Source organism: Anastrepha ludens, chromosome 4, assembly GCF_028408465.1.
Source record: "Anastrepha ludens isolate Willacy chromosome 4, idAnaLude1.1, whole genome shotgun sequence".
NCBI classification, from domain to species: Eukaryota; Metazoa; Arthropoda; class Insecta; order Diptera; family Tephritidae; genus Anastrepha; species Anastrepha ludens.
Window position 1 is genome coordinate 26626826 of NC_071500.1, and position 72089 is coordinate 26698914.

Below are 72089 nucleotides of genomic sequence, written 5' to 3' on the forward strand. Positions count from 1 at the left end.
TAAAAATTAGCTTCAATCATCAACGTACTAGAAGTTTCCATCAAGAACAACGCAATCCGTCCAGCGCCGCTCTAACACTTCAATACCACTTTTGTAGAACGATTCATCTTTTGCCTCAAAATAGGCGTCAGTTTTAGCGATAACATCTTCCTTTGAGCGAAATTTCTTACCGGCAAACATTAAAGGTCTGCGAACACCCAGTAGTGGCAGGAAGCCAAGTCTGGCGAATAAAGTGGATGTGGGAGCGATTCCATGTTTAATTCATTCGGTTTTGCAACTGTTTTGATTGACTTGTAACACGATGCGTTGTCATCATAAAACAAAATGAGGAACAAACACGTCACCCACTTTGAACAGAGCTGTCTCGTAGTTAAATGCTCATGCAACATAAAAACAACAGGTTCTCTATCTCCACGACGTCAGCTAACTCACGCAACTTCACTTTTCAATCTTCTCTTCTTCATAATTAGCGCGACAAGCGCTTAAGCGATTTTGGCCGAGTTTAACAAAGCGCGCCAGTCAATTCTTTCGCGTGCTAACCGGCACCAGTTGAACACACCAATTGAAGCCAAGCCCTTCTCCAACTGATCTTTCCAACGCAGAGGAGGCCTTCCTCTTCCTCTGCTACCATCAGCTGGTGCCGCATCGAATACTTTCAGAGCCGAAGCGTTTGTATCCATTCGGACGACATGACCCAGCCAAAGTAGCGGCTGGCCGCTGGATCTTTATTCGCTGTGCTATGTCTATGTCGTGGTAAAGCTCATACAGGTCATCGTTCCATCGCTTGCGATATTCGCCGTTGCCAACGTGCAAAGCAAAAATCTTACACAGAATCTTTCTCTCTAACGCTCCAAGCGTCGCTTTATCGCATGTTGTCATCGTCCACGCTTCTGCGCCATACGTTGGGACGGGCATGATGAGAGCCTTGTAGAGTGTTAGTTTTGTTCGTCGAGAGAGGACTTTACTACTCAGTTGCCTACTTAGTCCAAAGTAACACTTGTTGGCAAGCGAGATTCTACGTTGGATTTCAAGGCTGGCATTAATATCGGTGTTAATGCTGGTTCCTAAGTATACGAAGCCCTTTACAACCTCCAAATCATAACTGTCAACAGTGACGTGAGTGCCGATACGCGAGCGCGCCGACTGTTTGTTTGATGACAGGAGGTACTTCGTTTTGTCCTCGTTCACCACCAAACCCATTCGCCTCACCTCTTTATTCAGTTTGGAGAAGGCGTAACTAACAGCGCGGTTGTTAAGGCCGATTATGTCAATATCCATTTCCACCGGCTATGTAAATGACCATGTTACGCAAAGCCATTGCTTTGATTGAACGGTCTTTTTCCCCATCAAGAAGCAGTGAAAAATAAAAACACGAAATCCGTTTTGCCCCATTATTTTGAAAATAACAAAAGTAGCGTCACTCTTTGCACAATAACTCACAAACTATTGAATAGAATATCATGAAATTTTAACAGCTGTATTTTTAAGGTTATTGAAAAAAAATATAGGTCTATCTACCACATGTGTTAGGCGCGGGACTTTTCAGCCCATGTGTTAGGGACGTATTACTGTGATACAAAATATAGTTGATGTAAGAGTATCTCTTCAATATGCTGTACCCAATTTTCTTTTGATTCTTACTAACTAACATTGCACATCCTTCATTCGACACTTCCCAAAATAATCACTTTTGTTACATCTAACTTTGGTTGAGCTCAAAGCCAAAAAGTTGTCAATTCCTAAGTTTTTTAAGAGCCCATTTTATACAAATTTTAAAGCCAAACTATACTTTATTTTTTAAATAAAACATTTTTTTAATAAATGGAAATTCTTGTTTATTGCCATTCCAGATGCACCACTAATCGAATTGGATGAATAGAAACTGAACAACAACAATGCAATGTATCTGCTATCAGCAGTCAACTGCGTGGAATTGAAAATTTCATTTAAAGTGGTACATGCCTGTGTATCCGTTTCCGCCGGCTATGTAAATTGCCATGTTACGATTCAATAAAAATAAAAAATCATAGAAATTACAAAAAACAAAAAATTGGATTTTACAAGTTCCACCGGGATCTAAATGTGACGCGAAGCACATACAAAGAAATGAATGAAGCTTGGAGCTTTTGACACTCCAAATATTCGGATGACAATACCAACACCAATACCAACGAGATTTTTTTATAATCCGAAATGGGCTATTTTGAACATTTGAAACTAGACCACCAACTGCAATTCTTTCGAATTTAAAATATATTTTTAAAATTCCTATAACAAAAATCGAAATAAACAAAACACACGCAGTCACATACACACACATATACATATATATTTATATATACTACGTATTGTGCTCTAGATTAGAATAACACACGAATTCGAATTCGCCATATCGATTATTGCTAACAAATTTGCGAGCTTTTTACATATATATTTGCCGGTTGATGGGTGCGTTTGATGTTATAGATGTTGGCAAAATGGAGCGATGTCGAAATTGGTTTTGTGCGCGTAGTAATAATAATGACTATGCCGAGCTGGCCATAAATGATCCACTAAAAAATCTAATCAATTCCATTTCGGATACAAAACGTGATCACGTGCGCGACACGAGTAGTAATAATGGTGGTGGCGCCATGACCACAATAACGGCCGCAACAACAGCAGCGGCATCGACGACCCCCTCGCATGTGGTAACCTTTCTGGATGATGTTGGTGCTAGTGGTACTAATGGTGCGGTTACGACGAGTAGTCGTGTCGTGAGCCACACAGAGTTGCATACACCATTGGCTGATGGCAATTTGGATGTAATCGAAGCAGCGGAGGATTTCGCCAATGGTACTAGCATCGGTTTGTCACTATGTGATGATAGTGTACCATCTTCGAAGAACTGCTATCGACTCATTATGCTGGGGTAAGTGAAAGCGAATTTTGCGCGTCAATGTAAAATATTTATATGCGTAAAGACTGAGACATGGGATATTATTAATCAAAACAAAAGTACAAATCTATAAATTTCAAAACGGCATACCTCATGGCTCTCGCCTTTCAATAAGACTTTTTGAATGTCCTGCAATAAACTTTGTGGTATTCTCTTCATACATGAAGAGCTAGATTTTCCAGCTTACGCAGATTACTTTACATATATCAAGGTCATCAAAATTGACTCTGTGAGTGTGTTGACGAGCAGCGAGTACTGCAAGTGCACAGTGGTGAAAAGAGTAGAATGTACGAACAATGAAAAATGAATACTGTTGCATTCCACTATGATAAACTATATATACGCCTAAGAGTATATTTTTAATATTTTGTATGCATAATAAAATAAGAAGCATTGATTCTGTAATCAGGTAGGTAGGTAGGTGAAATGGCTGAAAAGCTCCTGGCGCTCCTCAAGTAGCACTAAAGCGCCGTTTTAATATCATTATGAGACCTCCAACAGGCAGATATCTACAGCCGACCGTAGCTGTTGATATAATGGAGAATATTGAATGGATTTCGATTGGCGCACTGCCACAGGCTGTCGCAGAAAGGAGCTCCCTTGTGACCTTAGTCTTCTAGCTGCCAAACCTGGACATTTACAGAGAAAATTCACAACAGTCTCCTTCTCTGAAAGTTCCCCACAGCTTCTGCAATGGGGGTTAAATGGTAACTCTAGCTTTTCCGCGTGTGTGCCGATCGTCCAGTGACCGGTAAACACAGCTACGCGTTTGGAAATTGAATGGCGAGGAGTCCAAAGGACTTTCTGAGTCCTTCGTATATAGTATTGAGGCCAAAGGGTTTCGGGAATAGCACATGAAGAAATGGAGCTCCATCTTTTCTGCGCTTTCCTGAGAAATAATTTGCGCAGGTCCCCTTTAACAGCTGTCAGGGGGATGCCGATGACCGAGTAGGAGGTCTCTGAGGCCAATTCAGTCCCCTTCCTGGCAAGCTCATCGGCAATTTCATTTCCCTCTATGTACCTATGTCCTGGAACGCAGATCAGAGAAATGTTACCAGCACAGCTAAGAGATTTGATCTCCTCCTTACAGGAGTTTACGCATTTCGTTCCGCACTATGGCGTCGTCAGAGTCTTAATAGCGGCTTGACTATCGTAGAAAATGTTAATATCTCCCTCGCTCCCGCGTTCCCTAAGCATTTTGCATACCTGCAGGATGGCAAAGACTTCTGCTCGAAAATCACTAGCAGTATTCGGCAGTCTAATGGAGATTAGATAAATTGGCTGATTTTAAGAAAACCCCTGCTCCAACTCCCGATTCCATCTTGGAACCATCAGTGAAGACAGAGGTGCAAACTTCGGTGCAGATTTTCTCCTCGATCCAATCCTGCCTATTTGGAAAGATTGCTCTAGCACGAGCCTCGAACTCTTGTTTGCGGTTAGAGAAATCTGTTCGAAGTTCAGAGAAATACGGTGTTAACTGCCAGTAACCAACTTCAATGAAAAATTAAGCAATTCAATTTCAAATAACCCCATAGAAAGAAGTCCAATGGTGTCAAATCACATGATCTTGGCGGCCAATTGACATTGCCGCGACGTGAGATTATTCGGCCATCAAATTTTTTGCGCAAAAGAGATATTGTTTCGTTAGCTGTGTGACAAGTGGCACCGTCCTGTTAAAACCTAATATTGTCCACATCCATATCTTCTAAGTCGGGCCATAAAAAGTTCGTTATCATCTCACGATAGCGAACACTATTCACAGTAACTGCCTGACCGGCCTCATTTTGGAAAAAATTCGGCCCAATGATGCCGCCGGCCCATAAACCGCACCAAACAGTCACTCTTTGTGGGTGCAATGATTTTTCGGATTTTCTTGGATTATCATTTTCTTGGATTATCATTCGCCCAAATGTGGCAATTCTGCTTATTGACGAATCCACTGAGGTGAAAATGTGCCTAATCACTGAAGATGAAGATGAAGACGAGGTGCGCGATATGTATTTTGATTTGAACGCCCGTTTTCATAATAAGCCTGAATAACTTTATCGCGTTGCTCGACTGTGTATTTTTCCATGGTCGAATTGAGTTAGTCTGAAATTGAAAAATGTCAAATGAAATGCAGAAAAAAAACTTGACGTTTAGGTGTGGTTCACATTCAACATCGGGCCTTGAAATTGAACGACCCTTCATATACTTTAAAATCTGTAGCTTCACGTACATATACAATTTTTTTCCGGATAACTTTTCCTGTTGCACGGTGTTATACATAGTACATATATCCCCTCAAATGAAGTGTTAGTGGTAATATAAAATAAGAAAAAATATCTGTAATTGACGCATACATTCTTTGGTGAGTATTTGGCCAAGCTTCTCATTTAGTTGATGGTGTGCCTCTTGAATATTTTCTCACACATGGAGGCACTTGCAGCGGATTTTTATTTGTGAGAATTTTCGCACTCGGAGATTTGCCATTGCCAGCCGAGAAGCAACGATTATGAGAATTAGAAGAAACCATTTCCCTCATTAGGTGCTTCATCATGATAACAATGGGTTTTGATTCCTGGCACAAGCCCATTCGGCTATGGCAGCCTCCTTTTATACCTGCACATAATTGCTTACATATAAACGGATTCAATAACTCAAAACTAATTATTCGTAATCACTTATTCCTGCAGCTGATTGCCTGATAAGAAAAACAATTGAATATCACCATTCCTGCTGTATGTAATTATATGTATGCGTGTATGTATATTTGTACATTTATTATTTATATGTAAATCGCACACAAATGTAAATGATTTAATGATGCGACGTTACCACGCAAAAATGGAAATGCGAGGTGTATATTAAATTGTGGAGAAATGCTGGTGTAAGCAGTAAACAAAAACACTCACGCTTCCTTCGCCCCACTCTTCTTTGCTGCGGAATGCCTTTATTAAATTTTGAAAGTATTGAATTTACTCGCAGTCTGTCGTGGAACCTCCATGTATAAGCATGCATTAAGGCGGGCCAATTTGTTCTTCAAAAACCTCACTTTGATCAAAAGGGTTCCCGGAAAGACGACCAGGTGACGCTCTAAGTCAACTGATTTCATTGATTTTTTTTCTTGTCACTTTGCCACATCTGTGATTAACATTCCTAACAAAATTGTATCACCATTGCTTGATACTTGCAAAAGCTACGCCGTCTTGAGTACATTTACCTCGGCACGTGTTTTCGATTTTTTACAGTTATAAAAATGAATTTGAATTTGTTAGTTGTCGCATTAAATTGTTATTGTATTCAACTTTGTGTTAAAAAATCGATTCTATGGTGCAAAAACCGTGGAAATGTTGGAAAACCGTTTCGGCAATGATACGCTAATAAAAAAAAAGCCGACAGCCGTTTACGAGTGGCATGAACGCTTCAAAAGAGATCGCGAGCCCATCGAAGATGACGAGGTAATGGCAGCCCGTCGACATCGAAAACTGATGAAAACATGAATAAAGTGAAAGGAAAGTGAACACCATCTGGATGGTATTCCTATACGTCGCCTCACGAACGTCACGCCAGCTGTTCCAAATGCCTGCAAGAATGGAAAGAACCGATTTGTGTTATTTCCAAGAAAATGGGCGAGGGTAAGAAGCCTTGGTTGTTCAAGAAAATCTAACTAAATGTAAACTAAACCTGCCTGAAAGTTTGATTCATCAGACCACAGCAAATTCGGCCAATCTTCCTCCGTGAAATGTTCGTATCGGATTAGCCATTATAAACGCGCTTCCGGTTTTTTTCTGCAAATCAACTCTCCGACATCCTTTTAAACCCTCTTCCAGAAGCCTTCTTCTAGCTATTCGAGCACTAATGGATTTTCCAGTTTCTTCCATCAGGGTAGCTGCAAGGGCAGAAGAGGATTTCTTACGATGTTTGAGAGACCCGCGCATAAGTTTTCGGTCTTCCCTCTCATTAGTGAGGTATTTTCTTCCACTTTTTATTTTATTAAGAGGACAGGTACCTGTAAAATTTCGAAAAAAAAAACTTTTTTGTTCATAAAATGTTAATATAATCCTTTAAGAATATGTCCAAAAAATTTTAGAACGTAAATTTAAGTATTTCTTATATTATAGATCGTCAACCGTGACGACTCTATTGTTTGCGTTCGTGCGCTGGGAGAGGTATAGTTACGTTCCCGACTTTAGATGCGTTTTTCTCAAAACTAATTATATTTTTCAAATTGGCATACACGATAACTGGAAAAGTTATTGAACGATCTCCCTGAAATTTTGCACACTTCTTTTTTATGATCTTATTTTCCATGTAAATTTACAATTCGAAAATTTTTGAAAAAATAATTTCTTCGAAGCAAAAATAGTAGAAAAATTCGCCCCAAAATGCATTATTTTCTTTTTGAAGCATTTTATTCCGGAATTTTGTTTTTATACATTTTTGTCTAAATCATATAGAAATTATGAATTTAATAAAAAAAAAAAATTTAGTTTTTTTGTATTCAGGTCACTGACACCGATGCTACAGTGCCCGCCGATTGAGAAGCCCCGCTGCGACCTTAATGGAAGAATTGAGTGTACATCCGCCATTTTAAATGATAAAATAAAAAGAAAAATTGTTTATATTATTTTAATGTATAAATAAACTGCATGTCAATTTTGAAAAAAATATATTGACTTCTTCATCTTACATAATTTTAATGAAAATCAGGGCAAATATAGCCGTCTGTCTTCTTAAGGTGGGATTTTGTCTACGCAAATCGCTCAATGCCACATTCGGCTGCGCACCATGAACATCCAAATTGGCAATTTCAACCTGAGGATTTCCTTCGTCACTTAAAACTTTAATTCTCATTCTTTTGTCGGTACAAAGTTCACTTTTTTATGCATTTCAATTAAAAATAAATTATTTACATCTGCTTGATAATTTTACATTAAATTTAATATTACAAAATATTTGAAATATTCCTTTAAAAATGTAACTTTTTAGACTTTAAATACGATACTGAAGTCTGTTTTCAAAAAATTTGTTACAAAAAATGTATTAATAACTTTATAAATGGTGGTTTTTAAGGATTTGTCAAAATTTTTTTCACGAATTGTGGCATTGTTTCAACATCAAAAGTTAATTAAAATAATTAAAATCTGTTATTCGGGGGTTTGCGAGGTCGCTGAATATGAATATGAAGTGAGATTATTTAAAATCAAAATGGCGGATCCAATATGTCGGACATGTTTTTTTAAATTTAATGGATCCTCTTAAGATTCAATACACGGGGGTTTTTATCGTTCCTGATTACGAATCCGATATCAGATATTGATACTGTGATTTATGCTGAAGAAAATAAGCCAAACCGGATTGAAAAATATTAATATTTAAAAAAGTTACAAGGGTTTTTAGAAGTTTAAACTTTAACTGTTGTTTTCTCGAAAACTTGTTTTCGCACGTAAGGTACCTTTTCGTAGACCAGGTCACATATAAATATTCTTCCAAAAAAAGTAAATAATTGGCACATGCACTTCCGTTAGGTATTTGGCCGAACTCTCCCTTTCATTTGTGGTGTGCGTCTTGATGTTGTTCCAAAAAATGAAGGGGCTCGCGGTTTTAAGCCGCATTAAAAACTAAAAACAATTCGAAATAAGGAAGCTCGAAATACATTTTAGAACAATGATTCTATTATTTTTTGTTCCGAACCGCCAGTGGAATACTTTGGTTGCGGAAACGAAGTAGAAAAAAACTGTAAACAGCCCTAATGTAAATTGTGGGTAAATTAAATGTGCTTAATTACCTTATTATACGTCACGACTTTTAACAGCTCGGAAACGGTGAATAATTAGCGATTGTATTCATTTGGAAGTTGAAGGCAATATACACTCACTACTGCTTTGGTTGAAACATAAATGGATTGCGGAGAAGTTGTACACTTCACATTGATAAAGTTGATGAAAGTAATGGGAATGATAAATTTAGTAATCAGAGTGCACTTCTGCCGATAAATAGAATTTAAAGTTTTTCTCCAAGATTTTTTTTCTTCTTTTTAATTGGCACGGTAACCCTTTACGCGATTTTGGCTGAGTTTATTAAAGCGGGCCTGTCATTTCTTTCTCGTGTTAACCGGCGACACACCAAGCAAAGTCAAGTCCCTCTCACCCTGATCTTTCCAACGTAGAGGAGGCCTTCCTCTTCCTCTGCTACCACCAGCTGGTACCGCATCGAATACTTTCAGAGCGTAAGCGTTTGTATACATTCGGAAAGCATGAACCAGCCAACTAAGCCGCTGGATCTTTATTCGTTGCGCTATGTCTATGTCGTCGTAAAACTCATATAGCTCATCGTTCCATCGCCTGCGATACTGGCCATCGCTAATGTAAAAAGGTCCAAAAACCTTGCGCAGAATCTTCCTCTCAAACACTTGAAGCGTCGCTTCATCGAATGTTGTCATCGTCCACGCTTATGCGCCATACGTTAGGACGGGCATGATGAGAGTCTTGTAGAGTGTTACTTTTGTTCGTCGAGAGAAGACTTTCCTACTCCATTGCCTACTTAGATAGCACTTGTTGGCAAGAGAGATTCCATGTTGGATTTGGAATTAAAAAAAAATGTATAATTCCCATAATTGTATGTATCTCTAGGATATACCTCCTTAATAAATATTAATAACTATTTATTTGTAAAAAGCAAAAGGAAAACATCGAATAGTTTTGGTGTACGGTTTCTAGCCTCAAATTCGATAGCAATTAGGAAATGTTTCCAAACATTAAACCCTTAATCCATTTTGTGCTGTTTGATGTGACTGCTGAAAGCTTATTTTCAGCCATACATAAATCAAAAGTGAACAGCTTTATACTCCACTTGAGGTATATTTTTTCTATGCAGGGTGTTCATACTAATCTCAAAATAATTGTTTTTTTTTTCAATTTTTTTATAAATATCTTTTGAAAAACAAGAAATCTCGTAGCAAGATTACGGGTATACCAGATGTAATCCGAAAGTGCAAGTCTGCAACTATAAAAACTTGGCCAAGTTCGGCATGAATTGTCTCGAATATGCGCTTAGTCATCCCATAACTGTTTTGTATATTTTTCAAATATTTATTCTAAGATATTGGCGCTGCATGAGTGCTTAAATTTTCAATGTTGTATGCATTGTTATTTTAGTCAAACTTCCAAATATTTAGTTCGCTTTTAACTCATTTGTGCATCCTTAACGAATTCTAGCTAATTGTTATCAAGTTTTGCAAAACAAAACTTCTCTGAAGCAACAACTAGGAAATATATAGTATTTAGATACCTAATAGAAGCACACTTACATATTTTAAGCTCCCTCTTGAACTTCTTCAACATTTTTATATTAATAACAAGTGACTTTCAAAAACAAGCCCAAGAGCTGTCAAAAGTTAGCTAAAAATACAATATATAAAAATAAACTCTTGGTAATAAAAGGGAGACACCTTTTATTTACTGCCGCTCTCGGTGCACGTGTCTTTTTCACACACACAAACTAATCAGCAATTACACTTTTGTAAAGCTGCCAGAATATATGCATGTATGTACATACCTATACATATGAGCATATCAGTATACACTCCCATAGCACAATACACGTATACACGCGTGCAACCAAGGCAGGTTTTGGGGTTCAAAAAAAATCCTGGTTGGGCGCTTGCTTCTATTCATACATGAAATGCCGAAAAGGAAAATAGGAACAAAAGCCGATACAAAAGGAACAATGAGCACATACATGTGCATACACCTATATATGTACTTGTATATATGGATAAGTGTATGTAGTATCCCTGCAGGGAAATCTACTAGTATCAAACTTATGCACTTCTACCAGCTCACGTTCCCCACCCCTTTGCCATTTCGTAAGAAATTGTCGCCCACGTTACCTAACTCGTTTTACTCCTGTAACGATTGATAATACTGGCGTATACAGTGGGTTATAAAACTCATTTTCCCCTTTAGCACATTGCTTCGGTGGCTGGCATTACATACCAAACACTTTTAGCTCTAATTGCAAAAAGTGCAACGATGAATGTAGCAGTGATGCTCGAGGACTCAGGCTATACTGATGTAAGTCTCGGATATTCCAGCCATACACAGATAAATATTTGAAATGCTCTGTATGTGAGAGTGTACTAAGGTAGAGAGCGGATGGCATACGGCGGAGGACAAACAGAGGTTACGCCTCTTTTGTGAAGGAAGAAATTTATAACTATCAGATTGCGGAAATTAACTTTGTGCACAAGTTGAACGTCTACTATCTAGAAATCTCTTGGCTTCTAAGGGATGAGGAAATTACGATGTCTGCAGATGTCTAAACAATAAACAGTGGCATATGATCTGTCATATTTCTCTAAGAGAAATCTTCATATCATACTTACCGACTATCACATCGTCTCTCAATTATATGTACGAGCCGTTTTCCATAAAAATTATAAAAATGTATTTTATTTTAGATGGATATGTTTAAACGACTTGCAACACTTTCAACATCAGCAAAAAAATTATAATAACTACGGGATCTCAGTTGGATAAACCGAATTTTAGGAAGTTTTTTAAATACTGTTTTTGAAGTTGTTTTGCAAAATTAACTACCGGATCTCAGTTGGAACAACCCAATTTTTTATAAAGTCTTTTAAGTACTTTTTTTTAAGCTTTTTTTACAGTACTGACTACGGGATCTCAATTGGATCAAACCAATTTTTTTATGAAGGTTTTTAAATACTCTGTTTTGAAGTTTTTTTACAAAATTTAGTACGGGATCTCAGTTGGATCAAACCAATTTTTTATGAAGTCTTTTACATTTTTTTTTTATTTTTTTTACAATATTAACTAAGGGATCTCAATTGGAACAAACCAATTTTTTTATGAAGTTTTTTAAACAATTTTTTTTAAGTTTTGTTTTTACAATATTAACTACGGGATCTCAGTTGGAACAAACACATTTTTTATGAAGTCTTTTAAATTTTTTTTTTTAATTTTTTGTACAATATTAACTAAGGGATCTCAATTGGAACAAACCAATTTTTTATGAAGTTTTTTAAACACTGTTTTTGAAGTTTTCTTACAAAATTTACTACGGGATCTCAGGTAGAACATAGCAATTTTTTTTTATGAAGTCTTTTAAATTTTTTTTTAAGCTTTTTTACAAAATTAACTACGGAATCACAAATATTTCCTATTACTATTCTACTAAAATTTTGTACGATCTTGTTATGCTATTAGTATGTTTTACCTTTTTTTAAGTTTTCGATGATCAAGTTTTCGAAAATAGTAGTGGTGCATTGGAGAGATATGTGGTAATACATCAGTCATATCTGAATGTGATCCAGACCTACCATGATGATATCAAAGCGCTAGTACTTTGTTTCCAAAGTTCTGTGGCATTCCCCGTAAGAGCAATAAATTGAGTGGTTTAAAACCTTATTCTCAATAAATGAAGCTTCATAGAGCATTACATATGTCTTACTTTTTAAAACCCTTATCCAACATATCTTCAACCAATTTCTCCAACTTCTTCAGCATTGATACTTTTTCACCTTCTTAGAAACGCATCTTGTAAGGGTTTGATAGAAACTTGTTTCAAAATAAAAATGTTTATATTTTCGGCATTGTTTTATGATAGTAAAATAGACTGCCGGAACATATAATAAATAATTGTTTCTTATAGAGCTCTCGGTAGTTCGAAGCAGAACAAAAAACAGTGCTTTGAATACAAAAATTTATGGTAGATAATTTTTACGCCGTTCTTGGGGACTGAACAAATTAAGCCAAATTTAAGGCAATTTCATATTTTTATTTTGTAGTGTAGTGTAGTACACATATCGCTGAAGGCTATTACATGTTGTTGCACGTTTACATTTTCTAAATGCTTCAAACAACAAGAAGCAATTTCTTGGACACCCCTGGCTGACTTAATATTCTATAATAAACGGCGAAAAACCGAAATTCCGGAAAATATAAAGAGGTTTATGTGATTTGTACTGTTGTCACACTTATAAAAATACACTGAAAAATTACGTAGCACAATTTTTAATTAAATAGTAGTAAGTCTCAAAAAAATAATTAAAAGGGGTGGTTAAATTTCAAGGGCCGATGTTGAATGTGAACCACACCTAAACGTCAACAACACCGTTGGACTTCTTTCTTTGGGGTTATTTGAAAGAAAAGGTGTACGTCGATAAGCCAGCAACAATTCAAGAGCTAAAGGATGAGCTAATTCAGCACATTATTGGCATAGAACCTCAATTATGCCTCAGCGTCATCGAAAATTTGGACCATCAGATGGAGGTGTGCCGCCGAGGCCGCGGCAGACATTTGGCCGATATTTTGTTCTATACGTAATTAAGCCATACCAATATTATCATAATAAAGAGAAATGACAATGATTTCCTAAAATTGTAAAAAATTGTATTCTATTCAAAATCAACACCGGCCCTTGAAACTTACTCACCCTCTATTTGTAACTTCATTAACTACGAAAGTTTGTGATGATAGAAACATTGAAAATGTTAACAGTTTTTTGTTAAAAAATTATAAATAAAAAGTTCATAGTATTCATTTTTACCATGAACAAATTCTTTGTAAAATATTACATCCCAAAAAAGACGGTCCATATATGCATTTAGCTTGACGAGTGTTCAAAGAAAGTGTCTGACTATTTCACAAGATGTCGTTAAACTTAGAGTAGCCACTAGCAGCAGTTGTCCAATTCTTGGGTTCACTGAGCCTCTCTTAACCTAACAAATGGTTCCTCACAAGAATACCAATGGGGCACCGGGGCACATATCGACTTCTCTGGGCCGTGTAAAGAGCAGAAAGCGATATAATACATTCTGAACTTACTATGCGAAACTTCCCGACTTCTAAACAAGTGCTTTGAATTTCTTCGTAACCACATTTTCGCGCATTTGGACGGAATTCGAAAAAACTAGGGCGGTTTTGGATTAATAGACATGGCCATTTATTGAATTCTTTTTAAGAACATCCTGCCTATGTAAAATAAAATGTTATACAACATAATTTTATAACTAATTAAATTTTTCGTAAAATTGAAATGGAACCATTAATTTGGTCTAGAAATTTGAAAAAATCGATTTTTTTGCATATTTTCACGGCTTAGATCTTCAAAAATATGCCCTTCACCGGGTTTTTCAAAATTCGAACTATTTTCGGAGATACAGCGAATTTTGTGACGTGGCATCTAAGCCGGCCGAGTGGAGCGAATCGCACAATGAACGGCAGATGTTACCGGACGTCTTGAGGACACGTTCTTTCCAGAAAATCCTTTGTATCCCACATAACTTTTATTTATTCTACACATATATTATATATACTTTGTACTTCTATAATATATACCTGGAAATATATCGCCGATAAATCCAGAGTGAGTAGTAAATATTGGGATCTAAGTTATTCTACTGGAATTGTTGCTCAAACTTCAAACGCGATTTTCTCAAAACTACTTTTTTTGAGATGGTCGTCATGATATCGCAAGTTCTACTTGACCGATCGCTTTGAAGTTTGATCAGAATTTTTTATTATACATCTGTCTATCGCGCCTGACTCGGATTTAGAAAAATTCTAGTTTGAAATATTTTTAAAAAATTTGAAAAGGTAAAAAAAGAGGGTAAACATTTTTTTTTTCAAGTTTACGCCATTTTGTGAATTTTTGATTTTTTTTGATTTGGCGTAATCCGATAGCGACATCCTAACTAGTGAAGAATTTTTTAATTTGTTTGTTTTAGATCACTACAAGGGTTGGAATCATGTCAACCATGGAGCACTGTTTTTTTTGTGGCCCCCACTCCGCCAGCCTGTAATTCCACGATTTTTTATTTTTTTTTTTTAATAATTTTTTTTTATAATATACTTTTCCAATATTAATAAAAACCATACAAAAATGGAGAATAAAAATGTTTTTCATTTTTTTTAATCTTTTTTTTAAAAATACCTAAAATTAAGGCGTCTAGACCAGAATACTCCCTTAATTTACCATTTTTCAATTGGATTGAACCGCAAATTTTTCCTGTCCACCTCATATAAGCAGGTTATTGCCTTAAAGGGCAAAGTCATCACACAATGCCACGGCCATTATGGGATATAGCGGCAATTGTTTGTGTTTACGTGCCGGCTTTAATACTCGCAACAAACAAACAAACGTTGCCATGCACGAAGTTTGTTTCACTAGTTCCGATTTCCTTTGCAGGTATTCAGCAGACAGTGCAAGCATTTTCATACAGTGAAACCTCAATATGGATATTCGCATTTTGAATTACCTAAAGAATTAAACTTCTAATAAAATAATTTTACTATATTTATTATTGAAAAATAAATTATTTATTCAGTTAAATCCATAATAAATATATTAAATATTATATTTCTAATAAATAGATTAAATAAAATAATTTAATGTTTCCTCCTTAAACGTAAAAACGCTCCTAATAAAATTTACTCCTTTTCATAAAAAAAGGCACAAAGTATAACAAAGAAATTCCGAGCATGAAAACTTTGGGAATATATTCAGGGTTAAAGTTCCGTTAACCAAAGCGTCCATGTACTAAAGTATCGACTCAAAAGCCTCTACATAGCGAACTATGTATGTGTATGTATATGTTGACGGTTAGAGATCCGTTGGCTTAAGACTCCACAGAACGAAGTGTAGTGCGTTGAGTGTACATTGTCAGACATACAGTTTTACTTGCTGTCTAAAATGCATTAAAACTAAAATGTAAAAGCTCCACAAATTATTCGAAGCGAGGCGGTTGAATTTGTATAAACAAACTAAAATCACAGAATATTTTTACACCAATTATAATTTGATCTTCTTCAATTTGTTTGATCTCTAAACTATAAAATTGTATTTAAATCACTCTAAACAGTTAAATTTGGTTTATAGATTTTTATATTTTAGGGAATAAATGCAAAAACGGTTTTGCTCCACTAACACCTGTTCAGTGTGCTTTGCAGCAATTTAAAACTTGTATTTAATCATTAATGGCAAATCAAATTTTTTTTTTTTCAAATTTGGAAATTTCTTATCAGGCCTGTTTATGCGCACTTCCCCTTAATTTCCACTTCCGCCCATCCCTGGTCATTTCCTATTCCTATCATCTCCACTTCCAGTCACCTCCACTTTTTGCCAATCTCCATTTCTAACCACATCTGCGTTCAACTAACTCTCCCTCTGCTCACTGCGGTCTCATTTTCATTTCCGTTCACAGTGACTTCGCCTTCTAATCCATCTAACCCTCTAATCAGCTTAGCCTCTGGTCACTTCCGCTTAATTCCCACTTTCGTTTCTGGTAATATTCGTTTTTGAGCGTACAATTGTAGGCGTATACTAATAATATCATCGACATCATTGGTCTCAACAGCGCTGTTAGTCCTGCCTTTTCCAAAATGGATAAAGAAGCAAAGTGAATGGGACTGATGGTGAACGAGATCGAAACGAAGCACCGCCTGTCATCAAGCAAAAAGTCGGCACACTCGCGTATCGGCACCCACGTCAGTGTTCCCAGTTATGATTTCGAGGTTTTAAGAGACTTCGGTTATCTAGAAACCAGCATTAACACCGATAACAATGACAGCCTTGAAATACAAAAGAGAATATCTCTTGCCAACAAGTGTTACTTTGGACTAAGTAGGCGATTGTGTAGTAAAGTACTCTCTCAACGAACAGAACTAACTCTTATAAGACTCTCATCATTCCCGTTCTATCGTATGGCGCAAAAGCTTGCAGGATGAAGCGTTCTTTGGAATGTTTGAGAGAAAGATTCAGCGAAAGAATTTTGCACTTAAGCGACGGCGACGGAAAGTATCGCAGGCGATGAAACGATGAGCTGTATGATCTTCACGATGACTTAGACATATAGTAGCGAATAAAGATCCAGCGGTTTCGTTGGCTGGGTCATGTCGTCCGAATGGATACAAACGCTCAGGCTCTGAAAGTATTAAATGCAGTACCAGCTGGTGATAGCAGAGGAAGAAGAAACCTCTTCTGCGTTGGAAAGAGATGGAGATGAACTTGGCTTCACTTGGTGTGTCCAACCTGTCCTGGACACTTGGTGTGTCCAGCGCTGGTTGGGCTGAGAAGGAAATGGCTGGCACGCTTTGTTAAGCTCGACCAAAATCGCGTAACCAGTTATCGCGCCAATCAAGAAGAAGAATGTCCGTTCATAGTCGAACCACGCCTTTAATCTGTCCTATTTCTTATCACTTTCACTCCTCTTTCAACAAAGTCTTTGCTCTGTTCCATCAGAAGTAATTTCTGGTTCTCATCATCTTTGTTTCTATTCACTCTCGCGTTTTATTAATCTCCGTTTTGACACACTTCCGGTTCTTGCTATCACGTCTCCGGTGATTTCCGTTTCTAGGGCTTCTCGGCCTCTAATATGGCCTCTTTTTTTTGTTACAACTTCCAATTCTTGGCCTTTTATTATTATTTTTTCTTTGTTCACTCCACTCGGGAGCATAGGGCTTCGACAAGACTCAGTTTTGCGTTGGTTTCGTTAATCTATTTGATTTCTGATAGGGTAGGCGATTAAGTTGGCGCTATCAGTCCTAAATAGTGGGAATGCCCACCTGTCGTTGCTTAGGAACAACGCCTTCTTTACTATTTGGAGCACCAACTGTGTTTCACATTTTTCTGCCAGAAGGATCGAACAGATTTGGTGTGTCTGCGCTATTACCACAATTGTCCGCTTCCTGTTGCTGGTGCCACTGTTGCAAGGTGCAACTGTGTCTGTTTCGTTTTGTTTTTTGCTTGTTTTAGCAGCCACAATGCAAGTAATGCGCTGACTTTTTTGTGCGGGAGTAAGGATTGGAAGGATACGGTTGTTGGGGTTGACGAATGAATTATTATTTTTTTGTGTGAGAAACTAGGAAAGTAGGTAAGTTTGGAAAAGTGCGAGGAACGTGCATTACGTAGGATTCGAACCCACAACCTCTGGAAGGTTAGCGCACTTACGCTAGACTAGCTTATATGCCTCTAATCAACGTTGTCTCACCTTTCGTTTCCTTTTATGTTATATTACTTCTGCTCTTATTTCATCTCCGCCTCTAACCAGTCCAGCCTCCGAGCACTTCCGGTCCTTGTGCTAATATGCAATAAATATAACAAAGCATTCGTCCAATCCCTCTATATTTATTATATCGAAGTTTCACTGTACTCCTATGCTCATTGTTCCACAAGCACAAGCATTTTTCTTATCTTCCTTATTAATTAATTAAAAAAAAGGTGGTTGAAAATGAACTATGCCGATACCTACCAACCGCTGCCAGATTTATTACAATATTTTTTATATTATATAATTAGATAATTAAGCCAGAAAGAGAAATAAATTTAAAAATAATTTAAAAGCTTTTGTCATTATTCTCTCCGAGATAATTAGAAAGTTTATTGTCTAAAATTACAAAGGCTGTGTATGTGAACCGATTGGGTGGGCTATCATAAGGCGCACAAACATCCCTATGTTTTACATGAGATGCTGGTAGCATGCAATGGATTTAATCCTCTAATATTGTAGTGAGAATCTGGACAACATTGTGGATATCTTTATCCGTAAATTAGTCGCACAACAGCAGTGGTTATTTGGATGCTTATTTCGCTTTTTTGTCTGCAATTTCGTTGCTGTAAATGCCAACGTATCCAGGTAGTCACATTATTTTTATATGGTTCTTACTTTGTATGGGCAGGCTGGTAATTTCTAATATTAAAGGAGTGCCCTTTATGTGGCTCTCACTACATTTGATGAATTCAGTCCCCATTCGGAATGCACATTTTAGTATACAATAACGGTAAAATGGCAAAATATGCAAGAAAAATGGTAAACCTGTTTTTTTTTTTTTTCGTCAAAGCAAATGTGGTGCTGTTGTCAGATTTAGTTGCGTCCGTCTAAATAAAGTCGCAATCATCACCTTCAATGTTGTTTTGTGCATTGTTTCTAAATACTCGTTTGCGTTGGTGGAGTTCTTCGGTGCTTAAGAAGGTGGTTAATAAACGATGGAGTTCTAAATAAATTTGGTGCTTACGTTGGAATTAGAGTCAGCGTTGAGGTAATTATTAAATTTTGCTGTTTAGTTAGAATTAAACATGAAAATAAGCGTTTATAAAAACACCCGACAGCCATGGCAGCCAGCACTTCACATCTTTAAGTGAAGTGATTAGCTATAATTAATGCTCCTTTAATAATAAGCTCTAACAAATCCACTCAAAAGAAGTTACTGTTGATTTTATTATTTGTTTTCGCTGCTTTTGTACACTTTTATGCCAACTTTGCAAACTTATTTTCGGATGCCTTCACCTTTTCAGGTCTTCACGTGTGGGAAAATCATCAATTGTGGCACGATTTCTGGGCAATCGCTACGACGAGGCATACACCCCAACCATTGAAGATTTCCATCGAAAGCTTTATCGTATACGTAATGAAATCTATCAGCTGGATATATTGGATACATCGGGCCATCATCCATTTCCAGCGATGCGACGTTTATCCTTTATGACTGGTGAGTAACTAAATATGTGCATTTGTCCTATACTCGTATTATAGGATACTTTTACAAAGCTTCTTAGCGCTTAACGCAAATGTCTATTCATGTAATATGCAGTGTGAGACAAAAAAAATTTCCAAGAAAAAAACCAAGTACTGGACAACAACAATCATCTATATTAATGTCAAAAAGCAACATTAAATTAAGAAATAAACCGAATAATGGGCAGCGCCCCAACTAAGAGCCTGCTGGATACTCTGCCTCATGACAAACCGCTCTGAAATGGTATTAAAAGCATTTCGTTATGGCAGCTTGATTTAGAATGTGTCTGGCTATGAGACATGAATAGCTTTGTGAATCTCAGCACAGCGCTCAACTAGAACAAAGGGGGCAATAAACGATAGCGTGAGCCAACAACGAAAAGCAATAAAACCCATATCCCGCGCGGTTTGGCAGCAAGTAAGCTTACACAAATTTTGAAGCATCGAAATTTTGAAGGAGGAGATAAAAAAGGAAAGTGCCGTAAAAAGGTCAGCATTTCTGTTGTAGTCAACTTGCACAAGCACATACATATATCTGGGCTTGTCGAGTGCTGGCGAATGACAATTTTTTCTGCATTCGTAGGCGTGATCCAAGGACAACATATTGACTGAGTTTAGATTTAAGTAATCCTGCATAATGTTTTTGAACTAAAAAGAACTTAAGCATTTGACAATTCTGTAGCCAGCAGTCGGACGTTTCATTTTATTCAAACCGAGCAAAACCAAAATTTCCAAGTTTTTCTTTTTTGCACGAATTTTGCTTTTGCAATTTGTTGGGTTGAGTGTAGAAATTTCAATCGAAATGTAAACAAACAAATGGAACAACAACAAAAACGCAGGCCACTTTAGCATTGAAACGATCTAATTGCAAAAACAAAAAAGCAAATCCGCTATCCTACTGCTATCATCCGGTAAGAATGCGCATAGGTTTCACGTACTCGGAAGTATCCAGCAATTTGACGTTTAGCTGGAATCTCCCAAGTACATTCCAGCGGTCCATTCACAATAGTCTCCTTTTTTGCTGTACAATCACCATTAATCAGATCGCAAATAAATAAGCGGAAGATCTTCTGAATTCGTTGAAGATCTCAAATCACTTTTGAAGGAGAACGGTCGTCAAACCAGTCGTGATTTGGTGGAAAAAATGAGCTGCGACCATAAAACTATTCTAAATCACCTTCATTCAATGGGATTTACTGAAAAATTGGGAGCTTGGGTGTCTCACGAGCTCAACGAAAAAAACAAAGAAAGTCGGCTTCAAATTGTTTCTCAGCATCTCGTCCGCCATCGAGCAACACTCGGTCATAAACAGCGCTTTTTGTACTGAATTGCCACGGGAGATATGAAATGAGGCCTGTGCATCAATATGAAGGAAAGAAAGGGGTGGGTGTCTCCAGGAGATACGCCAAAGCCGAGAGTCAAACCGGGTCTTCATCCAAAGAAGATCATGATAAGTGTTTGGTGGGACTGGGAGGAAATGGTTCACTGGAAAATGCTCGAAAAGAATGTCACGGTCAACAAGGAGCTCTACATTGCCCATCTAAGCCGCGTGAATGAGACTAATCGACCGAAAAGACCTGATCGACATGACCAAACCATAAAAAGCCAAACTCTTTCTCGACAACGTCAGGTCCATGTTGCACAAGTCGTCAAAGCTGCACTCCACGAGCTCCTTGAAAACTGTCTCAACAAATTCTTTGACACCAGACCAGGCGATTTTTGGCGGAACGGCATCAACAAATTGGTCGAGATGTGGAAAGAGGTTGTAAACAGCAACAGCGAGTATACAGGGTGGGCCAAATAATACCTACTAATGTTAAACACAAATAACTTTTGCAATAATCATTTATTTTGGTTAATTGTTTTTATACATTGAATATATTTCATGGAAATTATGTATGAAATATTACATCAGACAAATGTCCACCATTTTGCTCGATACGAAAATTGGCTCTTTTTAACGCGTTTTCCATTACACCACATAATGTTTCTGGTTGAAGGCTCAGTATTTCGTCCCGAATATTTTGCTTCAGCTGTCTAATAGTCTCTGGTTTATTAAGATACACTTTGCCTTTTAAATATCCCCATAAAAAGAAGTCGGGCGCAGTCAAATCTGGCGAACGAGGGGGCCAAGGGAAATCTGAATTTTTGTAAATCAGACGTTCGCCAAAAATTTCACGCAGCAGGTCCATAGTTTACCCAGCAGTATGTGCAGTTGCTCCATCTTGTTGAAACCACAAATTAGGATACTGCTCCGCCATTGGCCGCAAAAAGTTTTCAATCTATGTTCAGTAAGAAGCTCCTGAAATCGATTCCGGCGTTTCATCCTCATTTTCGAAGAAATATGGGCCGATAACTCTAGTGGCCATAACACCGCACCAAACAGTACATTTAGATGAGTGCAACTGATGTTGGTGTGTTGCCCTTGGATTTTCAGAGCCCCACAATCTACAGTTTTGTTTGTTGACATAACCATTTAAATGGAAATGCACTTCATCCTACATCAAATTAAAATGTTGCCGATATTTACGCTGCGTTAAAACAATTGATCGTTGACAAGAATAGAAAAACTCGATAATTTTAACGCGTTGTGTTGTACTGTAGGGTTTCATAATAAATTTCCAACAATTCAATTATAACCTACAAATAGAGAAAAATAAATATGTCAAAAAATAAAAAAGTTATTTGTGCTTAACATTAGTAGGTCTTATTTGGCCCAACCTGTATAACTGATTAGCTTATTGATCTTATTGATATAATTGTTGTTTTTAAATAAAAGTCTGCGGTAAAAACGCTACGAACTTAGTCCCCAATCTAATATAAAAAACTTACAAAAATAACTTTCTAGGCAGACTGAGCCCTAACAAGGCTTTATTGGATACAGGTTATGTTACATAAATTATGTCTTAAAAATCAGCAAATGTGTAAAGCTAAAATACTCAAGGTCACATCAATATGCTTACGTATATATATGAACGTATATATGCTTACATCTCCGTTACAAAATGTAGCATTTTTATTTTATAAGCCATAGGTGAGTGCCACTTTGTAGGCGTTTGGTCTATGACCTGGCGGCAGATATTACTCTCTAAGGCGATTTGATTTCGCTGCCTGCATTAGTTTCTACGGTAGTTTATGAGCTACTAAGCCGTCCATGGTCGTACAAAAATACAAAGTGTAAGTGGAAGTCAAAAAGAACCATAAAATATTGAAAAGGTGTCTCAATAGGGACGTAACGGAGTTCGATGGGAGTAGCAGCTCAGCACTTCAAATTATCAGAAGACTTTCTGCTTCCTAGTGTAATTTGAGGTAGTAAAGGTGTAGACCAAAATATTTATGGAAAATTCGTGTGCAAGAATAGTGTGGAATCAGAAATTGTCAATTTACGTTAATTGTACGGAATGGTGTGAATTGGCTCATTTTGAACTGAAGCACGTCCCGCAGTGATGTTCTCGGTACTTCGACCCGTACTTCGCCTCACTGGCACAAATTTATTCTCCATAGACTGCGTAGACTGCCTGGTGCGAATACTACGGCCGACCTAAACACCTTCAAAGTATAAGCATTGACTCAGATTTTCAATTGTAATTTTTAATCATTTCTTGACGTTTCGAATTTCACCATCATAACCCTTGAACGACGTATCGGTATTGCCGATGAATAAGAAAAATTTAAGAGGTCATTTATTTTTCTTCTTTCATAGCGTTACAACCCGGGGTGCGTCAAAGCTTCAAAATGCTCCTCCAAAGCGGTATATCTTGTGCTGTTGCTTCGTAGTTACGTATTCCCAGCTTCTTAAGATCGTGTTTCACTGCATCTATCCAACTGTTCCTCGGTCTGCCTTTGGCCTTCACGCCTATTAGCTTTCCTGTCAAGGCTTTCTTCACGGTACACTCAACAGACATACGGATCACATGACGTAGACATCTTATGCGCTGCGCTTTAACAAAATGCACAGCTGTCTCGTTCTGAGTTAGATCGTTCAGTTCAGAGTTCAATCGGATTCTATAGGTACCATCATCCATTCTTATTGGGCCAAAGATCTTTCTTAAAATTTTTCTTTCCATGCGAACAAGGCATCTGTGCAGGCTGCCTCGATTTCAACAGATATTTGGTTTTGCCCTCGTTTACAAAAATGCCAATATCGTTCGCAATTTTGTTAATTTTTAAGAAAATTTCTTTTTAGTCATTCCTATTTCTTGAGAGAATAGCGGTGTCATTTGCATAGGCACATATTTGGGTTGTTTTAGTTATCTAGGTACCACCTTTGTTGACTTCCCTTACGGCAAAGTGCAGCATCAAATTGAATATGACTGTTGATAGGGCATCACCTTGTTTTACACCTGTTTCAATAGGGAACGACTGTGTGAGCTTTCCTTGAATGATCACTTTTGCTTGTGTGTTTGTGAGCGTTGCGCTAACGAGCCTTATTAGTTTGGCAGATATTCCAAGAATAAGCAATATGTGCTGGATCCTATCTCGTTTAACACTGTCGAAGGCTTGTTTAAAGTCAATGAACAAACAGTGAAAATCTAGCCCGTATTCATAGTGATTTTCAAACATTTGGCTAAGAATAAAACATTGGTCGATTGTAGACTTGCCTCTACGAAATCCGCATTGGTAGTTTTCAATTATTCTTTCAGCATATTCGTTGATTCGTTCATAGAGAACATTTGTAAAGAGCTTGTAGGCCGTGTTAAGCAGTGAGATACCACGATAATTATCGCATACTCTTTTATCACCTTTTTTGTGTACTGGGAAGATTATGCATCCTAGCCAATCAGATGGTATGGATTCTTTTCCCATGCGTCTATTATTAAATGGTGGAGACACTTACTATATGTAACTCCTCACCACCTTCTTTCAGGAGTTCAGCCGCTATAGAGTCTTCGCCGCTTGCCTTTCCATTTCGAAGCTTTTTAAGGGCCACGATAATTTCGTCAAATTCTGGAGGAGGGATGATGTTTTCAGCTGTAGCTATAGGCCCCCAAGGTGAATGCTCTTCTTGATTCTTATTATTTATAAGATTGTCAAAATGTTGTCGCCATCTTTCTAAGATTTCTTGGTCAGTTTGTAATAGGTATATCACCATTTTCAGATAAGCAAATATTTATTCTAGGCTGAAATACTGTCGTTTGGTTTCTAATTTTCCGATAAAACTGAGCCGCGGTACACTCTGCATTTAATTTTATTTTTGATGGATCCTTTATTCTTTTTATTTGTAACTTTTCTAGCTGCCGATCTCTTTGAAACATATTCCGCTCGCGCTCTGCGGGTGCCGCTCGTTATAAAGTTGCGCCAGCTTTCATTTTTGGTGCTAATAAGCTCTTTACATTCATCATCAAACCATTATTTTTTTGGATTGTTTCGGTAAGTAGCCAAGCACCTCCTTGGCCGAACTAGATATTCTCTTTGCTACCGCTTTCCATTCCTCTACAGCATGATTTGGACTAAGTTCATCCAATTGCGCACCCAACGTAGATTGGAAGCTGATTTAAATTTCTTTATCTGAATAAAGTTTTTCTAAACTTTTGTGAAGGTGTCATGACTTATTGTTTTTTACGTGAAATGGGGCTGTCAGCCCTAAGTCCTTGCCTTTCAGCAAGTTTGCGGCAGGAATTTTTACCGAGAGCATTTGCTCAGCGCCAGGGTGTTAGGGTTATCCCGCCCTTACTCGGTCGACATTGCCTGCCTCGTTGACGATAACAGGCCATTTGTATTAAAATATAAAATTTTTTGTGTCTCTATTAAAAGCCCCTTTGTCCTTGACAGTAAATCGCCAGCTGCCATTTGACATGTCTAGCGATCCCCAACGTACAACATTTGAGTACTTTACGCACCACGCGACATACAGTGGCTATGACTATAGGTTGTTAAGTATATTTGTATATATGCATGTGTGTGCGTACCAGCAACATTGAGCTTTGCAGGAAATGCCATACAATCGAACTAAGGCGATTTGTGTTTGGATTCACGTAGTGACGCTGTGAGCTATCAAATAAAAATGCACATTTATGAAATCTGTCGATTTGTACTTTTATCTGTATTTGAGCTACGGGTAGACACAATCTAACCAAACGTAGCACATAAACGTAGAGCAACAATAAACATTTGTACATATGTATAAGTAAGAATATACGAGTATGCCTGAATAGATATGTTTTTCATAGTATTGTGTTCTATACGAATTATATAGGAAATCTTTCATTATTCCTTATTCAGCTTAAGTGCTGTTTATTTATTGTAGTTTTCTCTTTGAAGTTCTCTCAATTGCGAGGTGCGTAAAATACTGTGATTTGTATGCATTTATTAGGTGAAAAAAAACATCTGAATGTTTTCCGCTAGTTGCATTTATTAAGCCATATCTCATGATCTGTGTATTATGGCTAGCGAAGCGAATTTAGCAATCTCGAATTGTAAGCAGCGAATTCGCTACAAAATGGTGAACGAGTGTCGAAAATGAGTTTTCTGTATTGCCATTGGAGAAAAAACCACATTCGCTTCGTCATTACTGTCAAAATTTGGCTACTGCTTAGGTTGCAAACACAGTGCACGCTGAGACGAAGACGAAGATGAAGACGAAGCTGAAGACGAAAAACAGTGCAGAACAAATCGTATGAATTCGCTCGTTCGTACGCATAGTGCGCGCTGTGACGAAGACGAAGACGAAGATGAAGACGAAACGCAAGCAATCAGCTTCAAACGCTGCTGTACTGAATTTGAAGACGAATCGCTTGCTAGTTACCGTGGTTTTTGGTTCGTGGTTTGTTCTGTTTATGCTTTGGCATGTTAATTAAGTTAAGACAGTCGATAAACAAGTAATTAAATGAGAAGTAATAATCAATAAAAGGCATAAAACTAAATATATTTAAAATTATTTTTTACCTTAACGTCACAATTAGCCTTTCAGCACATATATGTTAATTGGCGTTTTATTAAAATTAGTCCAATTTTTAATAATAAGTGGCTCAATTTAAATAGAATATAATCAAATGTGCTAATTGTCATTCTGGTATATTCCACAAATTTCTTTTCATTGTGGCGCAGCTCATCATACAAATGATGAAATTCACCAAATGCTTCTCTACCCAAATTTATAGGGTGTACTTTTTTATTTACTTTTATACGTTTTAATTTAAAATATAAGCTTTGCTCAATCAGTAGGTCATCATCTGATGAGGAATCCATTGCGACTAACATAACAAAAGCGCAACCTATTCGTCTTGCACTGTGCAACCTATTCGCTTACTCGCAACGCAAGCAATTTCTCTTCAGCTTCGTCTTCGTCTTCGTCTCAGCGTGCACTGTGTTTGCCACCTTATTCTGTTCGCATTAAACAAATTGAAAGGACGTAAGTACAGGGTTCGCCATCTTTCATGTCAGTAAGAAAACATTGAATAACTTTGAAGAAAAAAACAACTGATTTGTCTACAACAATTGTCTTATTTGTTTTGGTTATTTACAATTTATTAAAACTTGTTTTTTGAATACAATTACAATCAAGTGGCTGGCCACCTTTATTAGCAACCACAAACTGCGATCTTTTTTCTGCGTTTGTCATCACTTTGTCAAGCATTTCGGGTTTTATAGCGTCGATTTCGGCACGACATCAAACGACGAATAGTATTGTCAGACGGTGCCTGTTTGCCGCGATACTTTTTGCAATCTGCGCGTTGGGTTAGAACAATAGAACGACTATTTTCGATGTATAGCGTCACTATTTCAGCGCGTTGTTTCGGTGTAAAGCGATCCATGGTTGAAATTGTACTGAATTGACGTATCGAAAACATGTACATATGTTGAAGTCGATCGGTTGGTAAATAACAAAGTTATTCAACGTTTACATACCGACATAAAAGATGGCGCACCCTGTACACTCTAAACTTATGTATATAGTAATATAATTAATAATATCTCAATCTAAATTAAAAAAAGGGCTAGTTATATTATACTAAAAAAATGTACGAGCTAAACAGCCTGAACTAAAATTTTTGGAAATAAAAGGAAAAAGGAGGAGTTGGAAATGAAGCAAAAGAAGCTGGATCTCAAATACAAAACATGGATTTAGAATTAAGAACCACAGCTAATGAAAATGAAATCAAAAATAGTTGAATACGTGAAGTAATGTTAAGTTTAATATTTTATGAAGTGAATGAATTTAATTTCTGATTTTTATTTATTTTTTGTGAACCTGCAATCGAAGTGCAACCAGTTAAAAAGGCCATAAATTTAGTTTGGAAAATTGCTTTTATTCAATTCAAAGTAAAAATGCGTGAAAATAATATAAAATTAAGAATCAGAGTACTTTTGTTCGATATGACCACCTTTTGCCTGGACTATGGCCTTGAGACGGTCCAGAAACGAAAGCTACGCGAATGTGACTTGTAGCTATTTTGGCCCAATCGCGGACGATGGCTTTTTTAGCTCCTCAAAACTGATGAATCTTTTATTTCGGACCTTGCTCTCCAAAATGGTCTAAAGGGAATAATCCATCGGGTTCGCGACTGGTGAGTTTGAGATCTATTGTGTGGACGTTATGAGCTTCGGAACGTTTTTTTAAGTCATTCTTGTTTCACTCGAGATTTGTGAGGCGATCCCAAGTCCTGTTGAAACGTCCATGGTCTGCGACCGAAATGTTGGGCTGCTCACGGCTTCAAAGTAAACTCCAGAATACTTTTCTGATAATATTTCGCATTTACCTTGACGCCAGGCTCGATGAAAACCATTGGAAATCGCCCATCTGCGGTGCCTCTTGGTGGCTAATCGATGACTCAAATTCGCGTATGGAAGGCCGGTCAAATAAACCCCTTTCGTTGTGGGAGTTAACGAATTGCTCAATTTGAAAAAATTGTCTCGTTAGAAAACACAATTTTCGGAAATTGACCGAAGCAACTCCTTTGCTCTCTCAAGTCTGACTTGTTGCTGCTTTGATGTGAAATTATGCGCCTTTTGAATCTTATAATCTTTGACTTTGAGATAATTTTTCAGTATGCGACGGATGCTACGGTCAGATAATTATTTTCAGTTGCAGTCTTTTGATGACCACCTCACACGTGTCTCGCGTTACTATACGAGTTAAGGTGTTCGAACTCATGAACAATCGCTGGTTGTGAATTTTCAGCGAAATATAATGCAATCACACACAAAGTAAATGATTTTATATTTATTAAATAATTCATCCGCCTACAAAACATCAGCTGCTTGCCTTCTAGGGGCAGTAGGAGCATAAATCGTAATATACGTTCCATCAGCGCAACCATACCTGATCTAGAGAAATATTTGTTCCTTGCCTGTTGCTTCTCTTGTTCGGTCATTTATGTGCTTATTAAGACACTGCAAATTTCACTTTCTAAAATGGCCAGCATCTCCTTTAAAGTAAACAAAACTGTGAATTGAAATTCCTTCCCGACAGTTTGTTGGTAACTGCAAGCAAATAATCTTAGCATACAACACAATTCTAGCATTGACATTTTGAATGATGGCTGGCGGCAATGAAATTTATCCTAATTTTGTCCAGCACAAATGCGTCCTTACTTGGCCGAAAGTTCGTTATAAATCTACAAATGCAAATATGTAAGTACATACATATGTAAAACACATAATTTGCTTAAAAGTATTCATGTTTCTTCGAATGGATTAACTGCACTAAATACTTACAATGCGGTGGGCAGCCCCCTCATATTGAAGTGATTTCTTATGACGAAGAGGGTTAACTTCCGGCTCCACAGAGGCGGATAAGTTCATTCGCCATTCACAATACAAATTTTAGATGTGTTCGCCAAACCGATCTTCTTCTTCTTAATTGGCGCGATAACCGCTTACGCGATTTTGGCCGAGTATAACAAAGCGCGCCAGTCGTTTCTTTCTCGTGCTAACCGGCGCCAATTGGATACACCAAGTGAAGCCAAGTCCTTCTCCACCTGATCTTTCCAACGCAGAGGAGGCCTTCCTCCTCCACCAGCTGGTACCGCATCGAATACTTTCAAAGCCGGAGCGTTATTCATTCGGACGACATGACCCAGCCAACGAAGCCGTTGGATCTTTATTCGCTGCGCTATGTCTATGCCGTCGTAAAGCTCATACAGCTCATCGTTCCATCGTCTACGATATTCGCCGTTGCCAACGTGCAAAGGTCCAAAAATCTTACGCAGAATCTTTCTCTCGAACACTCCAAGCGTCGCTTCATCGGATGTTGTCATCGTCCAAGCTTCTGCGCCATACGTTAGGACGGGCATGATGAGAGTCTTGTAGAGTGTTAGTTTTGTTCGACGAGAGAGGACTTTACTGCTCAATTGCCTACTTAGTCCAAACCGATAGTCCGCCAAATTTGTTCGCTCCGTAAGTGACACTACCAGCCCATATTTCATCGGATCAATGAAAAAATTAAATTTGATAAATTTTTCAATACCACTACAACCAAGGTGAGAAGTTGGAGTAAGCGGCCAAAAACATATGTGGAATTTATAGACTCAATGCAGTATCGAATGCAATAGCAAAGCGGTGGTGCCCATGTTTCCGTGTTGCTAATATGAGCGTCGAAGGTTAGGTACGTCGATAAAATCATGGAAATGATGAAGCCACTGTCCAAGAATTTAAAATTTCTCAGGAAGCTTTTTGCTATTATTTTCGATAGGATAATTATCAAAATAATTATAAAGTAAAATCAAAAAAAGTTAAAAGAATTTATTAACTTTTTTAGCTGCTTGACAGCAATGGTAAAAGTATTGGACAGTATTCGAATTAATTTTGACAGTGGCGGCCTAACACTTTTGTGTTTTCTAGTTTTCTCTATTGTAATATGTTTGCCGGGATTAGCCCACGTATCCTCTGGGTAGCTCCCGAACACCCGTTCGGGAGTGAGCTAACGTGAGAAGGCGAAGCATTCCAGGATAGCTGGTTGTGCGCTGGGTTTGGGACCCGCCACTTAAAAATCCCCCCCAATGAAAAGAATTACAAAGCCTCGGATGAGAACTGCCTTTACTGATGACGACCCCTGCAAACGAAATAAGGAATATGATTTGAGGGCATGCACCTGGAATGTCCGGTCCCTTAATGGGGAAGGTGCCTCTGCCCGGCTGGTTGATGTCCTCGTGAGAGTAAAGGCTGACATCACTGCCATCCAAGAGATGCGATGGACGGGGCAAGGTAAGAAAACTATAGGACCTTGCGACGTCTACTACAGCTGCCATGTAAAGGAGCGCAAATTCGGTGTCGGATTTGTTGTGGGAGAGAGACTTCGTCGCCAAGTACTGTCGTTCACTCCGGTGGACGAGCGTCTCGCAATAATCCGCATCAAAGCGCGACTTTTTAACATCTCGCTAATTTGCGCCCACGCCCCGACGGAAGAGAAGGACGATGCGACCAAAGATTCCTTCTATGAGCGCCTGGAACGCTCCTATGAGCGCTGCCCCCGCCACGACATAAAAATCGTGCTTGGCGACTTCAACGCCAGGGTGGGCAAGGCGGGAATTTTTGGTCCCACAGTCGGAAAATTCAGCCTGCACAACGAAACATCCGGTAACGGACAGAGGCTGATCGACTTCGCCGGGGCCCGAAACATGGTAGTCTGCAGCACCAGATTCCAGCATAAAAAGATACACCAAGCTACCTGGCTGTCTCCTGATCGAAAAACGCGAAACCAGATCGATCATGTTGTGATAGATGGAAGACACGCTTCTAGTGTATTAGATGTACGTACGATCCGAGGGCCCAACATCGACTCGGATCATTACCTTGTTGCAGCCAAGCTGCGCACCCGCCTCTGTGCAGCAAAAAACGTACATCTACCTACGCAAAGAATGTTCGACATCGAAAAGCTGCAATCACAACAGACAGCCAGAAGATTCGCCACTCGACTCTCACTCCTGCTCTCGGAGAGCACTGCCCAACAAACCGGCATGCGCGAGCAATGGAGCAACATTTCTCGTTCACTACGTACCGCCGCCGAAGAAGAAATCGGATTCCGGCGAGCCCGAAAAAACAATTGGTACGACGAGGAATGTCATGCTGCCGCAGAAAGAAAGGATGCCGCCTATAGAGCCACGCTGCGATCGGGCGCAACGCGAGCCATGTGGGATCGCTACAGAGAGCTGAAAAAGGAAGAGAGACGTATTATCCGACAGAAGAAACGAGAGGCCGAAATACGTGAGTGCGAGGAGCTTGAGATGCTGGCCAACAGGAACAACGCCCGAAAATTTTACCAGAAAGTTCGGCGGCTTACAGAAGGTTTCAAGACCGGGGCGTTTTCCTGTAAGAACAAAGACGGCGATCTGGTGACTGACGTACAGAGCAATCTTAAATTATGGAGGGAACACTTCTCGAACCTGTTAAACGGTGACAGCTGCGCATGTCATAGAGAATGTGAAGATCCCGATACCCCAATCGTTGACGACGGAATTGTCGTTCCGTTACCCGACCATGACGAGGTGAGAATAGCAATATCACGGCTAAAAAACAACAAAGCCGCGGGCGCCGACGGACTGCCGGCTGAGCTATTCAAACATGGCGGCGAGGAGCTGGTAAGGTGCATGCATCAGCTCCTATGCAAAATATGGTCGGATGAAAGCATGCCTGCCGATTGGAATTTAAGTGTGCTCTGCCCAATCCATAAGAAGGGCGATCCTGCAATTTGTGCCAATTACCGCGGGATTAGTCTTCTAAATATCGCCTATAAGGTTCTAGCGAGCGTATTGTGTGAAAGGCTGAAGCCCACCGTCAACCAACTGATTGGACCTTATCAGTGTGGCTTCAGACCTGGAAAGTCCACCATTGACCAAATATTCTCAATACGCCAAATCCTGGAAAAGACCCATGAAAGGAGAATCGACACACACCATCTTTTCGTCGACTTCAAAGCTGCATTCGACAGTACGGAAAGGAGTTACCTGTATGCCGCGATGTCTGAATTTGGTATCCCCGCAAAACTAATACGGCTATGTAAGATGACGTTGCTCAACACCAGCAGCGCCGTCAGAATTGGGAAGGACCTCTCCGAGCCGTTTGATACCAAACGAGGTTTCAGACAGGGTGACTCGCTGTCGTGTGACTTCTTTAACCTGATGTTGGAGAGCATCATACGAGCCGCAGAACTTAATCGCTCAGGCACAATTTTTTATAAGAGCGTACAATTGCTGGCGTATGCCGATGATATTGACATCATCGGCCTTAACAACCGCGCTGTTAGTTCTGCCTTCTCCAAACTGGATAAAGAGGCAAAGCGAATGGGTTTGGTGGTGAACGAGGACAAAACGAAGTACCTCCTGTCTTCAAACAAACAGTCGGCGCACTCGCGTATCGGCACCCACGTCACTGTTGACAGTTATAATTTTGAGGTTGTAAAAGACTTCGTGTATTTAGGAACCAGCATTAACACCGATAACAATGTCAGCCTTGAAATCCAACGTAGAATCTCTCTTGCCAACAAGTGCTACTTTGGACTAAGTAGGCAATTGAGCAGTAAAGTCCTCTCTCGACGAACAAAACTAACACTCTACAAGACTCTCATCATGCCCGTCCTAACGTATGGCGCAGAAGCTTGGACGATGACAACATCCGATGAAGCGACGCTTGGAGTGTTCGAGAGAAAGATTCTGCGTAAGATTTTTGGACCTTTGCTCGTTGGCAATGGCGAATATCGTAGACGATGGAACGATGAGCTGTATGAGCTTTACGACGACATAGACATAGCGCAGCGAATAAAGATCCGGCGGCTTCGTTGGCTGGGTCATGTCGTCCGAATGGATACAAACGCTCCGGCTTTGAAAGTATTCGATGCGGTACCAGCTGGTGGTAGCAGAGGAAGAGGAAGGCCTCCTCTGCGTTGGAAAGATCAGGTGGAGAAGGACTTGGCTTCACTTGGTGTGTCCAATTGGCGCCGGTTAGCACGAGAGAGAAACGACTGGCGCGCTTTGTTAATCTCGGCCAAAATCGCGTAAGCGGTTATCGCGCCAATTAAGAAGAAGAATATGTTTGATTCAATGGTCTATCACCTGCTTTGTATGAAGCTGAAATACTATTTGGTTGGTTTCAAAGACAGTTCAGTGAAGCTTATAGCCAGCTATCTTGAGGATAGAACACAAAAAGTCAAATCAAGTAAATCCATATTCCAGCCTAGGTCGGTATATGCTGGTGTCCCACAATGTTACGTCCTCGGCCCGTCTATATTTCGTCTTTATTAGTGCTGTTGTTTTTTTGTGTATCAGGCGTATACCGATGGCACACAGTCCGTTTGGTTCAGTTGATTATGAAATAAAATGGTTATTAAAGCACCTGTATTTGATTTAGTAACACAGTGGTTTCTTATAATTTAAGTGAAGACTGTACTTTGTTCGAGAATAAAGATGCATCAAAATATTTTTCCATCTAACGGTACTTCGAAGTAGTAAAACCTCAGTAGCTGTAATACTATGCTTGATTTATTGGTTCACTTGAGTAGAGGCACTAACCAAATAAGAAAAAATTATATTAAATATAGGAACTTTTGTTTCTTTACAACAGAGATGTTAAATAATGATTAGATAATGCTAATGATTGCTAATTAACCTTCTTTTATGAAATTCTCTAATTCATTAAACAATTAGAATGAGTTCAACTAATTCCCTTTCGATAATTGAAATTTTTATTCCAATGGTAAAACTAATTGCAATTAGTTGCCATTAGCAAAAAAAAATTGGTTTACCTTTACAATTAGAAATCTAATTGACTTCTGCTAATGCAATTAGATATTCAATTAGCTCGAATTAAAATCAATTATTTTGATATTTTGAAACAAAAACAATGAAATATTCATAATATGAATTTCACATATATATATATTACTTATGTACATAATATGTACTACGTATATTACATACATGAACATCTATTTAACGTATGTACTAATTGTTTATTAACTAGAATGACCGGGTATATTCGCTTTCAGCAATACGAGCTTTTCAAAAGAAAAGTCAGGCAAGCGACTCCGCCTTGGACTATTAATAATGCCCGCAAAGGAAAATAGTCGCTCCACAGGGCCTGAAGGCGTAAGCGGCGTGTTGCAAAACAGTGCTATGCCCTTTAATGTGGGATATTTGGACCATATATTTGAAGTTTTATCATCATCATTCAAATATTGATGCATCATATTCGAAATAAAATTTAATAATTCTTTGCAAAAAATTTAATTTTATCAAAATAATTAATTCTAATTCAAGCTTATTAAATATCTAATGGCATTAGCAGAAGTCAATTAGATTTCTAATTGTAAAGGTAAACTAATTTTTTTTGCTAATGGCAACTAATTGCAATTAGTTTTACCATTGGAATAAAAATTTCAATTATCGAATGGGAATTAGTTGAACGCATTCTAATTGTTTGATGAGTTAGAGAATATAAACCAATTGCATCAATTGCTAATTCTAATTGGAATTTAACATGTTTGCTTTACAACTAATATATTATTTAAAGTTTAATAGTTTGCGCTGCTATCTTTTTTATAAATTACTTCGTAAATACGTTGATGAGTGATTTTTTGCAAATTACCCAGATAGCCTAGTGAAATTTAAGATCAGGCCGTTTTTTGTGCTAAACACAAATCGAATATCACAATGGCCTGAAACTCCTAAATATGGTGTTTATTGCCATTTTTGAGATTATTTTGACTTGAGTGCATTCACCTTTCGTTTTGTTACTTTAAAGACAGCCTTAATCCACTTTTGCCTGAAAAATTACAAAACAGTACATTTTTTTGTATTTTACTGTATTTTGTTTAGTTTAGTCTTGGAAGCTAAAAAGGTGGAGGCTTGGATTTCCTGTTGAATAGCATCAACTCCGTTTTGTCAGAGTTGGCTCTGAGACCGCAACTGGCAGCCCAATTACTGAGTGTAGCCAGTGCACATTCTAAAATGTCAGCCATTACTAATGGAAAGCGTCCTGAGAACATTAGGACCAAGTCATCAGCATATGCTACCACCTTTACCGCACCCCTGTTTAAGCGAGTAAAAGCTACTAGCCAAAGGAGAGGCGAGAGGGCGCCGCCCTGTGGTGCACCCCAATGTGCGAAGCTAGTGATTCTAGCCCCTCCTGCCACATCATTCATTTCCCTACCACCAAGCAGGGACGAGATAAAGGTAGATAGGTCTTTCTACCCCTAGCCTATTTAGAGCAGTGGCAATTGACTCAGCCGTAACATTATTAAAGGCGCCATCTATGTCTATGCCGCCAATGTGAATTGTTTTCCCACCAGAGATTTCTCTACAGTCCCTACTACCTCATGTAAAGCTGTCTCGGTAGATCTCCTTTTCAGGTAAGCGTGTTGAGCTGTAGATAGTCTGGTTTCAAAGTGCTCTCGAATGTGATAGTCGATCACTCTTTCGAACACCTTGAGAATAGAGGAGGTAATACTTATGGGTCTGAAGTCCCCTCCTTCCTGCCTTAGGAATGTAGACCGCCTTGGTTTTCTTCCAGCTTGCAGGAACGAGGCTTAACGAGATACACGCCAAAAATATCTTTTGTAGGACGGCAAGCGCCAAGGTTTTAGTCTTCTGAATCATCACTGGCGTGATATCATCGATACCTGGAGATTTTAAAGGGGAAAAACTATCGATTCAACAGTTTATTCTGTTAACGGACAGAACAGATGCGAGAGACATCACACGTAGCCCCTCCTGCCGATTCGCGCCTTCGTTACAGACTGGAGCAATATAATTTTCCGGGAAATGGGCATCAACAAGGATTTTTAAAGATTCACCTGCAGATTCAGCCCACTCCTCATTCTTTCTTTTGACAAGAGTTTTACAAGAATGCTCCTTGGAGAGGACCCTACTGAGTCTGGCCAATTCTTTTACGGATTCAATGGATTCGCAGTACTATTTTCAAGAGTTGCGATTCGCATCTCTTTCAAAATTACTTGGTAATCCTGGAAGTTCGTTATTTGATAACATTTATTGAACACTCTCCTAACCTTCTCTTTCAAGTCGGTCAGCGTTTTACTCCATCAGGGAGGAAAATATTCCTTGCTAAACAACCAGTGTCTTACACTCTCATCGGAAGCCAAGTATCTTGCTTTAATACTTGACCCCAAGCTACACTTGAAGCTGCATATAGAATATCGAGTTAAGAAGATCCGTATAGCCTTCTACGCCTGTAAATCTATGTTCGGCAAAAAATGGGGACTCAAGCCACGTGTCGTACTTTGGATGTACAACTTAGTGGTTCTTCCAATTTTGACATATGATTGCCTAGCTCTTCAGAAGGGCTAAAACACCACTAAACTAGAGAGAGTGCAGAGAACTGCATGTGTGGGCATCACTGGTGCTTGTAGAACATGTCCCACTGCTGCCCTCAGCGTTATTCTGCACTTACTTCCTGTGGATCTGCAAGTTAAATCCATTGCTGCTCAGAGCGCTATAAGGTTGAAGGAGATAGGTACCTCTGACTTTACTGAACAACGACTGATTGGACGAGTGTGGGAATACGTGTGGAATGGGCCGTCAGAATTCTGCTGCTAAGTCCCAAACACGCATTCGAAAGCGAGCTAAAAATAATATTTTTTGTTCATTTTGTAAACTATTATGCTACTTAATAATTTTTAGACAATCAGGCGCTCAGAAAGGAGTCTGACAGTGGAACAAAAGAACATTAAGAGTTGTCTCTTAAGATACTCTAACGCTCGATAGTTAAAAAATGTGAAACGAAGAAATTGTGAATTTTATCCGAACTTTTGACTGACGTTTGTGTTTATAAAGAGTTTCACCCTAAGTTTTCCCCGATGTCAAAGCTATTGATTACTTCGGAATAAAGCCAATTGGATATAGAGCAAGGATTGACCTCGCAAAAACAAACAGGCAATGGATTCCGATTCAGCAACCTCAAAAACATATACCTCAACTTTTTTTTTTTAATATTTCCGGCGGATATTCTATGTTTGACTTTGAACTGATCTTAAATACTGACACCAAAAGGACAAACTGATAATGAATTCGGACTCAGCAACCCCAAAACCGGATGTATCAATTTTTTGAAAATTTTTCGGGGAATATTCTAGGTTTGTCCTTGAAAAAAATTTGTTTTTAAGTTTTTATGTAGATTGGGGATGGTTTCATTTCTTAAGGGGTTATATACAGTTAGAAGGTTGAAAAAACCAAATTTTCCAGAATATTTTCTGAAAAAAATTTTAAATTTATTGATCTTAAAATTTGCACCGTTTAACTATATTTTAAAACTTAGTATGTACTAATAAAAATATTTTTTTAGTTTATAAAAAAAAATTATTGGTTAGAAAAATCTTCGATTAATTACTAAAAAATATATTTAAAAAGCGCGTGTTAAGGTTTCAGACTAATCGGTTTAGCGGCTTTCGAGTAGTGTTGGTCACCGACACCATTTTGAAAAAAACGCGCTGCCACTCCGGCCTTGTGCTTTCAGCACTCTGAAAGGCCTTTTCCAATTTGCGTGTAACTTCGTAAATATTCACTGCGTATATTCTTAAATATATATAGATATATACATTAGGCCGGGTCGATTTGTGGGGAGGCAAAAAAATCGCCCATTTACTGGGGGACATCAGAATTCGTTTTAGAGGCATGGTTCCTTCGGCAAAGTTTCTTATTTTGATCCCTAGAATACGATTTTCACAGAGCAATGAGCGATTTTTAAATCGACCCGCCCTAATATACATTAAAATAAAATTAAAAAAAATCGATTGAAAATTCCAACTCTATATAACCCCTTAAGGGGTGTTGGAAATTTGCGTACTTGCGTATTTGAATAGACACAATTTCTTATTTTTAAAGTTTTGCTGAATTTCATTTCATTTTCCCTATTTAAGGGTGTGTTTTGATGTAATAAAAAAATAAAATTTGATATATGGGCTCACTTCCAAAATCATTTACGAGCATTTAAAAAAAGAAAATATTAAAATCGGTCAATAATTGGATTCTGTAGCCATTTTTGAACAAAATGTGTCAAAAGATCTCCTCTTAAGACGTGGCGGATTAAATTATCCTACCAATTTTCTTCTTCACTATAGTTAATGGCAAACTTGGTAATATATCATCGGTGAGTGGAACTGTTTCTAAAGATGATTGTGTCCTGGTATTTACAAGCTATAAAGAGAAAACCTAGATAAATTTCGCCTATCAATTAATCTGATACCTTAATTTCTACTTACTTATCAGAATACATATTGACCAGCTTAAAAGGAATTCCATTGGTTAAGGGCCAATGAATTGCTTCTTTCTTTCCATATATTTTAACTCAGCTATACAGCTGGCCTAACTTAACATATTCAACAATAAATGAAGACCTTGTCAAATCTCAAAATTCGACCCGTCCTAGTGTACGAAGAAAAATGCGCACATGCACCTGCGTTCACTATGAAAGCTCTCTTGTCTGTGTCTGTAGGTTGACATGTTTTGACAGTTCTCTTACTTTTGCGCTTGTTTGTCAATTAAAGCCTCATTCCCATTGTTCATTTTGTCCGATATTATCTACTATATATGTCCATGTAGATATATACGTACATATTTACAGTATAAATATGTAAGTGAACGCATATTTATGGTCCTCTGAATTGCCATTTGGAAGTAGCAGCAAACAGTAACAAAAATACCGCATGTGGTGTGCATAAATTTCTTAATTTGCATTTTTTACTTGCGTGCGGAGCAAAACCAACATACACCCTTCGACAAAGTGATGATCAATATATAGACCAGTTTTGGCTATTTTTCTGCTTTTTTTGTTTGATGCTCATTATTGGTTTTTTTTTTTTTTTTTTAAGAAAAATATAGCTCATTTTCTACCAAACAACTATGCAAATCCAATTCTCAGTCAGAAGAGCTTGAATCAAAATCTCTCGAACATCGAGCAATGCTGTCAAGGATACAAAACATTATTCCATTGAGGTGTGTATTACCTGTTATGGAATGTTAACCACGCGAAAAGAATGAGATTTGAATTCAGTAGTCAAAGAAAATATAACTGTACTTTGTTACACTGACGGATACAAGATGGGTTGTGGCCTCGACGCCGGTGTATATTCGAAAGACCTCGCAGCTTCCAAGTCTTTTTGTTTGGGGAACTGGAATAGTATCTTTAAAGCAGAAGTTCTCGGGATAAAGGAAGCTTGCAGGAGAATTAGAAACCATCCACAATAACTATCAGATAGTCAAGAAGTAATCTTAGCTTTAAAGTCACCTATAACCAATTCAAAAACGGTCATTTAGACATCACTCTCATCTCGGTACCTGGCCATAGGAACATAGAAGGAATTGAGAAAGTTGATGAACTGACAAGACAGGTGGCATCCTATAACGAATATAACGAATACGAAACAGTAGAAATAGACTGTCTCCAAGAAGTGCGCAAAAGGCAGATCTTCTCTCTATTCCAGAAGCAGCCGTTGACAGATGGACTAACAGAGATACCTGAAAAATAACTAAACAAACGTGGCCCAATTTCAATAAATCCAGAACTGATAAGTTGTTAAGAAAGCCACGAGCAGACATTTTCCGAATTGCGTCAACAATAACCGGCCACTGACTTTTGGGGAACATGCCAGGAAGATGGGGTGGCCGTACAATGATAGATGCAGAAGCTGCAATCAAGAAGAATCTAAGGAAATAGTCCTTCACTAACTGTGTTAGTGCCCAAGTCTGGGTGCTCTATGACATAGAATGCTGGGGGAATTCTCTATGGTTAACTTGAAAGAAATTGCAGTAAAGAAAATAGACGACATATGCAGATTCATAGAGAAATCAAGATGGCCCGACTAATAAAAAGCAGCGGTTCTACAAGTGGTGAATTAATATAACAACTTTTGTGCTAATTTGGTCTGGGATGTGTCACTCAGACCACACTGCCACCAGTTACGGTAGCATTAAGGGAACTTTGGGAAGATTAAAGACTTATTTGCACAACGAAAAAGGAAAAGAACGACTCAATGAATTAGCGCTGCTAACTATTCACCGAGATATTGTAGTCACCACCGTAAAAATACTTAATATTTTGGCTAAGAAGAAAAGGAGAATCAATATTACTTTGTGAATTCACTGGTTTTTTGATTACTTAGTACATAGAAAAATCATGCGTACGTTCTACTAGTTATAAGTGCCCATTGTACACAAGGTGAAGTCCAAAATAAACAAGACTGGCGTCATAAAAATGTTTTTGATAGCGCCATCTTTTTAATGAGTTAGTGCGTTAGAAGTTACATCTCTAGCTGACCTCCAATGAAAGCTTGGTGACATTCGATTCAGTGGTAGCGGAATTACTGCGTCTCAAGTGTCAGTAGGTTTGTGTCATCGGTACAAAAATGAGTTTCGAACAAAGAGCTAATATCAAATTGTGTTTTAAAATCAGTGAAGCGTTTACCGAAACATTTGAATTGATGAAAAAAGTTTATGGCGACGATTGTCTATCTGTTTCCAGAGTTCATGAGTTTACACGTTTCAGAGATTGTTGTGAGAACATACCTACAACTAAATAGCAATCATTTACCGCATTCGTTTATGGCTCCCTGCGACTTCTACCTACTATATTTGAAAAATTGCATTTGGCCATGAAAGGAAACCGTTTTGCGTCCGTAGAAGCCATCCAAAAGGCTTGTGCCGACATCCTGAAGGACATTCCGGTCAATCACCTGAAACACTCTTTCGAAAAGCTTTTAGATCACGCAATACAGTGTATCGAGCGAGAGGGGACTATTTTCAATAAATAAACTCCAAGTTATCAGAACAAATCTCCTGTCGTTTCTATTTTAGCTCAGTATTGTTTATTTTGGACTTCACCTTGTATTACTTTATAGATAGATTTTATATGGTGATCTCTATGATTACTATTACAAGTTTCTTGAAATTCGTAATGCTAACGTTACAGTAAGAATTTTTCAGCAATTGGCGTTATACAGGGTTTGATTGAAAAGTAATGAGCCTTATTTTTTTTTAAGCAGTTTTATTAAACCTTTTGGCTTATACAACTAATATTCTTTAAAATAGGACCCTTGAGCGTCAATACACTACTGGTAGCGGTCCTTCCACTGCAGGAAACATTTTTTAAATTCATCCGCCGGAATCGCGTTCTATTCGGCTGTCACAGTTTTTTGGATCGCCTCGATGGAGTCGAAACGCCTCCCCTTTAGCTTTCTTTTCAGGCGCAGGAACAAGAAGAAGTAAGGAGGGGACAGGTCTGGGCTGTAGGAAGGGTGGGGAAGCACCGGAACCCCCATCTTGGCCAATGCAGAGGTGCAGGGGAAGGCGGTGGGCGCCGGCGCATTGTCGTGATAAAGGGTCTAATTGTTGACGAGGTCGAGCCGAACCCGGGCGACGCGGTTTTTCAGCCGAAGGAGCACTTCTTTGTAAAATGCCGCGTTTACAGTGCTTCATGGAGGTACAAACTCCTTGTGGACAAGGCTTGTGTGGAGCTTTACGCAAAATTTGATCGAGTAACGTTGCTCCAACGATCGCTGCATTTTCGCCACTGCAAAATCCTAACACACTTTTAAAACAGATTTCACGCGCGGAGCGATGTTGACTGCACCGCTGTTGCCAGCGAACTGGGATCGGTTTCTAGTGGAAGGGCAAGGTTCTACGATCATTTTCCCCACCAGCCGATTCGGTTGATCGCTTGGCAGACGCTCCGCGCGGGAAGGCTCATGGCTTTTCAATCAAACCAAATCAATGGTATACGTAATAGGGCAATAATCTGCGAAAAAATGCATCTATTCTACATAAATTAACCAATTTATTGTTTAAGCGATTCATTAAGAATTTTCAGAGTGAACCCCCAAAAAGAATTCCTAAATCCGTTCCTGAATTTTTCTATATCTGCATTTATATGGTTTTCTTAAAAAATTAGATATACTTGAATAAAAAAAAAACATTCACAAAAAAATAGTTTTGACCTGATGAGAGATGCTGTACGTCGCAAACGGCCGGAAATGTGGGCTAACAATTCTTGGATTTCGCATGATGATAACGCGCCATCGCACCGACACGACAAATTGTGATAGATTATTTGACTAAACACCAAGTAAATAGCATCGTGCAAGCACCGTATTCACCTAATATGGCCCCGTGCGACTGCTTTCCTAAGTTGAAGTTACCACTTCGTGGAAGGAAATTTCAGTCGATAGAGCAGATCAAAGAGAATGCGATGAAGGAGCTGAAGGCCATCCTTTCGTCGGCCTACCAGGGGTGCAGGTGCATGGAGGACTGGGTTAAACGTCGACACATGTGTGTTCCTCCAGACGGGTCATATTATGTTTTTTATTATATTTATTTTTATTTAAACATTTCCGGTACTTTCTGATCATAGGGTATGAATTAAGAGCGTACAGTTTGACTTCTGGGCACACGCACATTCATTTTCGCTCACAATAAACTTCCGAACTCACTTCAGAATTAATTCATTCAACCGAAAATCGTTAGCAGCAAAATTTCATTCCAGTTGCGAGTTCATTTATTTAGTTTTTCTTTTTTTTTTCTTTTTTTTTTCTTTTTTTTTACTAGTATATACTTATTACGCTTCTTTGCTTTGGAAAGTTGATCGATTCCATTTTGTGATTTCATGCGGCGAAAGCCAAATTCTTGGTTGCAATTATTTAAAAATTTGCAAATTGAAATTTATTTTTTCCCCCATTTTAGGCGATATTTTCATTTTAGTCTTCAGCATGGATTCGCGTGAATCCTTTGAGGAAGTGGTGCGTTTACGTGAAAATATACTCGAAACTAAATGGGCGGCGCTTAATCCAGGATCTGGTTTGAAGAAGAAAAGTTTGCCAAAAATTCCAATGGTTATTGCCGGAAATAAATGTGATCGTGAACCCAAGTAAGTTAAATCAACTGCATTTATAACATTTCTATTATTATTTCAGTGACAGAGTTCGCTATTCGCACGGCACCCATCAACGTGGGTTTGGGTAAAGATGAAATGACAGCTGTTGATGCAAGAGAAATCCGAAAATGGGGACAAGAATGCAAGAAGAAGAAGAAATTACACAAATGTGACGTCAACCACACAGTAGTTCTATGAAATTCGGGGAGAACTAAGTAGCGGTACCGCGATCGGTGTCGCCTTATTATTCTGGAGAGAATTCAGAAAGTGTGACCAACTTAAGACCGTTAACCGGCTCTCAGCGAATTTTGAAGAAATCAACGGATTCGCTGAAGTAATAGCGGCTTGTTTACGACAAAACTGAGATTTTGTTGGTGATATAAGAAAAAATCAACACAGCTATTGCTCATGTTACTTCTCTGCCGTGTGAAAATAGCTGATTGGAAGACCGTACGAATACGAGTGAAATGAGAGGGCAGAATTCTACTGTCTAATCATCTATAAAATGGCATTTGAAGTTGTTCTTACAATTTTGCTGCGGATGGCTCAACTTTGTAATCTATCAGCATTGTATGCTCCTATTATTCAGTACCTAAGTAAGATGTAGTCTGTTCTGTAGAGAACGGCCATTTTCTGTAGAGTTCGTTGATAGTTCACCACCAGTATACAATTGAAAGCGACAAAGCTTAGAGCGCTAATTACCGCTAGACTGTCACTAAATATGAATACGAGGGGGGTATAATAGTATAAGTACATAAGATTTGGCGAACTGTCCAAAATTCACCTCTGTCTCGCCGATAACTTCCTGATTTGAACTAAATTATTTTCCCGTGAGCCACTGTTAGGGAACAAGAAAAAGTCGCAGGGAGCCGGCTTGGGCGGTGAGTACGGGGGCGCGGCAGAAATTCATAAGGCAATTCATACAGTTTGGCGGCGACAACTCCGGATGAACGTGCTGGTGCATAATCGTGGTGAAACAGCACCTTCTTTTTCGCCAAATGCAGCCGTGTCTCCTCCAATTTCTTCTGAAAGTGGTCCAATAACTCACTGCAGTATTGTCCAGTGATCGTTCTTCCTTTTCCTAAAAAATCCATGAGGACGACTACGTTGCATCCCAAAAACTCGTCGCCATGACCTTTCTGACCGATAGGATTGTCTTCGCCTTCTTTGGAGCAGATTCACCGCGAGAAATCCATCGTCTTCATTGTTGCTTAGTTTCTGGTGTGTAAAGATGAATCCAGGTTTCATCAACGGTGACAACTCGTTACAAAATTTCCTTCGGATCTCGCTTAAATTGATCCAATTTTTTCATCGCCAACTTATCATGTAAAATATTAATTGCCGTTCCGGTGGAAACACCTATGACCTCTGTTACTTCGCGCACTTTCGTTCGACGAGACATACCTTATCAGAGCATTTTCAGCGATAGCAGTCTCAATCTGGTTGCCTTTATATGACTATGTAATACAGCTTACTCTTACACTTTTCAACTTTGAGTAAGATGAGAAGTTGGAAAACACTGCCAATTATACTTGCGTGGAGAATAAGCGTAAGCTGCCGAAGATGGCAAATAAGTCATCTGCACTTGTAGTGACGCATAGGTTGGCATAGGTTATGATGGTAGTCGGTCTGTACGACCAAGTAAACCAAGAAATAAGCAAACCTGCCACATCTGGGAATCGGCAAAGCCGCACGTGATCTTCGAGAGCCAATGCATCGTCAAAGAGTGGTTATTTGGTTACCACCACACCAAACCCATTTCCTTTCAAAAATCCTGCTAGAAACGACAGTTCGGTCTAAGATCAAAGCGCTACATAGATAGTTAGGTATAGTGATACCACCGGGGCTGTCCCCTCTCCTCACTCTACGTTGTCCTCATTGAACCAACCTCTGGCTTTGATATAATTAACAAGACTTGTTATTTTTATATAGGCTACTTCTGCCAAGTTATTCAGGGAGCTTTTTCCTTAAATTGAACCTTCTTCTATCCAGGGCCATGCATCCGAATAGAAAGTGTTCTACGAGGGGTGCCTTTTATTTGGCACGATTTGGCAACCCTAATATTGCAATCTGGCAACTGACAGCTGTATCGCAAAGTTTGACATTTTACGAACTCAGAACGTTTTGAAATACCAGCGCTATTTGTGTTGTTTACAGTAACTTAAAAGATTCATCTCGGTCCAAAAATGGAATTAAATCGTGAACATTTTCGAGCGATTATTTTTTACAACTTTCGACGTGGATTAACTCAGCAACATTGCATGGATGAACTTAATTCATTTTTTGGCGATGAAGCTCCATCAAGGACCAGTGTTTATCGATGGCATGGTGAATTCAATCGTGGTCGTAGTTCACTCCAAGACGAATTTCGTGAAGGTCGTCCAAAATCAGTTGTTGTTCCGAAAACCATTGATGCTGTGCGCGAACTGATATTGCAAGATCGTCATGTGACCTATCGTGAGATTGAGACAATCTTAGGCATTAGTGGGACCAGCATACATTCAATATTGCATAAACATTTGACTGTCTACTGGCATGCCTACCAATCAGACAATGACCTGTTAGGACGCCGAGAAGATTTCTCATGTTTTTCCTCTTTAGTTTCAACAGTCGGTTTGTACGCCCCATATTCCATTCCGGGCACGTCATTCTACTAGTTGCACAGGTCAGGGACTGAACCCATAGCCTGTTGGCAGCACTGATAGTGTGGTTATCTATACAGGTAAGCATCAGTTGCTAAAGGTATAGGTATGTTCGCTTTGTCTGGTTGGATCGGTAATGTGGTAACCAATCTCGCCAGTTCATCTGCTTTGCAGTTGCCTTCTATGTCTCTATGATCCGGCGCTACATAAATACTCATTCATTTAAAAGATTTATCTACCTGTTTATTTTAAATCCTATTCTAAAATTTATTCAATTACTTTACTCTCTCGCAGAAATGTTCAACTGGACGAAGTGATGGGCTATATTGCCGGTCAGGACAATTGTTGCGTCTTCGTCGAATGTTCGGCGCGACAAAATTTCCGTATCGATGATCTTTTCTATGCACTCTTTATGGTTTCAAATTTACCATTGGAAATGGCACCGAATCATCATCGACGTGTCGTGTCGGCATTTGGAGCACCATCACCTTTGCCGCCGCACACCACCGTGAGTGGATCGAAAAAGAATGCACTCTCTATTAAGCGACGCTTCAGTGATGCCTGCGGAGTGGTAGCACCGAATGCGCGACGGCCCAGCATACGAACCGATCTCAATTTGATGCGCTCCAAGACGATGGCCTTGAACGAGGGCGAAGGAGCGGGTGTGACGCGTAGGAATTATTGCGGATTAATGTAAATGTAGGCAGTACTTATATATATATATGTGTATATTTACACGAATATCTACATATACATAATCTTATGTGTATTCGAGCGATGATTTCAGTATGTGATACAATCATAGAGAGTTCTAGTTAAACGCATGCACGTTAGGATATAAATAAATACAATAAACTTCTAGTGAAATATGAATAAATACATGCATGCAAATGCGTTAGCGAAAATGTATTTCAATACAGGTAAATATACACACATACACGTAGATAACAGATATACATACACATAATGCTGATTGTGGATATTTCGTTGGTGGTGAATCATCAGTGTTGGAAATTAGGAAATGGTTAGCGAAACAATTTATGCCAGAATTCTATGCGTTCGTAGATTAATTGATTACATTTTTTTGACTTTTCTAATGATAACGGTAATAACAGAATATCAATCAATAATAAGAGTTTAAATCATTGTACCTAAATGCCCAACTAATAATTTTATAAATATATTGTAATACTTATACATATCTGCTTTAATTTAGTATCTCGTCCAAATAAAATTATAAATAAGTAAATGCTAATGCCAACTGTAACTTAACCATATTTCCTTAAGTAAATCTAAGACATTTCAAAGGTTGGTTCAAAATGTACAGTGACGTGGTTTCGCATCGGTAACTTTCATATGAAATAGTATAGCTTATGCTTTATGGTATTTAATACCTAATATTAACCAGATTTATTGTACATAACTTGGAGAATGAGAAACTCTCTAATAAAATATTAAAATAATTTTTTAAATAAATCGTCATGCATTTATAAGATCGTAAACAATTTTTTTTAAATTATAGGTATTTAATGGTATGGCAAAACGATTGAAACTCGACATGTATGAACCTCTGAATGCCCCAGCACAATAGGCCCAAGCGTCAGTACAAACTGTAAGAAGTGCTATAAGTGCTAGGACTCGGAAATTTGAGACTTACATTTTTATTTAATATTCATTTAATTGTGTGTAAGGATAATGAAAATAGTTCTTGTAGCCTAGACAGGCGGTGGCGTTAATAGGGATTAACGACTTAATTCGGAATCATCTCAGAAATAAAACGCAACCAATGCGAATTGACAAATAGACTTCATTCTCATAACTTAAGCGGGTTAGACGAATTTTCGATGGCTACATTGACGAAATATGTAACCTTTTCTGAAATCTTTACCGCAAACTAAAATTGTCGAGGTCTCTGTTTATTTAGAATAATAGTTGGTCCAATGGGGTAGCTTCGGTTTTTATACTGATTCAAATGAAAAAAATTGAGTGTATAAGAGTTTATTTGGCATTAATTTTTTTTTATAAATTTTTAGTTTTATTTGTATGGAGATTTCCAGAGAGTTTGACCAGCAATAATGGGCCCACATAATTTTGCGTTTTCCTTGCTCTTGCCATTGTGAATTCAACTCTTTACAAAGCATTGAACAAGTAGCTACTTTGGTCCATAGTTTCCTAAGTAGTTCTTATTCAAAGATTTAAGAAGCACTGTAATAGAGGTAACCTTCCAGCGGGTAATAAATTGTAAATATGTCATCCACTTTAGGTTGGTATACGAGGGGGCCTCAATAAGTGCCCGTGTTAGAAATGAAGACACCTTTTTTCAAAAATTTTTATTTTTTTATTTTTCAACATAGTCGCCTTTTAAAAAGATACACTTCTCCCGACGCTCCGTCCATTTTTTTAACCCCTCCAAAGAAGAGGATTTGTACAGGTCTAAAAAATACGCCTCTCTCTGGCGATGACTTCCTCGTTTAAACTAATTTTTTCCCCGCGAGCCATATCTTCATATTAGGGAACATGAAAAAGTCGGAGTGAGTCAGGGCTGGGGTGCGCCAGCAATTCATAACGCAATTCATGCAGTTTGGCGGCGAGAACTCCGGATGAATTTGCTGGTGCATTATCGTGGTGAAAAATCACCTTCTTTTTCGCCAAAATGCGGCCGTGTCTCTTTCAATTTTTTGTGAAAGTGCTCCAATAACTCTCTGCAGTATTGTCCAGAGATCGTTCTTCCTTTTCCTAAAACATCCATGAGGATGACGTCGTTTGCATACAGAAAAAAAATCGTCGCCACGAAATTTCTGGCCAATGGGGCTGTCTTCACCTTCTTTGGAGCATATTCACCGGAAGAAATCCATTGTTTTGATTGTTGCTTAGTTTCTGGTGTGTAATGATGATTCCAAGTTTCATCAACGGTGATAACTCGACACAAAAATTCCTTCGGATCTCGCTTAAATTGCACCAAACACTGATTCGACGTTAACAGCCGCACGCGCTTATTGTTGCTTGTGAGCAATCGCGGCACTAATTGAGCCGACAATTTTTTCATCGCCAACTTATCATGCAAAATATTAATTGCTGTTCCGGTCGAAACACTTATGGCTTCTGTTACTTCGCACACTTTCGTCGATCAGCGAGAATCATCTCGTGTACTTTCTGAATGATTTGCTCGGTTACCACGTCTGCCGGGTGTCCTGGTGGCACCTCAACAAAAACGGATGTTTGCCCACGTTTAAATTCTAAACTGTGGTTATAGATGGCGAAGCGTCCTCATAGACAGCATCCAACTTTGATTTTATCTTCTCGCATTTTTCCCCATCCGAAAACAAAAAGTGAATTACGGAACGATACTGTTCTTTTTCCATCTTAGCGAAAATCACAAAACACGAATAGCTGCCAAATCCAAACTAGCTTATCAATCAGACTGAAATTTGTTTCGCCGTCGTTTGATAGATGGCAGCACACGATTTTAACAGCAACTTCCCTCAAGAACGCCTTCTGTCATCAGACACGGGTGCTTATTGAACCGCCCTCGTAAAGAGAAGAGCAGCAAAAACAGAATGCAATGTTAGTTGTTCGAAATTACATTAATTGTTTTGTTATTAATTACTTTGTACTTCTATTTGAAATTTTCATTAATTAATATTTACATACGCATATGCATGTATGTGTGTGCATATCTATGTATATGTGAAAAGCTCATTTTTACTACATCAATTAAAAACTCGAGAATTCTAAGGAAATGTTAGCTTTGCTGTGAAAAGAAATCAAAATTCATTTGTGAAAGGGTGCGGTTAAATAAAATATGAGATGCAAATCAAAAGCGGAAGCGATGAAATATTTTACTATGTAAGTACAATAAATAAAGCAAACACAAATTACAAATTACCATTGTAAAACAAATGCCACTTTAAGCACACCGACTACTGTTCCAAAAGAAGCTGCAATTTATTATATCAAATAACAGAAAAAAAAGAAAAATAAAAAAATAAAAATGAAGAAAAATAAAATCAAATGAAGGAAACTAATTCCATATCTACAGAAACCCACCAAATCTTTACGCACGTGTATACATACATACGTACCTATATCTACTCTTGTATTTGCTCTAATACTTTTACATTTACTTGCTCTCCGTTCTAAATGTGGTTTCATATCAAACTAAAATACAAATGCATACTATCAATATTTAACTATACAAAATATACATACAGACACACAGACACTAATAGACTATAATTTATATAATAAGCTAAAATTGTATTATTAGAATATATACATACGGATGAGGATTGCCAAAATAAAAAAAAATGTTTTCTAAGTGCTAATGGTGCTCGCACTCACCAACATAAGCGTACGCCTGTATCAGCTGACACGTTGAAACTAATGAGAGACCCATGTAAATGAATTCTCACCACCGCAAATGAATTCTCACCACCGTTCCGTTCCGTAGTATCGTGGATAGTTGATGTCGGCTTTGGATTGTTTCCGTAGAATCGTGACAGCTGATTGCTCTCTGGCCCCACAGCGTTGCCAAACAGTGCATTTAGAAATCATTTACAAAATAAACTTAGAAAAATTTCAATGTTTTTAATTGAACTATTTGCATTTGGTGGTTTTTGACTTTCATTTATTATACAATGAAAAATTGTAACTGATACCGCGGATGTGTGAAAAAGTGTGTATGCAAAAATATCAATGGCAACATTATGTCAATACACCCAAACACAAACTTGCACAAACCGATGTATTGTGTAAATATGTATGCGAGTAAAAGTGATTTTCTACGGGATAAGTTTAGCTCAATTTTGTGTATCCTACGAGCAACGGAAGATACTACGATATGTTGGTGAGTGTGAGCACCATAACGCCTAAATTTATTCCATAGCCAAATCATTTATTCCCTGGCCAAAAAAATGAGAATTTTTTTTTTATTTCCCTTTTTTTAATATTTATCAACGCTTTGAAAATTATCACTTAATTCTCATGCGGGAAACGCACTTTTTCCTAGATTTTGTATAAAATGTTTACAGATCGATGAACATCGTACCCTAGGCTTTATTAAAAAATACTTAAGCCTCTAATGCAGGAAATAATAAAGTGTTGAAAAAAAAGCTTTTCATGGTGAAAATAGCTTTAATTAATTATCAATAAACCAAGTTAAAAGAAAAATAATGAAAAAATTTTATATTTTGCTTTTTTTACGTTGCCTTATATAAAATCCAGTTGTAAAGTATAGAAAACAGTTGAAAAGCAGAAAAATATGATATCTAGTCCATGAAAATATTTTTTTTGGCAAAAAGTATTTACGTTTTATTTACTCTGTTATCGTTTTTTGAAAATGAATCGCTCACATTTCAGTTCTGCTTTTTCGCCATTTGCACAAAAGTGAGGTTATGTCGAAATGTCATAAAACTATAAGCAATTTTTTGCCTAAAAGTTGCTTTGAAGCCGTGGGCAGACAAACATTTTGGTAGCAAACCACGGACGTTTCAACAGGACTCGGCACCGTCTCACAAATCTCGAGTAACCCAAGACGGGGTAAAAAATAACGTTCCGAACTTCAAAACGTCCACATAAGGGCTCTCAAATTCACCAGATGGGAATCCGATGTATTATTATCTTTAAGCATTTCTTTATTTATTCTCTGGAGAGCAAAGTCCGAATTAAAAGCTTCACCAGTCGCGAGGCACTGAAAAAAGCTATTGTCCGCGAGTTGGCCAAAATACCTGCAAGTCACATTCGGGCCGCTTTCAATTCGTTTCCGGACCGTCTCAAGGCCATAGTCAAGGCAAAAGGTATTCATATCGAGCAAAAGCAAATTAATTCTTAATTTTGTATTATTTTCACACATTTTTTACTTTGAATTAAATAGAAGTAATTTTCCAAACTAAATTTATAGCCTTCTTAATTGGTTACACTTCGAGTGCCGGAACCTGAAGGTTTTTTTTAAATTTGTTTCCTAAGAAATAGTTAATTTTGTCTTTTTTTATTAACAATTCTTAGACATTCTTTAACAGCGTTATACAACTGAAACTAATATAATAGCTCTCCATAAGGTCTGATACTGTTGTGCTTTTTAATCGCGTTCGAGAAGAACTCAGCCGAAGTAAGCTGGATGGAGGCCCGGAGCCCGTTTTGCCACTCCCTGCTGCAGCCATCAAAGCCAAGGTTAGCAAACGGGTTACTACAGCCCACAAGCGAGCTTATCAGGCTGAGAGGGGCTGCAGATGGTCTAAACTGATGTTACCTGTCATGTCCGAGCGACTGTCGCAAATCCTCCTGCCATTAAGCAGAAGGGGACTGCAGACGGCTGGTTGGACTGATGACGGGCCATTTTCTGTGGGCAAAGCACATGGAAAGGTAGGGTATCTCAGACAGTGTACTCTGCCCAGCTTGTGAAGAGGAGGATGAGACGGCGGACCACTTCCTGTGCGACTGCCCAGCCTTCGCTAGAATCAGGTTTGAGGTGTTTGTCACAAATGTGTTAAGAAGCCACCACCTTGGCTCCTTGGCTCCACAAGATCTACTCAGATTTCTTCGGAGGTTGGGTAGATTTATAGAAAATTAAAAGGGTATCCGATTGCAGTACAATGAACTTAATTGTGTCTGAGTGCTGTACTTGTACTAGTTGTCCCGACAAAAAAAAGAAGCTGGATGGTACATCATGAACATGACTAGTCGCTGTTTGAGAGTCATGTCAATTGTTTTGTTACTTCAATCACATTGGTATACCAAGATCATGACGAAGGTCACTATTCCTTATGCGTTTACTATGCTCCGCAGAAATTTTGTTTTTCAGACGTTGGATAGAGGTGATGTATTAGGTTGGGGAATACATTCGTAGCGTTTTTAGCGAAGACTTTTATTTAAACAAAAAACAATAATTATTATCAATAAGTTAATAAACTCTTTATATGCTCGCCGTTGCTGTTTACAACCTCTTCACACCTCTCGACCAATTTGTTGATGCCGTTCGGGCAAAAATCGCCTGGTCTGGTGTCAAAGAAATTGTTGAGCCAGTCTTTGTTATCGAAGGTAACGCCTTTCATATGGTTCGACAGAGAACGGAAAAGATGGTAATCAGACGGTACAACGTCCGAAAAATACGTCGAATGCTGAAGGACCTCCCATTCGAGCTCTTTGAGTGCGGCGTTGATGCCTTGTTCAACGTGGGGCGTGTCGGTGTCGTGAAGGAGTAGGTTTGACCATGTCGCTCAGGTCTTTCTCATTGATGTGGTGTAGCTGGGCAATGTAAAGCACCTTATTGACCACGGGATTCTTTTCGAGCACCTCTCAGTTCCAAGAAACACATATCTTGATCTTCTTTGGATGAAGATCCGGCTTGACTCTCGGGCTTAGCGTATCTCCTGAAACCACCCACTCCTTTCTTTGATCCATATTGATATATAGACACTATTTCTCATCTCCCGTGCTCCATGGCGGGCGAGATCATGACAGGCAATTTCAATTTTTCGTTGAGCTCGTGAGGCACCCAGGCTCTACATTTTTCGGTAAATCCTATTGAATGAAGGTGATTGAGAATCGTTTTTTGATCGCTGTTTTTTTTCTGCCAATTCACGACTGGTTTGTCGGCCGTTCCTCTTCAAACGTGAAAATATTAACTTCATCGAATTTAGAAGGCCTTCATCAGGCCTAATGTGATTGAAACTTATCAGCCTTTTTGTTAATAAATTAAAAAAATTAAAATAAGTTAGTAAATAATTTTTAAAAAGTCATTGCTTATTTATTACTAGGGCCTTTGAAAGTGTTCGGTCCAGTTTCGGGTGAAAATGGCCCAATTTCAGCCTTCAAAATCGATGTTAGGTCGTTTTCTCTTAATTTTTAAAGCGTTAGCGCCAAGGGATAGATTTATAACAGTAAAAACATAAAATAATAGGTGTCAAATTTTTTTGGCCAGAGAACAAATTTAGAGGGTCGCATTAAAAAAAGTGTTTTTTTTGGCTCATCCTAATAGATAAACAAACATAGGTATATACATACATATATGAACGCATAATAGCCCCCATATCTAGGAATAAATACACGTACACACATTTAAATAATATTTAACTATGTAATAATGTGTTGTCGAATAACTCATTGAATGGCTTTAAAAGTACTTACATACATACAGACAAATGTATTTAAAACTCTATATACAATTAAATATTATATAATAAATATATTAAATTTCTCGCTTAAAAGTTTAAATGAAAATTTGTTAAATTATTGAAGTTCAAAGTGATCGATAAGTTTAAGCGAAAATTATACAATTAAAAAGTCATTTTATATGTACTTAGAGTTAGTTTACACACACCTAACATACATATACATATGTATATAGTATACATATTTTATGTACAATACATTTCTGTAGGTGCAGTACTTATTGCATATAAAAAAGTTGAAAATGCCGCAGAAAACCTTTCTTGTATACATTTTTTCTTTCAAAGTCATCTCCATGAGATATTATGCACTTGTGCCAACGTTTTTTCCAATCTTCGAAGCACTTCAAAAAATCATTTTTTTATTTTGTTCAGCCCCTCCTTCGATGCCGTCTTTACCTCGTCAATCGTAGCGTAGCATTGTCCTTTCATGGGCCTCTTTAGTTTCGGGAACAAGGAAAAGCCACAGGGGGCCAGATCTGGGGAATACGGCGGCTGTGACACCATTAGTGTGTTTTTTTTTGGACAAAAAGTCGCGCACAAGCAACGATATGTGAGCAGGAGCGTTATCGTGATGCAAGAGCCAATTTTTGTTCTTCCACAAATCCGGGCGTTTCTGGCGCGTTGCTTAGCGCAAATTGCGCATAAATTGCAGGTAATATTCCTTATTAACAGTTTTACCCTGTGGCAAGAACTCATGATGCACAACGCCCCTGCGATCGAAGGAAACGGTAAGCAAAACTTTTACATTAGACCGAACTTGGCGCGCTTTTTTCGGTCTTGGTCCGTGCAGCAGCTTCCATTGAGATGATTAAGCTCTGATTTCCACGTCATAACCATAAACCCACGATTCGTCACCAGTTATGACCCTCTGGAGCAAATTTGGGTCGTCGCGGACAGAGTCCAACATCTCATTAGCAATGTTCATGCCATGCTGCTTTTGGTCGAAATTGAGCAGTTTTGGTACGAATTTTGCGGCGATCCGTCTCATGCCAAATCATTGAAAAAAATCGAATGGCACGAGACAATCTATATGTCTAGGTCTTCAGCAACTTCTCTAACGATGATTCGACGATTGGCCAATACCATTTTCTTCATTTCATCAATTTTTTATTTTTTGTTGAAGTGCTCGGGCGTCCGGCACGCTTTTCGTCGTTCACACCTTCTAGGCCTTCTGAGAACATTTTGTACCACCCATAAACGTTGCTTTGGTCCAAAGAAGCTTCTCCGTATGACACAGTCAACATTCGGAATTCATCCGGCACTTAATTTTGTTTTTCACACAAAATTTGATACAGGTTCTTTGATCCATCTTTTTGAATAGGTAAAAATCGAGGACGAGCCGAAACACGTGCAAGCAAAGCAGCTGTCAACAATTAACTGAACATTCAAAATGGCCGAACTCGTCGCCATGAGTGAGAGACATGAGTACCAACATATCGCCACAAAAAAATCTAAATTAGAATATACGTAACCTGCGAAAATTCAAAATTCCCGATACTTTTTCAACACCCCTCGTACACACATATATTTATTGCAGTAAGTGAAGCAAATTTCAAAAGTGCGAAATATCAACACAGCGTCGCCAGAAAGAACTTTTTGCAAAATAAATAGAAAATTATACCAAATTCACATACGCAATCAAAACTTTATTATACACAGTTGAACTGTTATACATAATATATGTGGCGCAAAATTAATCACCCTATGGGAAAATTAACAATTTTTGCCTAGCGCCCTACATCAATCGTATTTGACGCAGCTGCAGTACTAGGTTGTTCAATAAGTTTTGTGGCTCGACAAGGAAAACACAATTTTATGGCTTGAAGTACAATTTATTGTTCAGCATACTCTCCCTGATCATCAATTGAATTCCATTCCTGAGGTGAGAATCTGGAAGAGCTGCAAAATACGCTTCCACAGCTGTTATGACCTCACGATTTGATGAAAATCGCTTTCCACGCATGCATTTTTTTACGTCTGGAAACAGATGGAAGTCGCTAGAGGCCAAATCTTAATCTGGTGAATACGATGGATGTTCCCGCAGCTCGAACTTTAATGGATTTTAGCTACTGTCGAAATCCGCTTTTGACACGTTGCTTTGCCCTGTTGTAAAATAATTTTTTTCTTTTGCAAACTGGGTGTTTTCTTAGAATTTTTTTCTTTCAATAATATTCAGAATTTATTGTTTTACCAGTTTGCAAGTAACAGACAAAAAAAATTTTTTTCGCATCCCAAAAACTTTGATTTCTTGAACGAAGTCGTTTCGCAGCCGTTTTGAAGTACTTTGACCTAGACTTGCAGGGAAATGGGCTAATGCGTAGGTTGGTGCGGTTTTCTTCGCTTTCTTTCCATTTACCGGGGTCAATTAGAGCTGAGGCTTCGCTATTTACATGGTGGCGTAGTCTCTCCATATGAGCGATTATGTTGATCGAAGTGGCAACTGATTGGATACCAAGGTCCCGTTCGATATCGGTGTTGCGTACGTACCAAGGTGCGTTAACAGCGCATCGTAGTACCTTATTTTGGAATCTTTGTATGGATTTTATATTAGTTGAGCTTGCGCAGCCCCATAGGTCGATCCCATAGGTCCAAATTGGTTTAAGCACCTGCTTATTGTATAGGGATAAGGCTGATTGGTTGCCCATAAACCAGTACATACACAGTATGTTCAATAAATAACATAACTTTTCAGATGTAGAATAAAACACGTATCGTACTGTGTTTGAAAGTTATTTTTTATTCAAAATAGTCACGAACGAAATAGAACGATCAACCAATTTCTGCATGGACTTTTTTATGTCATCTAAGGGAATGTTCTTCAACACCTGTGTCACGGCTGCTTGAATGGCTGGAATATCATCATAAAACGCAATTTTCATGGCAATTTTCAATTTAGGAAAAAGAAAATAGTCGCATGGTGATAGATCAGGAGAATACGGAGGGTGGTCGATGACACAAACATGTTTTTGCATCAAAAATTCACGAACATTCACCTGCATTATCATGCAATAAAAACAGCTGTTTCCCCTCCGGATATTCAGGTCTTACACGAACAATTTTGACCACAAACGATGTAAAACTTGTAAATAGTATTCTCCATTAATAGTTTGACCTTCTGCAACAAATTCCTTGTGTACAATACCCTTGGATCGTAGAACGTGATCAACATTGTTTTGATTCTTGACTTCTGAAAACGCAATTTCTTTGCTTTTGGCTCCCCTTTCGTCTTCCATTCTGCAGATTGACGCTTAGTTTCAGGGTTATATTTGAAGCACCATGTTTCGTCACCAGTTTTGATCGAATCAAGAAAATCTGGATCGTTTTCAGCTGTTGAAATGATGTCTTTACAATGCTCTACACGAGCGATTTTTTGATCTTCATTTAATTGGTGTGGAACAAAGCGTGTACAAACCTTTCTTTTACCCAAATCGTCAGTTAAAATTTTCCAAATAGTACGAGGAGATGAAATTAATTCTTCAGCCAACATTCTTACAGTGAAATTTACTTCAACAGCAATGATTTCGCGGACTTTTTCCACCAACTCAGCACGATTACTTGCTTCTGGACGATCACTTCTTTCATCATCATTCAAATCTTCACGACCATTTTTAAATCGTTTAAACCAATTATATACATTTGAACGAGCTAAACAATCATCACCATAAACTTTTTGCATCAATTCGTACGTCTCACTAAATGTTTTTCCAAATTTAACACAGAATTTAATATTTGCTCTTTGCTCCATTGTATTTTTACGACCCAAGCACGAAACATACTGTCAATAAAAGGCTCGTAACTTTTTAACCTGTCAAACGATTTACATGAAGTTGGCTGCGGTTGAGAGCTGACGCTTGTACCTTTTCAATATGATCAAAGGTTAATAGATAGCTCCACGTGTTCCATGATTTAAATAAAAAGTTCTGTTATTTATTGAACATACTGTGTATTTCTAAATCTGATATCTAACTCTTCTTTTTTCTTTTTAACGTGAGCATTCCATTTAAGCTTGGTATCTAGTGTCATACCGAAGTATTTCACCTAAGCTTGGTAAGCTTTTTCGAAAACGCTCTAATGTAGCTGAGAAAGTCACATTCGAATGTGTTTTTGATCCATTGTTAGCGAATGCGGCGCCCATTGTGCACACAGCTTTTTCAAACCCAATACTTCAGAAATAATATTGCTTACAATGCCCAATGAGATGTTTAAAGTTTCTACTAAATCTCTTTCAGTCACTTGACATTTTTCCAATACTGAATACAGTATCTTACGATGTCTGGTGTTGTTGCTGTTTTCGGACGTCTTTGGCGTGGATGGTATTCAAGGATTCTACGACCACTTTTAAGTTCAGCAACCCATCTTTTTATTGTACTATAGTAATTAATGGCGAAAAGTCCCTGTACACTTTCAACATTCGTTCACAAATTTCGTTTGGTTTTATATTTTCCTAAAATAAAAATTCAATCACTGCACGATACTTGATTTTTTCCATTTTAGATACTGTAACACATCCATACTAAATAGCTTTTAAACAAATAATGATAAAAGATTGAATTGAAACTCCACATATGTATATTGATACCACCAAACAAACAAAAATTAGGCCAGTAAAAACTTATTACAATGCTTACGCAAAACTTATTGAGCGATCTAGTATACTTCCATTGCTTGGAGCTGGTAAAGGTTATTCATTAAAAAAGTTATTCCACAACAAAACTGGACGACTAATTTTGCGCCACCTTGTAGAAAATCCTTTCGTATAAACATTGTTTTCTGATAAGCCTTTCCTTATACACATTGGCTTTTTGCATTGTGCTTGGTGCAGGCAAAGTCTTTCTCATATACAATAAGTTCTGTACTCAACTTGCATATAATAAATATAATATGGCTTTAATAGCTACTAACTAAATAATTCATATTCAAAAATTAATTATGACGATTACACACATACACACATATGCATACATGCATGTATATTTACCATATATAATAAATATAAGTGCATATAAAAATATACAATAAACAAGCAGCAAATTGTAAATTATGCAAAATGCAGAATTCGAATTGTTGCCTATAAACAATACGCATTAAATGCCTAATTATTATAACTGTTAAATACATTTTTGTACTTTATCGTTCAGAGGGCTGTCAACATTTTTATGACAGCTTAGACATAGATTTTTGTAATGTAAAAACCAAAACTGTGTTAAATAATTTATTTAAATCTGTTAATATTTTTACTTTTCATATTTTATTGTTAAAATTTGAAATTTTGAATTCAAATAAATGCCCGATAGAAAAATTCTGATAATCCGTTGTATATCGATTAGTAACGCCGTTATGTGTTTAAAGGTTTTTGAAAAGAAACATAAAAATGGTGGCTCGCCGCAAGAAGCAATAATTAACACTAAAATACCAGAGCGATCAAATGACCGCTTTTGAGACTTTAATCAAAATTATTAAATTCCTGGTTTTTATTTTTCTTGAACTTACTGCACGACTTTTTCTATAATATATAGCTGTTTAATTTTTCAATATATATGTATTCCTCTTCTTCTTTCGTTTTTCCTGATAATACTATGTACTCTAACGTTGTCTACCATGAGCGGTCTTTTTTTCTGGATTTCAGTTCCTTCTTCGAATTCTCTTTTCTGACTTCAATTGTCTCAAAATGTTTTCCACGGAGCGGCAACTTGAGCTTGGGAAACAGGAAAAAGTCACATGGAGCCAAATCAGGCGAAACGGTGCTTGCGGAACGATATTAACATTATTTTTGTTCAAATAATCGCGAACAAGACGTGAAGTGTGAGCTGGTGCATTGTCGTGATGCAAGAACCATGACTTGTTGTCCCACAATTCCTTCCTTTTAAGACGAAAGTTCTCGCGCAAACGCTTTAAAACGTCTAAATAATATTCAGCGTTAACCGATCGGCCTTGCGGAAGGAACTCCGAGTGCACCACACCTTCGTAATCGAAAAAGACAGTCAGCATAACCTTAATTTTTGAGCGGCTTTGGCGTGGTTTTTTGGGTTGATGTACGGCCCTCTTTGAACGATTTGTACCACTGGAAAACACGTGCACGCGATAGAGCAGAGTCCCCGTAGGTTGTCTGCAACATTTTTAAGGCGTCTGAAGCCGAAATTTTGTTGGAATAACAAAATTTCAAACAAATTCTTTGTTCAACTTGAATTTCCATCGTTAAATTCGAAGAACACACTCGAGCTTGACTTGTTTACAATAGCACAGAAAACAAACTATGTGACATATCACGCTGAAATTTGCCATGTAAGCTTACAACAGTCCTACCATCCAACAAAAAATTTATTTTTGCCATATGTCATCCGCGGACCGGACCATAAAATAATGATCATTCTTAGATTACTTTCTCTCTACGCGACATTACAAATATTTGCGACGTGATTAGTTCTATTTTTTAATAATAAAATAGGCTGCAGAATTTGAGTAATAAACAAACAAAACGAACTAATTTCTCCATTTTATTATAGGTGGATTTTTCAAACACAAATTCAAAAATTTAGCCCTAAAATGTCAATGCAAAGGAAATTGCTGGAAGAAATAAATAATATAAGCGAACTATGCTCTGAAGTTGATGAAGAAGAAAATTCTGGGAGTGATGATAATATATACCTATAATCAATTAGACACTGACTCTGAGCGATTCGACACAGATAATTACGATGAGAACATTGTGAACACGCGCAGGGGACGAAAAAGAATCTGATTATTCTCCAGTTCCGAAGATGAATGTGGAGAAAACGATCAGAATATTGAAACTTCAGTTGATGGAACTGGTTGGCAAAAAATTCAGCAAGGTTCTGGATCTGGAAGATCTCTGCTTCATACTATTTTCAGAAAAATATCAGGGGCAACGGGATATTCGAAGCGCAACATTATGAAGGGCAAGGAGTGCATTTTCGTAGATACTTGACCAGGGAATTATAAATCATATAAAAATGTGCACAGAATCATAAGCACGCCGAATTTTAGGATCCAAATGGAGTATAACTTTCGAAGAGTTAAATGCTTTCATTGCAATTTTATATGCACGTGGTGCATATGAAATAAGAAACTTGAACGTTTCATATTTATGGAATAAGAAATGGGGTCCTGCATTTTTTTCACGAGCAATAAACAGAAATCGTTTCACAGAAATTATGCGATTTATACGTTTTGATATCCGGAAATAACATCTACAATTTCACTGCAGCCAGGCGGCGATAAAATCCCTCACAAAACAGTCGACAACCTCCAAAGTAGCCATGAAATGCCGCACATCTCTTAACGAGATGGCTGAGTCATTTCGCCTAAGGATAATATGGGTTTCTGGCCATCGCGACATTGAGGGTAACTGTAGAGCCGATGAACTAGCGAAACTCGACACCAAGTTGACCGATGAGTACATTGACCATGTCATAGGCATACCCTTACAAACATGTAAGCTACTTATCCTTGAAGAAATCGTAAGGAAAGCAAACGAAAGATGGCGTAATGAAGCCACCTGCAAAATCGCCCATCAAATGTGGCCGACTCTTAGTGCTAAACGCACAGAATATTTGCTAAGCCAAAATAAACACAGTTGTAATACCGCATAAATAAAACACGGTTTTGAGTTTTTAATTCAGCTTTTATTTTTCGCTTTTTCCGCTACCTTCTTTTCAAACATTCCCAAATCAACTGTCAAAACTATCCTCCTCGCTCTCAATCGTGGCGCTCTCCGTTCCGCTCGAACAGGGTTGCCACATCCCTCCTTTGTTCACCAGCTTGAGCTTTAACCTTTGGCCCGAAGAAGTAGTTCCGGTAAACCCAGGGAGATCAGATTGTTCAGAGTTTTGTTTACCTGTGGAAGAAATAGAATCCGGAGGAGCGGTCACCGAAACAAGTGTTTCGGGAGCTAATGAAGAACTGTGAGACTGGGTCCCCGTGGTGGGTGGAATTGATGGTCTTTTCTTTAAGTGTGCTACATTTCTCATCAGTGTTCGACCTCCACCAAACAACTTTACTACGTTTCCCTTCCTTTCTATAACCTTATATTCTGTGGTGTCGAAATTAGGAGTAAGTTTGTGTGGAAACACGACATTTTTCAAGTAAACTTTGTTCCCAACTTCTATATCTATTTCTTTGGCCCCTCTCTTCCTATCAGCAGTTTCTTTCCCTTTCTGTTTACTCACGCAATCTCTGTCTCTCTCTACCGAATCCGAAACCTCTCCCATTAAATCCTGGATACTTGGTATTTTATCACGGATTACCCGGCCGAACATTAATTCAGATGGAGAAGTACCTGTGCTGCCATGAGGTGTCACATTGTACATAAGCATGAAATTTTGTATTGCTTCTTTATAATTTTCTTTATTTAGGTGGGCTATTTTCAGTTGCTTACCAAGATTTGTATTCATATTTTCTACCTCGCCATTTGCCTGTGGCCAATATGGAGGCGTTTTGATTTGTTGGATGCCACACGTCTTACAATACTGCTGAAATTCCATGCTTATGTACTGCCTTCCATTGTCGGTTCGTAAATATTTAGGAAACCTAAGTCTACTGAAAATTTCTTTCATTGAGTCGATAATGATCGACGAAGATATCGACCGTAGAAATTTAATCTCCATATATCTGGAGTAGTAATCTATTAAGACAAGTATATATTCACTGTTCGGTAAGGGGCCCAAAAGGTCTGTGGCTACACAAATCCATGGTCCTGTAGGAAACTGAGTTCTACTCATTGGGGCTGGCTTTAAATCTCTTGATACTAAGATGCAATCACGGCAATTCTTTACAAATTTTTCTACCTCGCGATCTATTAGTGGCCACCATACCTTCGATCGTAACCGACGTTTCATAACAGACTCCCCCGGGTGACCTTCATGTGCCAATTCAAGAACTTTCTGACGCAATGTGACCGGAATAATAATGCGTGTCCCCCTCAACAGAATCTGGCCTACAGTTGAAAGCTCAAATCTAAACGGATACAACTTATTTGAAGATGCTGCTTCCCAAGAATTATTATCCATACATGACATTGCGTCGATAATTTCTTCATCGCGCGTGCTTTCCTCTGCCACTTCTGAGATGGACATCGACACAGGAATAGAATTTTCAATGACTCGCAAGATGTTGTGTTCTCCCTCTAAGTCAAAACATTGCGCTTCTGCTGGTTGACAAAGCCGGGATAAAACGTCCGATATGTTTTCTTTTCCAGTTTTATAAATTACTTTAAATTTGTATGCTTGCAAACGCAGAAGCCACCTCTCGATCCGGGCTGGTGGTTTTGATGTGGGTTTAAATATTGCTTCCAGTGGTTTGTGGTCGGTGACTAGTTCAAATTCGAGGCCTGTTAGGTAGAAGTAGAATTTTTCAACTCCCCACACCAAGGCTAGACTCTCTTTCTCTGTTTGGGAGTATCGCTGCTCTACTTTTGATAAGCTCCTACTAGCAAATGATATAATGTTTGGCTTCGTTTCTTCTAGCAATTGGACCAGTACAGCTCCTAATGTCACTTTACTAGCATCAGCGATCAAACGTGTCTTTTTGTTTGGATTAAAATACGACAACTTAGTGACTTCCGCCAACCTCAGTTTAAGATCTTCAAATGCATTCTTCTCGACCATGCCCCACACAAACTTGTTTTCTTTGATGAGAAGACGTCTCAGCGGCTCGGTGCGAGTGGCTAAATCCGGGATGAACTTGCCTACATATGTTACCAGGCCTAGAAAACTCCGAACTTCTTCCTTAGTGACCGGGTCACGAAATGTGGTTATCGTCGTTATCTTCTCTGGGTCTACTTCAATTCCCTTGTCGGATAAAATGTGACCAAGGAATTTTAATTTGTTTGTTTTCCAAATACATTTCTGATGGTTTAGCAGAACGTTGTTTGCTTTGAAAATTTCGCAGACTTCATTAACATTTTTGTCATGTTCCTTCTCATCACTACCGAAAATAATGACGTCGTCTATATAGTTCATAACGTTTGAACAAGGTGATAATTGCTGTTCTAACCTTCTTTGGAAAATTTCTGGCGCTGCGTTAATTCCAAACATTAATCGTTTATAGCGAAAAAGTCCTCGAGGCGTAATAAACGTTGTGATTTCTCTACTGGTTTCATGAAGCTCGAGTTGGTGATAAGCGTCTTTAAGATCCAACCGAGAGAAAAATTTGGCGTTTCTCAATTTCGTCATAAACGATTCGAAGGTGGGAAGCGGATAATTTTCGCGTAAAATTGCTCTGTTTGCCAAACGCATGTCCAAACATATTCTAATGTCGCCGTTTTCTTTAAAAGCTAATACCATCGGTGATATCCAGGGGCTGTGACCTATCACCGGTTCGATTAAGTCTAGGCTTAGTGCTTCATCAAGTTTAGCCAACACTTTTTCTTCCAAAGCTACCGGAATATGTCTCATCGGCTGTTGTACAGGTTTTATCTCTGGGTTAATGGAAAGTTTGAGTACAACTTCTTTCCATTTCGGAAATGGTTTCACAGGCTCAATATGGTTTAGGTTGGAACCAAGTCGTAACACGTTCAGTTTAATTGCCGTTTCACGGCCAAGCAGTGATTGTTTCCCATTCTCAATAACGAAGAATGAGGCAATCATCTCGGGATTGTTATCAACAGATATAGGAGCCTCAAAAACGCTCATTACCTTAAGCAATTGGTCCGAGGCGTAGCTTCTGAATTGGTTATGGGTATTTGAGCGAACGTTGAAAAGCGTAGCTTTTGCTTTTTGTAAATGCAACCAGTCAGTTTGACTTACCAGATTAAACCGAGACCCAGAATCAATTATTACGGAGATCGAATGACCCCCAATTTTCACTTGTATTGTCTCTTCTTCATCGTCACTTAATATGTTAAAACAGTGACTTTCGAGTTTAGGTTTATCTGCGTCGCAACCGTCATCACTAACCAAACGAATGTTATTATATTTACGTTTTGAGTTTTTAAAGTTAGATTGGGTAGAATGTCGTTTTAAATTTGTCCTGCATTTCCGTGCGAAATGCCCTACGCGACCACATTTATTACATTTTATTAGTTTAGCTGGGCACAACGAGCTATTATCAGCGTGGCTATTTTGACCACATCTACCACATTCACCACCTTGGGCAAACGAAGCCCGTGCCTGGTATTTAACTTTGTTAACTGAACTAATTCCATCTGTGTCAGATATCATGGTTTCTGATTGTTGATTTATTTGTTCATCTACTTGGCACGCCGCAATGACTTCGTCCAAAGTACGTTCTTTTTCAAGAAGTTTCTTCTTGAGCTCTTTTGATGCCCATGCATCAATAATTTTATCTTTAAGGCAGATTTCTTCAATTTCATGTTTTGTAGTGCCAAAAGAACATTTATTTATCTGCTGACGTAATTTTAAAACAAATTTTGCAAAAGTTTCACCTTCGGTGCGACATATAGTTCTAAACAAATGTCTTTCGAAAATAGAATTTTGCTTTGGAGAAAAGTGAGCATTTAGTTTATCAACTAAAACTTGATAGACATCGTTCTTAGCTGTCTCATTATATGCTTCGATCGCACCTGGCAAAGAGTAAGCTACGGATTGCACTTGCGTACCTGCCAAATGTAAAAGTTTGTTTTTCTTTTGCTTTACTGAAACGATATCTTCAGATTCTAAATAAATTTCAAACGCTCGGAGCCATTTTTCCCATTCAATACGCAACGATGATTTTTCTATTGCTTCGCAAAGAAACGGCTTTATAATTAGCTCTGCCATTCTGTGTGCCTGCCTGAAAAGTAAACAAAATGACATTTCTTATGATTTAATTATCAGCACCTTAATGCTTTTGGCATTTGCGAACTAATTACAATTTACATATCGTTTATGTGTATGTGCAGCCCGCACTTTAGCGCAACTTCTGACTTTTGTCAGATAATCTTCTACAGCTCGCAATTTAGCGCAGCTTCTGACTTTTGTCAGATAATCTTCTACAGCTCGCAATTTAGCGCAGCTTCTGACTTTCGTCAGATAATTTTCCACAGCTCGCAATTTAGCGCAGCTTCTGACTTCCGTCAGATAATTTTCCACAGCTCGCAATTTAGCGCAGCTTCTGGCTTTCGTTAGATAATTTCCTACAGCTCGCAATTTAGCGCAGCTTCTGACTTCCGTCAGATAATTTTCCACAGCTCGCAATTTAGCGCAGCTTCTGACTTCCGTCAGATAATTTTCCACAGCTCGCAATTTAGCGCAGCTTCTGACTTTCGTCAGATAATTTTCCCACCGGGTCGACAATTACAATGCAAAGAAAAATAAAACACGAAGCAACTGAACAGCGGCAGCACACACACACACAGAAAAAGTTAATACGTGCACGCAAAATAGTTATAGCAATGCTTTTTGCATATACTCACCCTATTTATCCAATTATTTTCTTAAACCACGGTTATATTTCGTCCTTCTTTTTTTTTACTCGTCGCCAATGTAATACCGCATAAATAAAACACGGTTTTGAGTTTTTAATTCAGCTTTTATTTTTCGCTTTTTCCGCTACCTTCTTTTCAAACATTCCCAAATCAACTGTCAAAACTATCCTCCTCGCTCTCAATCGTGGCGCTCTCCGTTCCGCTCGAACAGGGTTGCCACAACAGTCTTAGCTGATTTCAGTCATAACGGGACATTGTCTAATAGGTAGGCACGCCCAAAGGATGGGTGTGCAAACACATGACTTCTGTAGAAGTTGTCTAGATGAGGAAGAGGAAGAGACAATCTTACACCTTCTGTGCCATTGTCCTGCTCTATCCAGACGGAGATTTGCTATTCTAGGCAGCCAATTTTTTAACGAATTGGAAGATCTCAGTTCCGCAGAAATAGGAGGTATTCTAAACTTTTTGAAAAGCACACACTGGTTTTCGGAGAAATAGGGAATGCTCCCCACGCGGCATCACAATGGGCTATGAGCCTGAGTGTGTCCCACAGGACAACCGTTTCAATCTAACCTTCGTTTTGATATCCGAAGCGAAGCGAGCGGAGCCAACGTCTGCAGACTGACAAATTTGCTCTCATCTCTAAGGTATGGAATGCATTTATAGAAAATAGTCAAAACTACTACAAACCAGGTGCAAATATTGCTATTGATGAACAGCTATTTGCAACAAAATCAAGATGTCGATTTACGCAATAAGTGCCCAATAAACCCGATAATTTCGGAATCATGTTCTGGTTGGCATCGGACGTTGAAAGTAAATATATTGTAAATGGATTTCCGTATTTGGGAAAATATGAGACGAGGCCATCAGCAATACCATTTAGTGAACTTGTTGTTCTCAAACTCACTGAATCATTTATAGGGGGTGCGGACGAAATATAACCGCCGATAATTTTTTTACAAGCACATCTTTAGTAACAAAACTTTTATCAAAAAGAACTACCTAAGTAGGAACTATTCGTGCGAAAAACAAGGAATTGCCAAAACCTGCAAAAGAAAAGAAAGACAAAATGGCACGTTTTTCAACGCAGCTTTACAAATCAAATTATTGTACTCTAACAATTTACAAAAGCAAACCGAACAAAAAAGTTCTCTTACTAAGTTCGAAGCATAAATATGTAAAAATTGAAGAAGCAGGTAAATGTACCTATACCTGAAGCTATTGTAATAGCACAAAATCTAAATCTAATATATGGGTTGCCCAGGTATTTTTCAATATTCTGGATTCAGCTGCTAGAAATGCTTGCGTGACTACCATTGGGAATTCACAGAGAGAACGTAGGTTCGAATCTCGGTGAAACACCAAAATTAAGAAAAACATTTTTCCAATAGCGGTCGCCCCTCGGCAGGCAATGGCAAACCTCCGAGCGTATTTCTGCCATGAAAAAGCTCCTCATAAAAATATCTGCCGTTCGGAGTCGGCTTGAAACTGTAGGCCCCTCCTTTCGTGGAACAACATTAAGACGCACGCCCCAAATAGGAGAAAGAGCTCGGCCAAACACCCAAAAAGGGTGTACGCGCCAATTATAAAGGGTGGTTAAGTTTCAAGGGCCGATGTTCAATGTGAACCACACCTAAACGTCAAGCTTCTTTCTGCATTTCATTTGACACTTTTCAATTTCAGACTAACTCAATTTGAACCATGGAAAGATACACAATCCAGCAACGCGTTAAAGTTATTTAGGCTGTATTATGAAAACGGGCGTTCAAATCAAAATGCATATCGCGCACTTTCGAAGAAAATCATCTTCAGTGATGAGGCACATTTTCACCTCAATAGATTCGTCAATAAGCAGAATTGCCACATTTGGGCGAATGATAATCTAAGAGTGATTGCCGAAAAATCAATGCACCCAGAAACAGTGACTGTTTGGTGCGGTTTATGGGCCGGCGGCAACATTGGGCCGTATATTTTCCAAAATGAGGCCGGTCAGGCAGTTACTGTGAATAGTGTTCGCTATCGTGAGATGATAACGAACTTTCTATGGCCCGAATTGGATAGGCATGGATGTGGACGATATGTGGTTTCAACAGGACGGTGCCACTTGTCACACAGCTAACGAAACAGTGGCTTTTTTTTGCACGAAAAATTTGATGGTCGAATAATCTCTCGTTGCGGCGATGTCAATTGACTGTCAAGATCATGTGATTTGACCCCGGTGGACTTCCTTCCTTGGGGGTTATTTGAAAGAAAAGGTGTACGTCGATAAGCCAGCAACAATTCAAATGACAATAATTTCCTAAAAAAATTGTATTTTACTCAAAATCAACGCCGGCCCTTGAAACTTAACCACCCTTTATAAGCAAACAACGGGAGAAAGAATATCGCGACAAGAATTTTTATTTCAGATTCGAGTCTTTTTTCTAAAAATGTACTCCCGAAAAATAAATGTTTTTTAATTATTATATGATAATTATTTTGTGTTTATTGTTTATGCTAAATTCTGTATTAATTACAATGAACTGGAAAAGACTATAGTGTTTATTTCAAAGGCGGTCGTTTGACCGCCATCGCACAGTGCGGCCGATTCCCGAAAAGCTGGCCAAAACTCAAAAAATTAACTAATTGATTCAAAATTTCTTACTCGGGGGTTGTCGGGGTCGCTGATTACGAATTTGATCTTAAAATTTTGAAAATCCACCCCCTTCCACCCCTATTGGCCACCCCCTCACGTGAAATAACGTATATTCAAGAACATAATCAAGATGCATGTAAATTTATATGTTTTCGGGGTCGCAAGGTAGCAAGTGGTAGCAGCTGAATCTTGTTTTATTCAGTAACCATTACTTTTTTGAGTAACATTTAATAGGTTTCAAAGCAGCATATGACGGCGTTGTATTACTATACAGTTTGAAAACTCAAATTTTATAAAAAAAATTGCAAAAAATGTATCTACGTATTGCTGCAGCTAAAAATTTTGTGTCGAGGTATTGGTATGTACTAAAGATTTCTCGTATTTTACTAACCTTCCGAAGATGATTCCATTTGGTTTTGTTCAATTTACTCCATTACAAAATCTTTCAAATGTGTACAACTTTCACTATTCATCGACAGTAATACGATGCTCAAACGAAGGCCACGTTGCGATTGAAAATACAGAGGATACTTAGGGTACAGGACGTTGCTATGAACGGTTTTCACTACTCAAGGCATTACTGTAGCCTACCCAAAGACAAAAAAACTTTATCTAGAAACTTTTTTTTTCGACTTTTGGCCAGCTTTTTGGGAATCGGCCGCACTGTGCATCGGTAGAAATATGTATATATCTATTCTATACGATACTTTTTATTCTTTGCCTTTGATCTTATCAATTTGATGATATCCATTTGAGAAAGGAAAAATTTAGGCAACAATTGTCCATATTTGAAAAGATGACAAAGTTGATATTAACAAAGGTGGTGGACTTTAGTCTTGTATAGACTGCGGGTACTGTGGAATTCCCACAGGGTGTCTCATGTAATAAGAAATCAAGGAACAATAATCTTTTAGGGTAGTGTATTTACGAATATTAAGCTTCTTAATCATCCTGTGTGCGCACATATTTTCTACTTAGCCAAGTTGCACACCATTCATGCTGGCGCTGCCTTCAGTCAGAAGTTCGTACTTGCGCCCATGCCATAAGGTGGCGCATCATAGGTTGGCAGATAATAATAACCGGTCGCACTGCAAGGTTTAAAATAAAATATGAAACGTAATTTTTTTTTTGTAAATGTAACTAAATTATTTCCAGTAAAATGATTGAACTGTAATTTTTTTCCAACACAAATATGTGCAAAATGTGATATACTCACCTTCTCGACACTTCCTCTCCCATATACACCACTTCACTTTCATCCACCGCAAGATTCGTAGCTCCAGTTTTTATTTTCCTCCGACAACCATTCACATTCAAAGCTTTTATGCCATTTAGGGTACAGGAGATTGCCGGAAAATTCTTTGGTTGGCCTATAGACTCGGCATACAAGAAGACGGCGCGATTATGGCTGCAGCTGTCTGTAGAGCATGAAATTTGGTCAATTTGATATAATATGACTCAGACTCATGTGCAAGTAGATTTTAAAAATATTATATATGCATTACATGTAGGTGGCGCAAAATTAATCATGAAATTTTGTTTTTGAATAACTTTTTTATGAATTAAAAAATTATAATTTGAGCGATGAAAGTCTTTATATTGAATTTACGCGTTCCTTCGAATACTGCAGCTGTCTACGTTGTTCACATATTGACTGTAACAAAAAGTGGGGATTTCCTACCTTGTTTCCATCGTATCCGATTCCTCACAAGAGCTGAGCAAGATCTTGCTGAAACTGACGGAAATGGGCTTGAAAAAATTTTGAAATTTTTTTCACAAAAGTTATATGTAGAGGTGGCAAAAATCCAAAAAAAAAAGTCCCTAACAAGGGACTTGAATAAGTTGAACAAGCGATTTGAGTAAATGGGGTATCGTTCCAAAGGCTTTAAGCCTAACAGTTGGGTTGGTTAGTTTAAGTGGTGGTTCGTCCAGAAACAAACTAGCGCTTCCGCACCATTTTGTTGCCACATCCTCGTTACCAACTTGCTTACCAGTTATTTACAGCATGACTATATCCAGTATGTGCGGTTCAGGAACCTTATCAGGTTGTTGACATCTAAGCCAGATAGCTGTTCAAGACTCTCGAACAGCGGTTGGCCCAGTTTTAACATTCTGTCCTTCCATAGGGCAGGGCATTCACAGAGGAAATGGAAGATTGTTTCCCCTTTCTCCGGTTGTTTGCAACTGTGACAGTATGTGTTGTAAGGGATGCCCATTTTGGCTGCTTGTTCTCCCACAGACCAAAAGCCAGTTATGACTGCCGTTAGTGTCCAGGCGTCCCGTCCTTTCATGTTTATCAATGTTGACGATTGCTTGAGGTTGTAGCCCGTTCTGCTAATTTTGCATTTCGTCTGGTCTCTCCATATAAATTGTACTCTTGACTGCACCTAATGGTGTGAATACGGATTCTGTAAGAGCGTTATTCATGGCAGATCGTTTTCTTGCCCGTTCATCTGCTTTTTGATTACCTTCAATGCTCCGATGTCGCGGGACCCAGATTTAGGTAACTTTATGGTTTTCGCTCAAGGTGGTCAGGCTAGTCCTGCTTTGTTCCACCAGTTTAGAGGTTGTTGTCGCCGAATCCAGTGCCTGGATTGCAACTTGACCATTCGAAAGAATATCGATATTACCCCTAAAAGAGGGATCTGCGATTAGTAGCATACAAAGCTCCCCCACTTCCACCTGGAAGACACTGTTGGTATTAGAGAGACGCATAGGATTTTCAATTTTAAGTCTTTGAGCTCCAACACCATAATCCATTTTACTGTCATCTGTATAGGCTGTAGTGTCGAAGTTGTTTAGTGAGAATCCCTTATTCCATTCTTTCCTAGATGGAAAGAAAGTGACAGCCTAATAATATTTCAGTTTGATTACCTTGATAATGTTTCCCACAAAATATTGTTTTATAAGGAACTACCTTTTAATTTTTCATATTTCGTTCCATGTGGCATGTTTTATAGTTTAAAACATTACCATAAAGAGTTAGGGGTAGTC

At 38.3% G+C, this 72089-nt stretch overlaps 3 protein-coding genes across 3 annotated transcripts in view; 1 reads left to right on the forward strand and 2 right to left on the reverse strand.

Moving 5' to 3' along the window:
- Window positions 1-2444: 2444 nt before the first annotated feature.
- Window positions 2445-46681, forward strand: LOC128861261 (GTP-binding protein Rhes). The gene is made up of 4 exons (XM_054099253.1): window positions 2445-2911; window positions 19238-19431; window positions 43076-43259; window positions 46202-46681. Exons 1-4 carry the CDS (start codon window positions 2445-2447, stop codon window positions 46602-46604), a joined length of 1248 nt encoding a protein of 415 aa, XP_053955228.1. The 3' UTR covers window positions 46605-46681.
- A 16143-nt stretch (window positions 46682-62824) lies between these two features.
- On the reverse strand, window positions 62825-65810 carry LOC128861184 (uncharacterized protein K02A2.6-like). The gene is made up of 2 exons (XM_054099117.1): window positions 62907-65810; window positions 62825-62839 (listed from the first exon to the last, which is right to left on the reverse strand). The coding sequence occupies exons 1-2, from the start codon at window positions 65808-65810 to the stop codon at window positions 62825-62827; spliced, it is 2919 nt and encodes a 972-aa protein (XP_053955092.1).
- Window positions 65811-68948: 3138 nt separating this feature from the next.
- LOC128861318 (lipase member H) overlaps window positions 68949-72089 on the reverse strand; it is a 21104-nt gene continuing 17963 nt past the window's right edge. Inside the window, exons 5-6 of the mRNA XM_054099364.1 lie at window positions 70312-70513; window positions 68949-70183 (exon numbers count right to left, since the gene is read on the reverse strand). Of these exons, the coding sequence (XP_053955339.1) occupies window positions 70111-70183; window positions 70312-70513 (275 nt within the window). The 3' untranslated portion in view covers window positions 68949-70110. The remainder of the gene's footprint in view (window positions 70184-70311; window positions 70514-72089) is intronic.

Excerpts from the sequence above, each read along its gene's own strand:
- LOC128861184 (XM_054099117.1), bottom strand. The coding sequence starts at position 65,810 with ATGGCAGAGCTAATTATAAAGCCGTTTCTTTGCGAAGCAATAGAAAAA.
- LOC128861261 (XM_054099253.1), top strand. The coding sequence starts at position 2,445 with ATGGGTGCGTTTGATGTTATAGATGTTGGCAAAATGGAGCGATGTCGA. Across the intron at positions 2,912-19,237 it reads TATCGACTCATTATGCTGGG|GTCTTCACGTGTGGGAAAAT; the intron begins GTAAGTGAAAGC and ends TCACCTTTTCAG. Across the intron at positions 43,260-46,201 it reads AAATGTGATCGTGAACCCAA|AAATGTTCAACTGGACGAAG; the intron begins GTAAGTTAAATC and ends ACTCTCTCGCAG.